Source organism: Chenopodium quinoa, unplaced genomic scaffold (genome assembly GCF_001683475.1).
Source record: "Chenopodium quinoa cultivar QQ74 unplaced genomic scaffold, ASM168347v1, whole genome shotgun sequence".
Lineage (NCBI taxonomy): Eukaryota > Viridiplantae > Streptophyta > Magnoliopsida > Caryophyllales > Amaranthaceae > Chenopodium > Chenopodium quinoa.
In genome coordinates, this window is record NW_018743955.1 from 807,179 (window position 1) to 879,267 (window position 72,089).

General features: G+C 37.1%; 2 protein-coding genes across 2 annotated transcripts; one reads left to right on the plus strand and one right to left on the minus strand.

Moving 5' to 3' along the window:
- Window positions 1–15,733: 15,733 nt before the first annotated feature.
- Window positions 15,734–18,335, plus strand: LOC110689144 (ethylene-responsive transcription factor RAP2-3-like). Its single transcript, XM_021865872.1, has 2 exons — window positions 15,734–16,055; window positions 17,556–18,335. Exons 1-2 carry the CDS (start codon window positions 15,893–15,895, stop codon window positions 18,215–18,217), a joined length of 825 nt encoding a protein of 274 aa, XP_021721564.1. The 5' UTR covers window positions 15,734–15,892; the 3' UTR covers window positions 18,218–18,335.
- Window positions 18,336–22,043: 3,708 nt separating this feature from the next.
- LOC110689146 (preprotein translocase subunit SCY2, chloroplastic-like) lies at window positions 22,044–49,883 on the minus strand. Its single transcript, XM_021865873.1, has 15 exons — window positions 49,720–49,883; window positions 49,502–49,592; window positions 36,119–36,628; window positions 35,509–35,597; window positions 29,006–29,085; window positions 28,807–28,896; window positions 27,098–27,189; window positions 25,946–26,029; window positions 25,604–25,745; window positions 25,048–25,164; window positions 24,504–24,633; window positions 23,892–24,015; window positions 23,695–23,801; window positions 22,768–22,883; window positions 22,044–22,653 (listed from the first exon to the last, which is right to left on the minus strand). Exons 2-14 carry the CDS (start codon window positions 49,581–49,583, stop codon window positions 22,794–22,796), a joined length of 1,737 nt encoding a protein of 578 aa, XP_021721565.1. The 5' UTR covers window positions 49,584–49,592; window positions 49,720–49,883; the 3' UTR covers window positions 22,044–22,653; window positions 22,768–22,793.
- Between the last annotated feature and the right edge of the window lie 22,206 nt (window positions 49,884–72,089).

Consider the following 72,089-nt stretch of genomic DNA (forward strand, 5'->3'; position numbering starts at 1 on the left):
GTCATCAATGTATGCCTCTACATTCCTCCTAATTTGATTAATAAAGACAGTATTAATCATCCGTTGAAACGTAGCCGACGCATTTTTCAAACCAAATGGCATCACCGTGTAACAGAATAGCCCCTGATCAGTGACGAAGGCCGTCTTTTCTTGATCTTTCTTCCACAGGGGTATCTGATGGAAGCCGGAATAGGCATCCATAAAGCTCATCAAGGCATGCCCGGCTGTTGAATCGACCAGACTGTCGATCTTAGGAAGCGGATAACTATCCTTGGGACATGCCTTGTTGAGATCTGTGTAATCAACACACATCCGCCAGGTACCATTCGGCTTCTTTACAAGCACAACATTCGCCACCCAGTCGGGGAAATTACATGGCCGAATGAACCCAGCATCCAACAGCTTTTTTACTTCGGCAGCTGCCGCCTGACTTCTTTCCTCGCCGTGATTTCTTTTCTTTTGCCGGATGGGCTTCTTTTTAGGGTCCACGGCGAGTTTGTGGACAGCGAGATCTGGGCTGACGCCTGACATCTCCTCCACTTCAAAGGCAAAGATGTCTTTGAATTCTTTCAACAGAAGGTGAAAGTCTGCACCTAACTTAGCAAAGGCAACCGTCCCAACCTTCACGGTACGCTCCGGACGGCTATCGTCCAGAGGTATGTCAATATGTTCACCAGCCGATTAGGGACGGAGCTCATCTGACCGTTCACCGGTTAGTGATTGCTATTTTTTCTCCTTCTTCACCTCCACCAGCATAGGTGCCTTTCTTTTCTTTCCGGCTGCTGGTAAGGCAGGCGCTGGATCAGCATCCTTGACATTGTCAAGGTCTATTGGTTCCTCGCCGCCTGGGGTTACAGTGTCTCTGACGGCTGAGAGATAGCACTCTCGAGCCGTCTTCTGATCCCCATTCAGGGAACCAACAGTGCCATCATCCCTCTCATACTTGATGAGCATGAGAGATGGGATGATTACTGCCTTGGCTACGTTGAGGGTTGGCCTTCCAAGGATAATGTTGTAGGCGGTCAACTCCTCAACGACCAAGAATATGACGACAATATGTCGTCCTTGGCCCTTCTCTCCCAGCCGGATGGGTAAGTCAATTCTTCTGGCTGGGTAGACCATCTCACCCCCAAAACCAACCAAGGGGTGGGTGACCGGATGCATGCTGCTGACATTGTATTTCAGCTTTTGCAAGCACCGGAGGCTGATGATGTATGATGAGCTGCCGGTGTCAATAAGGATTCTTCCAACCAGTTGGTTGGCAACCTTACATTCAATGACGACCGGGTCATCATGCGGACGGCGGACGCTGCCCCTGTCCTTCTCAGTGATCAAGACGTCTAGGAAGGAGGTGCTTGCAGACGCCTTCTCATCATCATCCTTGTCCATCTTTCGAAGATGGCTCTTGGTGCCCTGGATGGTAGGGCCACCACAGGAGAACCCGCCTGCTATTGTGTAGACCGGCTCCTTGTCGGTATTCGAGCTACTAGCAGGCTGGGGGGTAGTCTTAGAGGACTGACCCTTATTCTTCTTCTTTGTCCCGGCTGGGGACTTAGAAATATAGGACTTCAGCATTCCTTTGTCAGTCAGACGGTCTAATGCCCTTTGAAGGCTGAAACAGTCGTTGGTGTCATGGCCAACCTTCTCATGGTATTGGCAAAATTTATTTTTGTTCCTTAATTGAATGAAACTTTTCATTGGATTCGGCTTCTCTAGGGACAGCCGGTCCTTAATTTCCATGAGGATGGAATTGCAGTCCTTGTTAAACTCGTACTTGGGGACGTACGGTTTAAACTCTTTCTTCTTCTTCTGGGATGGCTGGTCAGAATCACTAACCGCCCAGATTTCTTTCCTCTTTTTTCTCTCTTCTTTCTTTTTAGCCGGCTGAGCAGGCCGGTTGTCTTTCTGATTGTCGGACTTCTTAGAGTCCGACTGGCTGCCAGGCGAGCAGAGGTCGGTAGCTTGAATGTAGCTCTCCGCCTCCCTCAGGGCCGCCGGTAAGGTGAAAGCCCCTTTTCTGACTAGGTCGAACTTAAAGGTCGACCTGTCTCTCAGACCTTTGAAAAAGTCTGTAAAACCTACCTCATCAGACAGTCCCTGAATCTGAATTCTGATCACATTGAACCGCCTGACATATGAGCGCAGCCCTTCTCTCTCTCCCTGCTTAACAGTGCTCAAATCAAGGCTTGTTTTCTTAGCAGGGATGTTCATTGAGAAGTTGGAAGCAAACAGGAAGGCGAGCTTCCTGAAGCTATCGATGGACCCGGCTGGCAGATTACCAAACCATTGTTGGGAAATGCCCTTCAATGTAGCCGGGAAGCACCGACACCAAGTTGCATCATCCAACCCCTGCAGATACATGAGGTTGGTGTAAGCCATGAGGTGGTCTTCCGGATTGGTGATACCATCATAGGTACCAACCAATACATTCTTAACCTTGGCCGGCTGGGCCGCCTCGGTTATCTCCCGGGTAAACGCAGAAGGCTGTTCACCCAGGCGCAGCAGACGAAGCTGCCAGTCCAATGGCTGGACATTATGCCGCCTTACCTCCAAAGAGAGTCGGCTGCATGAAGTGAGGAGGATACTGGCCGTAAACCTGAGTAGGCACATACGGTACATCTCCAATCATGTGGGGGCTAGAATGAACGGTATTACCGCCTGTCTGGCTCTCGTGCAAGGAGGGTGCACTCCCTGCATAAATGTTGTTGAAGCTATCTGGAAAGTTCGACGTTGAAGCCGACTCAGACAGTGTAGACACCTAAAAATGTCTCCCCAAAACCAAACCCGATGATAAATAACCTTTCACCGCCACTGTTGTTCGGGTTTAGTATTTAATCCCGAGAGTGCTTAAAAAATCGTATTTTAACAAATTCATACTTTTGAAAGGTCCATGGATTAGTCTTGATGTTTGGTAAAAGCATAGTTTTTATTTTAACCCAAACTTATTAATTAATTTTTAGCCCAAACCTTTTTTTATTTTATTGTTTTATTATATATTTTTGGCCCAAACATTTTATTTATTTTTATTTTATTATTTTCTTATTTTAGCCCGAATAATAAAAGTCAGAAAAAAGCCCGAAATTATCAACCGGCACTTAAAAACCCGAAAGAAATTTGGGTTAAAAATGAATTTAGACGGAAAAATGGACTGGAAGTGACCGTGTCACGGTACAGTCTGACCGTGTCACGGGAACCCTTCCCGTCTGACGGTGGGACTTCCCGTGAAACGGGAGATCTGCCGTGACACGGGACGTTCCGTGTCCTTTCCGCGTTAACCCTTAACGCGTTTTTCATTCCGTTTTCTGAAAATTTGCCGCGTCACTCCAAAAATGTATCGTGTCACGGGAAAGTGTACCGTCTGACGGTACAGTCTGACCGTGTCACGGGATACTTTTTTAGGGTTTTTATTATTTTAGGGTTCCGTGTGCTCCCTCAACACATTTTCCCTATAAATACCCCCTCATTTCTGATGTACGGGGCACCGAGTAATTCTCTTATTTTATTCTCTCTCTTCTATGCTTTAGCCTAAACACTAGCCTACCCTTTTCACTTTAAAATTCCTTCTTCAATCACTCAAAGGAGTCCATATTTTACTCGAGCTTCTGTCCTTAAGCCAAGGCGTGAAAGGTAGAACTGTTTGAGGGTTTGGCCCCAAAATCAATTTTATTTCATTTAATTTAATTTAGTTATTGTTTTATTATTCCCTTGAAGTTACTAACTCGTTTATTATTTTGTAGTTGTAAGCAAACAAATTCAAAGTAAGGATCATGCTCTTTTATTATTATTATTATTTTTCTAACAATTTTATGTTGTTGGAATTGTGATTAAATTGGTTTTAATATTAATGTTATTCTTTTTTTATTGATCACTATATTTCATGTTTAAAGGGAATATGTAATTGAAAATCACGACTAATAAGATAATTTGGACAACCGGTTTAGGATCCCTTTTAATCTTATTATTAATTGAAGTGATCACAATATTTTGGAATTATGTGTGCATTAATTTTAAACCAATTTAGTTAAATAATAGTTTGGAGCGAATTGAATTATTGTTTGTATGCCTTTGAGATTGCAGGAATGTTTTTTCACTATAAGAATCGAGTAGAGGCCAATACGGGCGAATGTGACTCCATGACTCACTTCGTACCATCATCCCCGATCCTCCTTTCGTGGTTCCGAACCATATGGAGTTAGTAATCTCATGGATTATGAATGGGGTGTAACCTTCACGGGTCAATCGTTGTTGCCTTCGTTGTCCCTTATTCGTGGTTGCCTTTTTATGATCCGTGAACGGTTTACAAGTTCCTTAAAAACTTGTTGGCGGCTCCCTACTTTATTTGTCCCTAATCGTAATGTCAATTCTCACTTCCTATGAGTGCCAAGCATATTCACACATGCTTTTTACGTAGGCGCACTTCAAACGACGCCTACATACAACGATTGGTTTCTCTTCCGGTTGATGATCTCCCGGGCATCAAGAGTTGATTTTTTGCTTCCCACCAGCTGTTGAGTCCGGCGGGTGTTGTTGTTGTTCCTCTTAGGAAGGAGAATTTTTGACCAATCAATGGTCCCGGCTGCCTTCTCTTTTGGATGAGGAGTGGGCTGCCGGTCTCTGACTGACTTCCCCTTCTCTGAGGAGCCTTCTTCGTCGACTGACCTTTACTTGGGCCAGCCCGGCTTTTGGTGATCAGCTCTTTAATTTCACCCTTGAAATTTGTCATGAATCTCATGAGTTCGTCTCGGGTAACAGGGGCTGATCCAGCGGCCGTTTGGGTTTCCCCTTCCGGCTGCCCAGAGGGTCGGCTTGGACCCGCCTGGGAGGCACCCCGCTCCAGAGTGTCTCTGGGCCGGATGCGCTTGATTCTGAGTGAGCCGTCTTCGGCTGTAAAGGTTTCGACCTGAGGATCTTCATCCTCATGGTCTGTAAGACTTCTGGATCTTCGCCCAGACGGTTAGGGGGTGGCACAGACTCTTGAACCATCTTTGAGATACTCTCCCCACAGACGGCGCCAAATGTTTTGGATGTTTTTGTCCCTTGGGAGAGTTACGTCATGAAGTCTGATCCGGCTGAGCTGTACCTGCAAAATAACGGAGACTCCGGGTGGTTGGAGCTCCGCCTCCGACGGTCAAGTTAGTAACTTGAAACGGAATAAAGAGAACGGAAATTTAGGTGGGTATCTGCTCGGATTCCAAGCTCAGGTCTTTCTCTGATGTGAGAGAATAAATGTGTAATAAATGATTGAATGTGTCCCCAAAATGGGGGAATATCTCCCTATTTATAGGGTCATTGGAGAATGTGCCCCTATCTAGGTCATTTGACCTAGATTTTAGTGGGTTGCGCCGTTTTACGGCGCTCCTAGGGATTTAGGCCCTTGAAGGCCGCCATTTCAGAGGCATATCTGAGTGCGCCAAGTGTCAAGAGGATGTTGGGCCACATGGGCCATCCTGACCTCAACACGTGGCATCCTCTCATTGGTCCACGTGTCTAGGGTATAAATACCCTGAACAATATCGACTAAGGTGTATGATATGGCATATGAAATGTAAGACTTTGATCTATATAAGGTAGAATATCATGTAAATGAGATGTGTTCATATACATTATTGGAGTACTTAATGCGATTGATTTGTGTGTGGAAAATACCATATATGATTTGAGTAGATCATTTCATTGAACTAGGTGGATTAAATATGTTAATATGTATTGCTGGCTATATCAAATTTGCTCAAACCAGTGTGCAAATGAATCGACAAGATACTACTCCATTAGGGGTAGAATGTATTAATATAGCTATTGGGAAGAGAGAATGATGATTAAAAATTGGAATCATGCATGAAGAAATTAAATTAGTAGAATGTTATTTAAAAAATTATTTGAAAAAAGAAAAGTGTAATGAATATAGACACATTTATTAGTGGGACCATGTATTAATCTCTATCTAGTAGCAATTAATGGTGGACAACCTTATAAAAAAAAAGGAGGATTCGGTCCATAAACAAGGCCCAAAGAGGTCCAAAAAACCAATTAAAGATACCTAGAAATTAGTAGGAATAACTATTCTAGTTTAAGGAGTGGTGTCATCTCTCCTCTTTTTTCAATGTGAGACACTCACAAGTGGAACTAAAATATTCACCAAATAATGATAGAATTTTTTTTAAAAAATAATGTAGTAAGAAAAATTTAGACATCAAGTCATGTGTACATTGGTTTATAAGAATAGTACTATTATTTATATGGATAACCCCGTTTATAGAGGTAACCTTATTTTGTTTATACGTACTAGTAACACGCAACTCATCATAAAAGTAACATAAATTGATTTTAAAAAATAAAGTAATCTCATTTAATTTGTTCATCTGAGTAACCCCTTTTTTTTTAAGAAAAAAATAATTCTTAAAAGAATAATTCCATTTGTTTATATGTGTAACCTCATGTTTCCGTTAGATTGAGTCTCGTCTATACAGTCAATACAGATAACCTCATTTGTTTTATGTTAATTATTTGTATGAAAAGTCACCACGCCATGTATATTGCAAATGAGGAAAAAAAAAACTTCAACTTTTAATTAAACATTGAGAAGAATAACTAGGACGACATATGGGAGTTTATGAAAACTATTATAACGTTAAATTTGAAAATAACCAATGCCATGCTAAAAAAAAAAAAAGAAAAAAAAACAATGCCAATAGGCTTTTCTTTTGTACGAAGTAAAGAAAATTAAGATTAAAAAAATGAGGATATGTACATATGTTCATTCATTTTCATATAAAAGTTTATTTCCGTATGGAGTTGCTGAAGAGAGGTGATCGATTTACCAATTAAAAATTATGAACAATGGATTTCACACCTACAATTGTATAACATCAAGTTCTTTTTCTAAAATATTTAATCAACTAGATTGCGTCCATACGATGCACGGTTTGTTTGTAGTTTTTCAAATAAAAATTTTACTAATATATATTTATCAAATAAACTTTGTGATTTGATATTCGCTTGACTTGAATTTTTTATTATAATTTAAAATGAATTATTAACTTTGTTTCTCATATTCAAATAAAATTTGTGATATAAAAGGATAATATTTTATTTTACAAAGTATTATATGTGGCTGGTCACACTGTGTGGTCGGGATTACTTGGTCAGATGTTACTTAGTTGGTCAAGGGTTACTCCATTGATCAGGGGTTAGTCAATCGGACGGTTAGGGGTTACTCAGACGCTTAGGGGTTGCTGGGTGTGTCTCAATCGGCCACACGATATGGCCAGCCACAAAAAAAAAAAAAAAAAAAAAAAAAAAAAAAAAAAAAAAAAACTGATTTTATTTTTATAATTAATATAAATTTTTTTATCTAAAATAAATTGTAATTCTTTTTCGGGAAATTCATTCTCAATGGTACTCTCCAGTTTTTATAAAATTCTCACTGGTGAACAAAGTTTTATAAAATTATCTTTGGTACTCACAAATTACCACTACTAATTCAATGGTGACATTAATAATATAAATAAGCAATTATAAGCTAGTCCTAATTAAGATCAACTCCAATGGTTGTAATTAGGGACTTGCTTGCAATATTAAATCATCCCTAGCTACTAGCTTAACTATTGGAGCTAGAAAATGCAATTAGTTTTGTTAAGCAAATTAGCTTTGTTAAGCTAATTTGCTTGGAAAAAAACTTGCTTAAATAAAACAAATTAGAATAAATAAAATGAAATTTATCAACATAAATTAAGGAGGTCTGATCCATTTAAATAGTAAGCTATTAGCTAGCCATTGGAGCTAATATGACAATTAGCTTAAAAGCTTATGTGGCATAGCAAGCTAATTTGACAATTAGCTTACCATTGGAGTTGCTCTAATATAACCCTATTCATTAAATAAAAAATTAAAAAATAAAAACCAGCCACCCCAACCCATTGTTGGTCCCCACCCCACCCCGGCCAGCGGCAGCCGACAATCCTCTCCATCCCTTCCCCTATTGCCGACGACCCTCTCCCTAAAGGATTTATGTCTTCGTCAAGGGCAATTACAAGATATATCAAGGATCACGTACTAGTATAAAGATAATTAGTTCATTCTTTTGGGTCGTCATTGTCTGTTTCTAGATATGATAAATGATATTTGGGCTAGTCAAATAGTCCAAAATCCCAATAGAATGGATCATATGAGGTCACACACAAGGGTATTGTATTGAACAAGTATGAAGCCCATTAATGGGCCTCATGAGGTAGTGAAAAGCCATGTAAGGAGTAGGGCTAGTGTAATTATATATCCCTAGACTCTAGTGTATGTAGCTCTACCTACACTCCCTCTAAAACGATGTGTTTAGCCTCCTTATTAACCCGGTATCTAAACCCATCAAAATTACACGCTTCATAAAACCATCGAGAATGAGATTTCTAGCAAGTAATGATCTAACTAATGAACACTCCCCAAACTACCTCCATGGTTCTGCATTCCAAAACCTCCAACACTAAAGTCGTCGTCGGTGACGATGGCGGAGATGAATAATCGATTAATTGTTTATGTAACTTAGAAGTGTGTGATTTGTTCTTCTACTAGTAATTTCCATGGAAATTCAATCAACAAAAATTTCATTGATTGAATTTCCCATCAATTTTTGTCCCTCTTAAATTTTTTAGTCTCTAATTCTACTTTGTCTTTCTAATTGACAGTTATCATAAGCATAGCTGCTTTCTTTTTCTTTCCCTAATCAAAAAAATTTTTTAAAGTAGTTTTATTTTTATTTTAACTTTATTAATGTTCATTTTCATATTGATAAATGTTCATTTCCATATTGATACAAGATCACTTTATTTTATATATATTTATTGCGATATTGATACATACATGGTTTATGTTCGTTTTCGTATTAATAAATGTTCATTTTTTATTTTGATAAGTTTATTATTTCAATTTTGATAGACATTCATTCACGTTTTGTAAATAATGTGTATTGATTGTTACAAATACGTACTCTTTTTTATGTATAGTATGGAGTAGTAGGTAATTAAGTATATGTAGTACTTACTACTTAGCCTGCCTGTATCATTTGTATGTCACACCTAAGATAAAAGTATATTTTATGCAAGCAGTAAGATACTAAAAAATTTGAGTAGAGCTTTATATGTTTAACCACATATATTTTTTAATGCTCATTAATTTTATGCCATGTTCATTATCATTCCAATATAAGTTCATTTATATGTGAGTAGATGCTCATTATATAATATGTTGATCACGTCAGTTTGTATACTCTTTTAGGTTCATTTTTATGTATATATTGTTTTTTTTTAATAGTTTTTCATGTGTTATTTTTCCTATCATATATATATAGCGTCTAATGTTCATATTTATTATATTTAAACTACTTATAAATAAATTTGATGTTCTTATCAAAGCCTTTTGCTTATTCTCATGTAGATACATAGCCAGGATATTAATAGATGTAGATTTCGATTTTTTAGTAGATGTTTATACATATAGTATTGCAATTGTTCAATCCCATAATTTAAATGCACGGTCAAGATGTTTGTTAATTTTTGTTTTAATTTCAGGATATTTTAATAAATGTTCATTCTTGTATTGAAATATGCTCATCTAGAAATGGATGCATGTTCATTGTCATATTTATACATGTACATCAAGTTATGGATATATTGACAATATAGTGAAATCAATAGCTACAGGAGAACAAACTCATATTGCACAACCTATAGTGTTTACTTGATGAACTACAATACATTCTTTTTGTTGAATGTTCATTTTCATTTTGATAAATGTTCATTTATATATTAGTATATGATCATTATTCGCATATTAATAGACGATCATTAGATTTCTGATAAATGTCCACACTTTTTCCATCTTCGATCTTTATATATTTTCTACATATTTAATAAGGAATTTCAAAAACAATTTGATTTTCTATAGCTTTTCATGAAAATGATAAAAAAAATGTTCATTTATATATTATTTGATGTTCATTTTCATATGTATAAATATTATATACTTTATATACTCCACAAATTTTTAATATATGTTTATTTTTCACATAAGCCTCAATAATTATCCTCAAACTCCTTTAATAATACAAAAAAGATAACTTTTATAAATTTTTAATCATCTATGAAAATAATTAAATGTTCTATCAAACCATAATTAAATGTTCAATTACAAAATATTATATGTTCATTTATGTTTGTCTTTCATTTATGAACAAATTCATTATACAGTACGGTACGGTGTTTTTGGTATCTTTTCTTCAGCTTTAGTCTTCATAATTTTCTCTCTCTTTCTTAATACTCTACAATCCTCTAAGCTTCATTCTTCATCTTTTTCTTCTCCCTCTCTATTACTTTCATATTTGGCATCAACTACAAAGTAAATTAAAAATTGGAACAATAAGTAATCCACAAATTTAGTTGCGTCGTCATCGCCTCCACCACAACAGTAAACTAGCATATATAATTCCAGATCTTCATCCCACAAAAAAAATCAGGAAATATTGGATCAAATTATTTTTATAATTTTTCTGTTAGTTTCTTGATATGGCTTTCCTGTTTGATTAAGCTCGTTATTTGCTTGTTGAACTAATTGATCGTAAGTTACGGCAATCAATTTTTGATCAAATCAATACACAATAATCTCTGCAATTCATAAATATATCTAAAGCATGCAAATGTAGCAATGCTACCGAAAGTTATTTTGTGATCGACGGAGAAGTAGAAATGGCAGAGAGATCAACAAAGATGTAAGATGGAGATCAAGTTAGATTGTCCTGTAGTTTGAAGGTGAAAGAAATTAAAAACAATAGTGATGCGGCGTCGTTTGCAAGGGGGTGCAGGGATTTCATCCTAGACTAGAGTCTAGGTAAAAATTTGTAGGGCTAGTGTAGTTAGAATTGGGTTAGGAGTTTGGGCTAGGGTTGACAGTTAAGTCACAATTAACCCATATAGTGAATTGTGAAGCAAGCATCCAAAAATCCCTAACCTTATTCTCTCTCACTCACATGCCTCTCTCTCCCCTCCTCCATGTCCGTACTGTACGGATGGCTGGCCAAGGTGGTGCTCATGGTGGTGTGGTGGTTCTTGGCTTGTTCGTTCCTCTCCTCTCCTTAGAAGGTTGATTGAAAGTTTTCGATCACAACTAACTAGAATTAGTGGATGTTCAATTTGTGCCCGTGGACCAAATAGAGGAATCACGTTTGGGGTTCTAAATCTCCTTATTTTTCTTGCTCGATCACTCATGGAACACACTTCAAAGGTATAATTATGCGTTCTTTATGTTATATGCTTGTACATGTTGTTTAGATGCTTATGAATATGTTTCATGAAAACTCTACACTCTTTCCCTTCCCCTAGTGCCGGCTTTCTCCTTCCTCGTCGATTCCCTCATATTTCCTACCTAATTTCATCTCTTTCCCCGATTCCCTCTCCTTCCATTCCCAATATTACCGCCGTGAACCGAACTCCACCAATTCCCTCTCCTTTCTAGATTTTTGCGATTCCCTCTCCTTCCCCTAATTCCCATCCCAGCCGCACTAAACTGAACTCCGCTGCCGCTCATGGTAATGCCAAGATTAGTTTAATTTCTCCTTATTCTTCTCCTGGGTATTTGGATAATAAAATTAGGGGGATAGATTATTCAAATATAATGCTCTGGGTTCCATCCGCATCAATCAAGGTTTCTTAAGGTTTTATGGGTGGTGAGGTCATTGTCAGTGCCTGACAGGATAAAGTTGTATCACCTAATCAAAAGAATTACCTAAGTCCTCTAACAATAGCAGATAGGGAAGTAGGGTCGAATCCACATGGCAACAAGTCTTTCTATTCCTAATTAATTATTATAATATAAACCTAGTAAGTAACCAAATTGTTGTTAAGGGAATTAAACTAAGGAGAAAAGTTAAACTAAAGCAAATTAAGTTAGGGAGAAATCAATATATAAGTCAAAGCCTTTTTTAGGGTATAGGTTCACTAATAAATAATATTCCAGGGCGAGGGCCTACCCGGTCCGACGAGCTCTTCGGGCAACCAAGGATCTTCGATTGGGCCATATAGTTGGCCCAATCTGGATTCCCTCTTTGGGGCCTTGAATACTTGGTCTATTGCCTCGAATTGTTCTTCGTCGAGCTCTTAACGCATATTAGTAATAAAATTGGCTCCAAAGAGCCAAAAATACTCCTAAATATGACCAAGGGACGGGGGTCGGTAAAGCACTATATAAATGGACATAGCAGCCCCGGGTTGTGGGTAGGTAAGGGTTGGGCTGGTTGGGGGAGGGCCGGGGGAAGAAGTGGGTGGGTTTTTTTTTTATTTTTAAAAAGGGGTATTTTAGACATTTCTTTTTTACCTCCGTTTAAATTATTATCCATGGTTAATGTTAGTTAAAATACTTAACTAATGTTACCACTGAATTAGTTTTACAAATTATGATTGCCGAAGATAATTTGATATTTTAGTATTTACCGTTGAGAAAAAAAGAAAACTGGAGAGTACCATTGAGAATTTCCCAAAATATTAAGATAATTTATCTTATATATATAAAAAAAAAATCTACAACCGAAACAAGCAAAAAAAAATAGAACAATAAGAACTACTCTAAATAAATATATTTTTTTTCCTTTGCTTTAAATAAATAAGAAAAGAAAGATAACTGTTAAAAAAATTAAAAACAACAAGTAGAGTCATTGTAAATTAGTGATATTTTACCCTTTAAATTTATAAATCAATTCAACTAAAGTTTATTGTTCCAAAGAGAAAATGACCACTAAAAAACTTTTTTTATATATTAAGATCAGAAAATTTTCTAATTCCCTTGAATCTTCATTCGTTAAGCTATAAAATAGATTGTTTGTTTTCAACTAAAAACGGATTCCAACTCAATTTAAAATTTGTCAACAAACTACAAAAATAGAGATAATCTATATAAACGTATCTCGTCTATTATATTTGAATAACGTAAATAGATTATTTTTTTTATTGGGGACGTAAATAAATGTTTAAATATATACAAAACCTATAAACAAATACAAGCTTAGCGTAATTTATAAAAATATTCTCATTTGAATATCTGAGCGTTGCTTTGGCAAAGAATAGAGATTTTTTTTTTTTTATTTTAGACAATTATCATTTCAAATGAGAATATTTATTATTTTTATTTTAGACAATTATTATTTCAAATAGTTGACACGTTAAATTTTTATTTTTTTTTACTAGTTACGGTAACTTTGATCATAGATTTTTAATAAGGTGAAATAAATTTAATTACTTCATCTGCTACATATTAGTTGCAAGTTTGGAATATTTATGTATCACAAATAATACCCCAAAGTCACAAATAATATGTAACAGGGGGGGAGGAATGATATATGTTGTTGAATAGGTATTAATGAAAAATTTTGTAATATATATCAACCTTGTAAATTTAACTTCAAATTAATTGGTTGTCTTCACCTTTTGGGGTTTGGTTGGCTAATTTTATTTTTCGTTACTCTTCGTCTAGTTTGGAAAACAAGGTTATGGCTTTATTTGCTATTCTTTGGGCTATTTGACTTTCTAGGAACCAGCTGACGAGGTTTAGGCAAGCAGTCTGGTCGCTTGGTACAATTGAGAGTCTGGCTAAGGACTGGTATTATCAGTGTGTTCAGCTCTGGAGCTGAAGAACTCTTCAATTTGTTCTTGTTCGGCTGCTGGTCCGGGTTTGTCGGCTGTCCCGTGGCTTTGCTTGTAGGGGTTACCTAATATATTTCCCACATTGTGGTTGATTGTGGATAGGGCTTGGGATAATTCTACATATAGAGCAGGGGCAGGCTGGGTTATCCGTGACCTTTGCTCGTCGAAGGTCCTAAGTGGTGGGAGGTTGGCTTTTATGGCGAGTTCTGCTTTACATTTTGAGTTACAGGCTTGTTTCTGGGGGGTTCAGTTTGCAGTGCGAAAGGGTTTCTTGAAGATCCGGATTCATACGGATTGTGCTGCTGTCCTTTCTTTTCTCTCGTCTCGAGGGTCTTTAGACATTTCGATTTGGTAGCTCATTCTAGACTTGCGAAACGTCGTTCGTTCCCTGTAGGCGTGTCTGTTGAAGCATAAAAGTTTTGATGATGAGGAACTTAAACTAAAGAAAACTTGACTAATAAAGGTTTTCAAGTGTTTGATTAGTTTAGGTGAAGTTTGATCATGGTGATGAAAGAAGTAGCTGAAACTAAGAAGACACGAAGAAGTCTTTATCAAAGAAGTTAAACAAATTAGAAGAAGAGTTCTCTAACAAGAACTGAGTTCCCTAACAGGAACGTTCCCTAACAGGAACTTGAAGACAACAAGCTGAGGTTCTTTGGAGGAACTCAACCAGCTTGGAGCCCAAGTAATTTGCCTGAACAAAAGCGCGGCGCAGCTATTAATTTGTTTAAGATTTTATCTTTCTAGATTATTGTTAATATGTTAAGTAGGTTATTGCACGGAGTTTATTAGAAGTGTGACAAGTTAAGCTTGGTAAATAAATAAAACGGAAAATAATAAAAGATAGATTTTAGAAAAAGATTTTCTAAACGATTTATTTTCTTTAAATCAGTTTGTTAAAAAGATAATTCTTTTTAACAAAATATCTTTTTATCTTTATTTTCCAGAAAAGATTTTATTCATGTGATTTACATAAAACCGTGTTTAAAGATAAGTTAATTTAACTTATTTATCTTTTAGAAAACCTACTTTCTGTACGAGTGTGACTTGTATAAATAGTAGAGAGCAAAATGGTTTTAGGTTTTTGTGAGTTTATGCGTGAAAAAATCAATGTGCGTAATTGAGTAAGTTTACCAAGCTTCTAACTTGTCATATTAGTTTCGGATTTCGTGCATTGCTTGCCTGACATACTAGGTGTCGAATTCTTGTGTTGGGTTGGGTTATTTGGGTGTGTTTATTGTTTTTATCGTACACATTTTTGTAAGCTTCTTGGTGAGGCTGAGTGTTTGTACTTTGGTAGTACGAGTAGTACTTTGGTGGTACGAGTGAATCTAGGTGTAGTGCTTAGATTGGGTAGGAAAGGGTCCTATCAAGTAGCAAGTCCAGTGAGAAACTTGTGAAATAAAGGTTTGTGTCTAATAGGTTGTAACTTGGTGTTTGCCCTATTATAGTGGAGTTTGTGTGTTTAAAATCCCTCAGGCAGGGTCGAGGTTTTACTTCCAGTTGGGCCCTGGAAGATTTCCTTGTAAAATCTGTGTGTGCTTTTAAGTTCCTATATGCATTCTTTTATAATCCGCAAAAAGTAGTCATTAGGAACTCGATACAATTCACCTACCCTCTTGTATTAATCGTCTCAACTAACAGTATCAGATTCGGAAAGTTTCTCGGGATTGGGTTTCACCAACTCACTGGTTGGCTGGGTGTGCTCGTCGTAGGCAATTGTTGTAATTTCAATATAATCTTTCTTTCATAGATCTATTGTCAAAAAAAATAAATAAATAAAAATTAAAAAAACTTCAAATTAAGTCATTGACATGTGTAAAAAGTTTTACCGTATCAATGATTTTGGACGGATAGAGTATTATAGACAAGGATATCTTTCTTGTTGACGACTTGACGTTAAAAAACGCAGCCAAGTTGAGCAATAATACAACTTGGACAGTACTCGTGTGACTTGCACATCCTTTTACCCAATAAATCAGTTCCATACTAATTTAAATATTTCCTCATTTGTTTTATTTACTCTTATTATTAATTATTGCCTTCTCTAGGCTCTAGTAGTCACTTCTTTATCTTCGGTTATCAGCAGTCTCTGTTTTCTCTATAAATAAACAAACCTCTGCACCTTTTATCCCCCTCTTTCTCTTCATATCTACTTCAGCAAACCCAACCTTAAAAAAAAGTAGTTGAATGTTGAAGATTAGGTGTTGAACATAATGTGTGGTGGCGCTATTATCTCCGACCTTATCGCCGCCAAGCGCGGCCGTAATCTTACCACTCACGATCTCTGGTCCGAGCTCGATGCCGACCTTCTTACCTCTTTTCCTCCTAAATCCAACTCATCGTGCTCTTCTCAACCAGCTCTTACCCCTCAACAAGGTAAGGCTTTTTTTTTTTTTTTTTTTTTCTTTTTCATCGAGTTTATATTGTTTTTTAGTTTAACTTATGTTTTGTAAACATAAAATTAAAATATCTATAAACAAAAGTAGGAAAGAAATTAGAGGATTATAATGAGCTATAGTAGTTAATAAAGATAGTTTGTATTGCACCCAAAAAATAAATAAATAAATAAATAATAATAAATAGTTTGTGAGTTTCATTAAAAAATTACTCCGTATGTGTTAATGGATGTTATTTTATGTCTTATGTTATACGGATTTAATAATCTATCCTATTTCTATTTCGTTTGTATTGGTAGTTAGATTAATTTTGTGTTAAAAAATTCAAACATTGTTATTGTTGTATAAAGCATTATACAGCTTAAGTGTAATGTTATTAGCTTCATATAATCATTTTTTTTTCACTAATCCAGGTCAGGAAGATCTGTGAGAGGTTTTAGCCGGTAGGGACCTCCTTAAAAAAAAAAAAAAAAAAAAAAAAAAAAAAAAAAAAAAAAACTATATTTGTAAAATGCTATCACGTATAAATTTGAGAATTTTATGAAAAAATCACATAATTGGATTGATTAATGATTCCGTATAATTTTTAGAATTTGTAAGAAAAGTACACCTAGATTGGTGTTATTAATGTTACTTATTTTTAGTATTTAATTTTTTAGCTCGTATATGTAGTACTTCATATATTTTTCTATTTAAATACCCTTAAAATAATTCGTTCTAGGTGCAAATTACACAAGAATTAAGTTAAATAAACATTTTTTATGTGTAATTTTTTTTTTTGGCGAAAAAAATATACTCGTGTTGCTCTAAAAGAATGTTCCATTTAGTCAAATTTTAGTTCCAAAATGTCTATCCTATTTTTGCATAAAATAGCCTCCTATTTGCAATGATATTTGTGTAAATTACCTTTCTCCTGTAAAAAAAAATTTTCCACATAATTATACTACTTTTTCTCTCTACTTTTTTACAAACCTAATATAAATTTATTTTTTCAATATATTTTTATTAGCTTTTCCTACATTTATACTTCTAAATTAAATTTCTTAATACCCGTAAAAACTCCCCAAAAAATCGTTTTAGGGATGGAGGGATTATATTATTTCAACATTATGTCGACACAACTTTGGACAACCGAGATAAATTGAATAATAATTGATAAACAGTAAATGCCATTGAGTTGATAAGATAAATAAAATACATTATCATTATTTGTTCTTTGTTTTTTTTTTACAACAAACAAAAAGAGAGCACCTTAATATGTTTGATTCTTGTTCATGCATTGATGCATGAACTTCAATTCGTGTCAGAAGATAGCAGAATTAAGGAATCAACAAAATATTTGATCAACTAATACTCCGGATTACTTATATAAATAAATGAAGTCATATTATAGAAATGGACGAATTTAATTTATTAATAAGAATCTAATATGATATAAGATGTTGTCATGTTCGTAATAATTTTGTCTTGAATTCGTTAGGTTCGCCGTATGCCGATGGGGTGAACGCTCATCAAGAGGATGTCAACCGAGAGGAGCGAGTTGCAAACCCGAGTCAAATTCGGCGAACTCGGAAGAATGTATACCGAGGTATAAGGCGGCGTCCGTGGGGAAAATGGGCGGCCGAGATCCGAGACCCACGGAAAGGCGTTCGGGTCTGGCTCGGCACCTTCAACTCCCCTGAAGATGCTGCCCGTGCCTATGATGTCGCGGCGAAGAAGATTCGCGGCGACAAGGCCAAGCTCAACTTCCCAGACACCCCACCACCACCACCGTCTCCATCGCTGACGGCACCGTTGGAGATCTTCCTACCTGCTGCAAAGAGGCAGTGCAGGTCGGATTTCACCGAGTCGTCAACCCTTAGCATTGAGTCGGCTCAGCTGAGTAGCGAGTCGACCCAGATGCCAGTGATGAGTATGGGATTCTACGGAGATGGGGTGGACCATCTTACTTCAGAAGAGGGTTTTGTGAATAGGGTGAATCATAATGAGCTGAGTCAGCAAATATTAGACCTTGAATCTTTACTTGGTTTGGACCACGGGGCTGAACTCGCTGAGTCGGACTCAACGAGTTTGCCCTGGGTCATGGACGAGTTTCCTATGATAAATGGTTATGATCAATTTAACTATAAGTTTGTTTTTTAATTTAGATGCTACTTTACTTTTATTAATGTGACGTATAGACGGGTTAATGTAATGTTTAAGACCTTTTACTTTGATACTTTCTACATGGTACATAAAGTTAGTACAGTATCTTGTGATAGTTGCTACTTTACCCAAATTAAACTACTTATAATACTCTTTTGTTCAAAATTAATTATTACGTTAGTAATCAAAATTATACTAATAACGGCATCATATATTCTGGACCATTCACGGGAGTGTATAAAATATGAACTCTGAATTGAAGGTTAGCGTTAGTGCTAAATAAAAATAGTGAAATCTGCATGTTTCAGTAATTCTGTTTGGAGTAATTGGATGCATGTGTAAAGATATGTACTCCGTATTACGGTGTTGCTTAAAAAAAAATAGGGTGCAGTTATCAAATTGTGTTTGATTTTGTTTTGAGTTAATTGAAGCAAGCGGCTTTTGTCAGTTCGTACACCTGTCCTCACACTAATGATGGTTGGCTGGCTAACATAGTTCACAAGTCTTATCTTTATTTTATTTTTTTTAAAAAAAAAAAAAAAAAAAACTTTGAAAATTTTTGAGCTTATCATGCTTTTAATTTTACAAAATAAAAACTAAAAATACTCCGTAAAATGCGAAATATTATTTTGTCAACTAAAATTTGAGTTATTAACTTTTTTTTCATTGTTGTATTAGTTTTTGCATGTACAATGAATCCATCCTTTGATGACAGATGACTTGACTTTGTTTTCATAGCAATATCGAAGAGATTGGTTGGAGTCTATAGGCGGACAATCTCTTTATTATAAGTTTCTTTATTTTTGTTTTTTTTTTTTTTGGTTGGAATAATACAAGCCGTACATCCAGTGGCGGACCCAGGATTTTCCACCTAGGGGAACGGACTAAAGGTGGCGTACATTCTACGAATGGATTAACCTTTTAAACATATAAAAATTGTACGGACTATGCTTAATACTTATAAGTTTTACAACCCGGAAATCCAAATTTCTTAGTTATACAGTCCAAAAAGTGGAAAAAAAAAAAAGCATATTTACATTACAACTTCACCTTCAAATCTTCATTTTATTTTTTTGAAAGCGATATACAATCAAATTTATCAAATAATTCATAAATGTGATTTCTAATTCACGATAATCCTAACAAATAAACAATTTCTTATTCAAATTTGGTCAATAGCGGATCCTTAGGTTCAAAGTTTTTAAACCCGTGACAATTTAATTTATATTAAGATATATAATAATATCAAACACCTTTACCCGAAATCCCTACTATAACCAATAATTTGGGGTTGTAATGTATGCATTAATAAAAAAAAAAAAATTATGTAAATACTATGGTAATTTAGAAGTTAGAACATGATGCCATTAAAGTAGTACTATGTGTTACTTCTAATTGAATGTGTGAAGTAAAAAAAAATTACTATGGTAATTTAGAAGTTAGAATATGATGCCATTAAAGTAGTACTATGTGTTACTTCTCTACGTACTCCAGGATCCGCCGACCCATATCGATGTACAAAATTATTCTTTTTTTTTTTTTTATGAATTATTGTACAAAATTATAAAATAAAGGAAATTTTGTGTAGAACTACCCTAAAGATAGGGTCATTTGTGAACAACTATCCATTTTTTTTATTTGTTTAGAACTACCCACAAGTTTGAAAACGTTTGAGTAGCACTATCCATGAACATTTTCCGTCCAATTAAGACGTTATCGGAGCCCACTTTTTTCACTTTTGCCACCTAATTAACTCTCCGAGTTTGTTTAAAGGTTTTAATTCACCTTAATTAACCTAATTAGGATTTTAATTAGAATTCATTTTAGGGTTCGTGAGTTTTAAATTATTTGGGAATTTTGATTTCTAAGGTTTGGGGGTTTAATTGAATTGGGGTTTTGGCTTATTTTAGCATTAATTGGCCATTGTAATTGATAAAAGTGAAAAATTGGGCCAATATAACATTTTAATTAGACAGAAAACGTTAGTGGGTAGTGCTACCCAAACGTTTCCAAACTTGTGGGTAGTTCTAAACAAATAAAAAAAATGGATAGTTGTTCACAAATGACCCTATTTTTAGGGTAGTTTTCCACAAAATTTCCTAAAATAAAAAATAAAGTTAATATTTGTTCACTAAAGTCCCAACTTACAATGTTACAAGATTACAACTATTGAAAATGCTCTCGCTCCATAATTATTTCGATGCAGTGCGAAATCAACATCACTACGATCATAACGTACAAGAAATAAACATTAGTTAAGATCACGAAATAATATATACGTGATAGTACTTAATTGACAATTGACATACAACTGAATTTACACAATTTGCGCAATTGCTCAATTTTATATTAATAGAACTTCCTTTAATCAGGTTGTTATAAAGGGGACAAAATTGGTGACCCAACATATAAAAAAAATAAGGAAAATAAAAATCATGTATATAAGTATATTAGCTTATGGAAAGATGCATGAACCAAATGATTGAAATTTTTGTAGTGGAGCTTTCAACATCAGCTTTCAACATCAGCAACTAGTCCATATATTACGATAATTCGTCATGTATTAGTAGTATAGTACTCAATCATTCATATTATTGATTATTTTGTTAAAAAAAAAAAAATTATTGATTATTTTTCTTCACATCTTTTATTCTGTAATTGAAAGAGATCAAATTTTTGGGCAAATAATCGTTGATTGTTAGATTCTTAATAAGCATATGTCAATAAACAAAAAATAATTAAAGATGTTAACGTTTTCAATCCTATTGTTGTAGTTGGTGAAAGATCTAATACATTGTAGTCATGCTGTTTTGATTACATTTGAAAAATTAACAACGGAATTCAATGTCTGTTTTTAATGTAGTAATTCATCTGTTTTTAAATATTAGTTATACTTATGTTTACACTTAGTTTAATACTTGGTAATACATTGTGGCCTTTGTGGGTAATAGATGGAAACTACTCCCTCCGTCCCAAAAAGAACGACCTATTTGGCCAAAACTTTGTCCCAAAAAGAATGACCCATTTGCATTAAAACACCTACCAATTTGCTACAATATTTGTGCAAAATTAGCTTCCCCATAAAAAAATTTAATTTTTCATGTTATTTTATTACTTTCTCTCTCTATTTTTTTACAAACCCCATGTAAATTTATCTTTCCAATATGCTTTTACTTCTTTTTACTTAAGTTCCTTAATACCCACGTAATCAACTCAAATGGGTCGTTTTTTTTGGGACGAAGGGAGTAATAAATTACTGCACAAATGGAGTTAAAAAGAGATATTTGATGTTTGTGGGAGAGTCCGATAGTGCAACAATAAAGAATTAATTCACATGGTATTAATAAAAGAGCTAAACAATATTTTTTTCAGAAAAAAAAAAAAAAAAAAAAAAAAAAAAAAAAAAAAAAAAAAGCTAAACAACAATAAATTAGTGTAGATGTGTTTGTGAAAAAGATGTAAATTGTAAATACTACAGCGAAATTAGCACAGTATATTTGAGCATGGATATTTAGAAAGAAAAACAATCGGAAATGTGGAAATTTTATGAAAAAAAGGGCTTTTTAAAGTTGTGGTTAACTTACTCTTTTTTTTTCCTAAAGAGAAAATGGTGCAATATTTGTAAAACTTCCTAAAAAGACAAGTGGTGCAATAATAAAATAACGGAGGAAGTAAAAGATATGAAATATTTTTTTGGACAAATTGTAAATTGTAAGTATTCAATTATGGACAAACTGTCCATCGATTAATAAAGGCACTATTCTTTTTCCCTCTTATAAAAACTACCCACATAAAGATAAATAAAATAAAATAAATATAAATATAACAAATAGATCAATAAATAAAAGGTCTACCATTTAATCAGAGGATACAGCAATGGGTATGAAGTTGGATAAAGGGATAAAAATACCAACTATTACATACTAACTTCATACAAATGTCGGTGCTACCAAGTTTCTAGTTTAGGTTTTCAACTATGTAAATAACAGAAGCTATTACGACTCTACAATGAAACTCTAATGTAGCGGAGATTTACAAGCTGACAAAAACGGGTATTGCATATGAGGATGGCATGTACAATTCAGTTTACATGCTGGATGCTTGAGGCATTAGTATGGCTGAATCACTTGTACCAAAATTTCGTAGTTGAATGGAACAGAAGAATCAACACCTTGCCTCCGCAAACCACTACAGAAAATTCAACTACATGGAGCAACCTGGAATAACAAGCCGGCTTAATAAAAGACGAACTTGAATTCCCTTTTCAATCTCAATGTAGCTTCTAATTTGTTTAAACTTCAGCTTCGCAGTGGTTACTCGTCTTCTGGCTTTAGTCTTAGGTGAGCTCACAATTTTGGTCCATTTGAGGTGAATCCAGATGGATTGATTTATCCTAATTAGCAGCTATGCTAGTTGATGTTTATGCTGTAACACTATTACACAAAAAAGAGCAGAAGCCACATGCTAATGAAGGGTATGGATATAAAAAAAAATATATATATATATATATATATAAAAAAAAATAAAAATAAAAATCAAGTGGATACCTGAAATATGTATAGTATACACATGATCACAAGCCATACCGCCTTAGAACTTTACTCAAAGTTGGCATCACATTGTAGGCCTGGTAGGACCTTCTCAGATCAATAATAGAACCCACCTACATCACAATAGTAGCTACATATTAAAACTTGTGGAAATATCCAAAAATGTACTGATGCATGAAAAATTGCAAACTATGAACACTACTCCCTCCCTTCCCTTTTGTTCTTTACGTTTCCATTAAAGGTGTTCCTTTTTATTCTTTACATTTAGTATATTTCCTTTTATAGTTGTAAATTTTAGACAAAATTACCCTTGCTTTACAATTTAAATACTCAAATATCCTTACTTTGTCATGTGCATTTGTACTTTTAATTTTATTTTAATGGTTTTCTAATACTCATTATTATTTTCTCTCTCCTCTCTCTTCTTTTTCCTTCTTACTTTCTTCACCCCACATGTACAATATTCTTTTCTAAAGTAAAATTGTACTTTCAATCATTGAATTATTCCAATATTCCTCTACTTTTACGCAATTTCTTAATAACCGCGCATAATTCCAAACGTTAAAAACAAAAGAAAACGGAAGGAAGTACTAATTAATACAGGAATATGAAACTTTCCAAACAAAATGGCTACAAAGGAGAAGATGTACTAGAGAGAGAGAGAGATTTCAAATGCTATATTTCTTGGAAAATGATAGCCTTCATCTTCCTGTACCAGATTAATAAATTTTCACATTTTAGTCCTATAAAACAATATAGGCCAATTGTGTGATTTTCTTCTGCATGATTTACAGGTGTTAAACAAGCAACACAGACATCGTGATGCTGTTTAGGAGTCTTAGGAGAGTAATGCATTTGTACATCCTAATCTCATAACAAGCACATCCATCTGAAGTAAAAGGAAATGATATGTATCAAACTTACAATGATAAGAACTGATGTGAATCCAATAGCATAACTCTCATTGATGCGTCTCAAATGATGATCAAGGATACTCGAGCCAGTGGCTAAGATACTCAACAACATGCCTCCTATAAAATTCAAAATAAGAGATAATGGGGTTTAAAGAGATAATACATGCGAAAAGAGAAGATTACTAAACAAGAACACTAATAACTTACCCCAAAAACGTGTTGATGCTTGAATCTTAGTCAAATATTCAATAGTTGCCTTCCCTGGTTTTATGTTTGGAATTCTAGCACCAATCTTGTTCAAGTACTCAGCAATTTCCTTTGGCATGTTGGCCTGGAGGATTTTCAGTAAAAATGTTTACAGATGCTGCTAATTAAACATATGCACACTCTTTCTCACAGCCAGCAATTAGTAATATGTAGGAAATGACAAAATGCACAAGCAAGTTCTTCCATCATACATCGACCTTAACAATTCATTTTGGTTTATTTCTAATGGTTCTTTACACTTCCAATTTATTCTATTTTTGGCAAACCCCTTTCACTACATTACCCCCCTCTTACCCCAAGTATATTATCATATCATCTTTTCTTACACTCACCCACTTATTTTACATTCTATCTCACTTTAACCATCTTTTTCGTACACCTACCTATCCACTCAAATAAATTCTTAAAATTTGTGCAAATTATTAAATTTAGATCAAATGGAAACAGCCTAATGCAATAACAGGAACATGTTTGATAGATATTTTGGAACATGAGTAGCGAGAAAGCATAAAATCACAAGTCCAGAAATTAAAAATAAGTTGGTAAACTTACAATATCAAATATATTGAAAACGAAAACAAAGAACGCATAAATTGTGTAATAAACCCAGGGTGCTGCACCAATTGATGTTTCAGGGTTCAATATCTCTTTCACATGTTCCCAGAATCGTGAGCCGATCAGACTGCAAATAACACTTAATGTTAAAGAACTAATCTGAATGCAATAGATCTTACAAGAACTGATGAAAAAAAGGAGCCAGTAAGGCACTTATAGTTCTTATACATATACAATAAATATATGATGTGGTTAAAGACAATTAACCTAATGATACTAACTTTCCTTTCCCCTCTCCCTCTATTTATACCAGGGTTAAAGACAATTAACCTAATGATACTAAACTTCCCAAAGTGCCCCTCCTAAAACTAATCTATTACACATACTGTATTTGGATGAACATACGACTCACATTGATATGTGTGTATTTTTATTTTTCAACGAAAACTTAGGGAGTCCTTCTTTCAAGTCAGATACATACATACGTTAACAAACACATTACAATGAACTAGATATATAAAAACAGGGCAGAGATTATGACCTTGCAAGTATACTAGGAAATGCCAAGAGATATGATGTGGTGAGAACAGGCTGCATTCCAGATGGATTTATATTGAACGGAATGTATGGCTCCACCTCGGTAACAGGAGATGCATCTCTGTGCAAGAAATAAGATTAATTGTAAAGCTTCAAATAAAAACAGGCATATAATATAGACAGTTAGACACCATTCATTTATGCTTAACACTTTACCTATATTTGAACATTCCTTTACAGAGAAACTACTAACTTTATGTCAAATTACATCCTTATTTCGTCAAAATATGCTCAAATCCGTTTTTCCTAAAATGACTTTTACAGTGAATAAAAGTAATACAGCTAAGATAGTTTCGTAAAGGATATAATCTGAGGAGCAATATTAAGTCCACATATTTGCTTGAACTTTATTTTATCATGGGGGCAAATGCAGTTATTGCCTTCTACCTTTTCTTTTTCCCCCTTTTCACTTGGAAATAAGCTGATTGTATATGGTATTTGTCTTACAAACTATTGGAGAAACCACCAAATCAACTCCCTATAACAGAAACAGAAGTTACCTGGCTGTGGAAGCAAGCTTGAAACCATAGTACTGCAGCTTGACTTTCCTACAGCCTTGAGTCACAACAACTGCCCACATGGTCACAGCCGTAAATATACCTAGTAAAGCAAGTGCATAAGGCGACCAATTTAAAGCGCTTCCTGCAAAACAGCAAAGAAAAGAGCTTCAGTTTCACCACATACACTTCATATTATGCCTACATTGCCAAACTCGTCGCATTAATATAATTAGTTGATTTGGCAGCATAATCCTTCTTCATGAACAGTGTGAGTCAAGCAAATTATGTCAAGAGAGAGTAGACTTTTGCATCAGAATATAAATTTTCTATAATTTTTCATACCTGAAAACTGAGACAACATCTTGTATAGTGTACTGGTGTAGCTGGTCAATATTCCAACACAGATAACCAGAGAAGATCCTTGACCTGAATATAGTCATAAGTCAAAACTGAATAACTGTTTGGGTGAATCTTGAATCAACTCAATCACTAATTTCTTATCATAAAATTTCAATTAATGGGAACCAAATGGTCAAAGCATAACTAAATAGTAAACTTTTAGAGGACGTCTCTGACTGAGCATAATCCATAATGTGCCTTCTTATGAGCCCATTAAAATTCATTTGATCACCAAGCACTTTGGATCAGCCTCTCTTGGCAAGTCAAGCTTTGTAACATCTGTGACTTGGATTGAAGACTATAAATGGGCTTCATAACAATTTTCAATTGCTTTTAAGAGCGACACAGTTTTTCCAAGCTCTTAAAGTATGGGTTTACATGTTGGCCTTGTTGCGCCATTAATCATCTTAATTAGTTAAATTATGTGTACGGCCTGAATCCTAAAGCCTTGGATTTTTTTATTAGGCCAAGGGTTCAGTCGATAAATTAGGGGTTGTTTGGTTGACAAAAGAAAATGGGGGAAGTGAAAACTCATGGGATTTTGTAATTTGGGTAGTTGTTTGGTTGACACTAAAAATCAAAAATGGGGAAAATTAGAAATCATGGGAATTTCTACTTTCCATTGTCACAACCAAACAACTTAGAGAAATTCCTAGGAATTTCATTTGGGAAATAGTTTCCCATGAAATATAGCTTCCTATGGCAATTTATTTGCCTTATCAACCAAACAAGGCCTTAGTTTATTTTCTATAGCTTTTAGGATACCTAAGTCTTGTAAGTGCCAATGCTTTATTATTTAAGCCCCTTCTTAAATAACCACCAGAGTCCACCACAGATGAGCACAATTGCTGCAAAAAACTTTACACTCATTCTCAACTTTGATAAAGAATTCTAGAAGACAACTGCTAATCGATTGTAACTACAGCAACTACTCATTATTAACCTTGCTTTTCTTAAAGGTTAGGAAATGGAAATTAGGAATTCAAAGATGGTACACAAGAGACATACATCAAAGTTGTGCAAAAAAAATGCTAAATGAATAGGTCAAGATCAAATATATATTTTAAATTGAAGAATAATTGACTAAAAGCATACCAAAACCAGCTTCTGAAATCTTATCACATATCCATGTCATTGTCATAGCACCGCAGACCAGCAAGAGAGATGTTATCATCACATGCTTAACCCTGGAAAGATTATGAATAAGAATAAGCCATTTTAATGTGACACTCATTGTTATAGACCATAAACATATAAACCAAAACTCGTGTAATTCTCAGTTATGCCTCACCAACCAGCTTACGTACAAACTACAGCCTTAGAAGGGTTAAGGGGATCAAATAAAAACTAGCCTTTTTTTAGACTAAACTAAAATGCAAAAGGGCAATGATACCCAAAAAAGAATAAATTTTCCTGTGCAAATGAAGTTTAATTCTCAACGGTGACCCCCAACTTTTGCTACGCACCAATGGTGACCTTTTTTTTTTATATTATACAAAATGACCTTAGTTAAAAATTTCATCTCACTCATGACCTTATTTCACTAAATATTAACTATGGTTAGATTTCTAATTTAAAAAATAAAAAAGTAACCCCAAACACCAAAAAACCAGCCACCATCTCCCTTCCAGCGACACTACCCCAGGTTCCATCGATCGCCGCCGACACTACCTAGATTCCCCCGACCGCCAGTGACACTGCGCCAACTCCACCTTGACCACCACCAAGCCAGATTCCCAAATCCCCGCCCACAACCCTCCCTCTCGTCTTTCTCACCGTCACCACCACTAGGTCGCCGAACTCAAAACCCCGACTACCCCCAGACCGCCGAACCCAAACACGAATCGGATTTTGTAGATTGAACTAGGAGCGACCGCTTCGATGGAATGAGCGCCCGCTCTGAAGGGTCTGATTCATTGGCTGAATTGGAGCGTTACGCGTGGCTTCTTGTGGTTGCTTTGCTGTGGACTGAGTACGATGGTGCTGTTGTGGTCGAATTGGAAGTGTTGGTGGTTAAATCGTCGGCTGACGGTGGTTGTGTCGTGGGAAGCGGCTGCTGGTTGGTTGCGAGCTGCTGTGCGAGGGAGTTGTTGGGCTGCGGTTGTGCGGTGATAGGTTAAAGGTGGAGGTAGGGAGGTGGCTGGAATTGCTTGCATTAGGAAGCAGGGGAAGGTAGGTGGTGGTTGTTGGGAAGTGATGTTGATTGTAGTGGTGAATTGTTGTTGTTTTGTTGCTGTTATTGTTGTTGATGAATTAGGAAAGCAAGGGATTGCGAGTGATTTGCGTGGTTGGTTTGGGCGGTGGTTGCAACACTAAGGTAAGGTGGAGATGGTGGCTCCAGTGAGGATGGAGGTAGTGCTAAGACTGCTAACTGCATCTGGTGGGGATGAGGGTGCAGGTGGCGGTGGCTGGGTTGGTGGTTTTTATTTTTTAGGTTATTTTGTAAAGCTAACCATAGTTAGTTTTTTTTTTTTTTTTTAAATCAATAACACTCATTAATGTCAATTGTGACATAAATTTCTTAATTAGGGTCATTTTGTATAATAAAAAAAAAAAGGTCACCATTGGTGCGTAGTAGAAGTTGGGGGTAACCGTTGAAAATTTCCATTTTTTTCAACAAATTATTAGAAAAAGGGACATTCAAGTACTAGCGCAATACAATATTCAATTTTAACATACAAGGTACCATTGTGTATAATCTTACGACTTTTATTATTCAAATAAGTTTAACACTTCAATAAATGCTAATGACCAATATCTAGAAACGAAATTTAAATGGAAGTGTAAGGATCAATATTGAGTACCTATGACTGGCAGCATAGATGGAATACTGAAGTGAATGACAGGCAACTATCACAGCTTCCAATATGGCAAAGCCAAGAGAGGTCCACCATCTGTGATTTAATTAGGATAATCACAAAAGCTTTAGCAGTTAATTATCACTATATCATAACAATAAAATATCAACCAAAGTCATATTAAAAACTAACTGTGCACACACACATATAACCCTTGATCTTCTCATGGCCATCTAAGCCTTCTTTGCGCAGCTTAACCAAGGCAGGAACAACATAACAAAGTATCTGCATAGAGTACACAAGCCTCACATGATTATGAATATGAAACAAAAATAGACGGAAAACTAACAGGATTAAGAATTGCAGCCACAGAAGAAAAAAAAAATTGGAGAGCAAGAGCTAATGAACCACTCGATCATTCCTATTGAAGCAAAAATAACGAGTCAAGGAAGTAGACCATCAGGTCAAAATACACATCATTACAAGCATGTATAAGAATGAAAGAATATACAAAAAGGTCCAGGACAGATGATCAAAAGTTAATCAGGACTGAAACAAAAACATAAGTGGAAGAGGTTCACATTTACATCATAAACAACTGCTCCACCAATAGAATATCCAACAACTCAAAAAGTGTTTAGCTACTAAAAAGAAAAATATCAGTTGGTGAAACTTGTCAAACACAAATGTAGCAGCCCTCTAACCAATCATGAGCAAGTAAAGCACCCATAGAGTAGTAATTTAAATAAGTTACCTCTACTTAGCTCCTTTTCATCTTTATACATTTCACGGCTAATTTATCATAATTAGTACTTCCTCCATTCTTTAATATTGCAACATAAGGAAAAAAGAAACAAAGAGAAGCAGATTTACAAACTTGTCCACGTGGTTGCAAGTACTAACTAAAAGCAACAAGTATTAATAAGTAATGGTATTATTGTGTATTAGCAATGTGAAAAGGGATGTTTGATTTCCTAAAATGGATATGTTTCAAATATTTATGGAACATTAGAAGAGGTAAAACTTGCAATGTTTAAGGAACATATAAAATAGGTTTTGTGCATTATTAGCTTATTTTCAATAATATAATATGTAATGTTTATTTGATTATTTTTTGGCTAGATTGATTTACTCCCTCCATTACAAAATAAATGCCCCATTGAGATGGGCACATAGTTCAAGGCAAATTGTTTAAATTAATTAAAAAAATATGTAAGTGGATATATTTATTAATTAAACATTCTGATAAAGTTAAAGTGAGAGAGAGAGAAATAATAAAATATGTAGGTGAGGGACCGTTAGGGAATAGATAGATAATACATAATGGTGAAAGAGTTCTTATGGGAACTGGTCAACTGGCACATTTCTTAACTTTGATTTTATCATTTTATTTAATTTTGTTAATTCGTTAATTTTTCATCGCCAACACCACTTACCATCAGCAACTACAATAACTTCTTACCTCCAACCACACCAAAGCAGCCCCTATTCAGATCTTGCCACCACCTACAATCAAAAAAATGACAGCAACACCTTATTCTGCACTACAATAGCAACGTCAACAATGCAAAGGCAGCAGCATCATCCCATCATCATCACGTTATCTCAGCACTGAAACACAAGGTCGTTTTAGCTCCGAGTTATATCTCCTTTTCCAGAGACTTCACGCCGTGTGGGGAATTCAAGTGCCCCACCAGGGGAGAGATGGGGTGATTCACCCTGCTTAGGGTAGGGTTTGGGAAAAAAAACCCAACCATGATTAATTTGGGTGTTATGAGTTCAAATTTGGGGTTTAATTAGGCTAATCGATTGATTAATGGCATAAGTACTATTTGCTTGTATTTTTGTTGATCTCTTGAGTGCTTGTTATATTAAATTATTAATTACCTAGTCATATTAGATAAGAGACCAAGGTTGACTTCATTTATTGACTTGCTTGATTTCTCATGAGTAGGAGTTAAGTGTGCATTTATGGATTGACATTGAGCCAATTACTTCTTTCTATATTTGAGGGCATGATAGTGTCCTAATTATGTGAATCAAGTAGTTATGTTTCTACGGCTATTTTAAAGCCAATCATCTCAATTAGTTGCTTATCCACCTTTACCCTTTATTCTACTCCTTCATGGGCCAATTTATGAATTGGCTATGCTTAGCCCTTTTCTTTAATCCTGTGACTCTACCTAGTCTTTGTCACATTTGTTAGCTTAGTTTACTCGATTCCATTCACTTTCTAACTGGTAAAATGACCGCTCCAACTTCTCTAATCTCTTTAAGGTGATACGAGTAGCTACGAACTAACACCGAGAATAAACATATCATTTAGCAATGTCCTGATGACCAAGAATATATTATATACTCTATGTGTGTTTCCTCTCCCTGATTGATTTAGTTTTGTCCCTGAAAATCCCCAATTGCAGTTGACTCTTTCTCCTAAATTAACCTCCACTTTATTTTCCTAATTCGTCTTCCTCTCTCTGATTGTTTTAGTTATGTCCATAGAAACAAAACTCGGTCGTTCCATTATGGAACGAGCGTTTTGTAACGGGTTTTAGAGAGACAGAACCGAAAAACCCCATTTAATAACGACGAGTCAAAAATCGCACCCAACGCGGTGCATCTCCCATCCCATAATGGTGGAACGGCGTTTTGGAACCATTATAGGCATTTAACGGCCATTAAATTTCAAAAATTCATACTATTCTTTTTATGCTTTTGTGATTTCATGGCTTCAAGCTTTTGGAGTTTCATAAATGGCGGAGAAGGAGGTTGAGGATCCGTGACGAGGTTTTCTTGGTCTCTACTTAGTAGAGTCCACTTGGTCTCTACCCACCAAACTTTTTTGGCGGTATTCGACCAACTTTTTTGGCGGTATTCGTTTGGTATTGTTTTTAAAGTCGTACCACCAACAACCAAGACAAGCCTACTTGGTATTCTTCTTTGATACCAATGAACAACTGATAGGTATTTCTTTTGATACCAACGAACCTTTATATAATACTATATATATTAATATTGATTAATGTCCACTTATTTCTCGATTAATGACTTTTAACGGTACTAATTATCACAACTCTACTACTTATATATCGAAATAAACTATTTTAACAGTTTGACAGCCCACCATGCTTCGCAATAACAATCTTTAACTAGAAAGTTTTAATCAATACCTGAACTTAGTCGACAATGGAACCTTCGGCATTCTGAGCTTCCGGCTTTACTAAGGTAGCTAACCCCAACACTAGCTTCCTTAGATCGAGCCCAGCACAGATCTATTTCGTTTCCTACCTTAGACCGTAATCTCTAATCAAACAATTCATACTGTGTTTATGATGGAACTTCTTAAGCAGAAAGATAACCCATTTGATATATAAGGTTTAAGGGGATAATGTTCCCTTCTTGAATGGAACTTTTATTTAACTTGAAAAGATTACAATACTCATATACTACAACAAAAAAACTGAAAGCTTAAATAAACATAAGCTGAACTAGTGTTTTCTCTACTTTAAGAGAGATGGAGAACCAATATGTCTCTTAAGGTGAGTATTTTCTCTAAAGGACTCTCTAATGCTTTAGCTAACCCTTCCAACTCTGCCTTCACTTGTTACTCTACCATTCTTTATTCTCATTAATGAAACGGAAAAAGCAATGGAGCGGGTTTCACCCTCAAGTTGGGCCTTAATGCAAGGCTTGATCATTTCAGCAAAACAACGATCACGAGATGGTTTAATTAACGGTTACCATCGAGCAGTCCAAGTTTGAAGTAACAATCATGTTATTTCAACTCAACCCTGATATACATAATACAATACTTAAATGAATAAGATATAATGATTTCAGAGCATGGTACGAGTAGTAGTAACAAGATCCAGTCGATTCTTTGATGTTTGAGACCTATGGGGAGAACGAGTAGAGTTTCCTAAAAACTCTAAAGATGCATCATCATGCATCAATGCAAATACTCTTAATCTGGATGCTTAAAGCTTAAGATTATGGAATGGTACATGCCTTTTATGAATTCCCTCCTGCTTATGACTCATTCTTTCCAAAGCTTACAAAGTTCCAGCAGTACGTATCCAATAAGGTTTGAGAGTATTGTGATGACAAAAAAGAAGATTTTACAGTGTGCGAATATTGAAGTTCTAGGAGGAAAAATCAGTCCACCACATTATTTGATAATGTTTGGGAAAATGGGATTTAGTTGTCAAGATCCCAAACCAGAAGACTGTTAAAAATCCTACTGAAGCAAGAGCGTCGAGATTTATCTACACATCACAATATCTCAATGATTTTATAAAGATAACCAAAAATCCTCCTGTTATATTTCATGTTGGTAATACAACAATTGTGGCACCAAACGAGATGAAATAATATTTAGTATATAGCATAAACAATACTGAGTCAATCTACAAATATTTAGAAGATGTTGAAAGTGCTGTCATTTTAAGGCCATGAGTATGTGTTAAAGTGTTCATGACATGGAATGAATCATACGCAGCCAAATGTGTTATAGACCTTGGCATAGAAGAAGAGAATCCTATGTATGTTCATTATGAAGACAGCAAAGATAGTGAAGGTGGCCTACAAGAGATGATGATGGACGAGATAATGGATTCCTGACCCCACGAAAATATACATGCAAGCTACTATAGCCACGTTTTTATCTTTTGTAAATATCTTTGTAAAAAGCGGTGGTTGTTATGAACTTGCTGAGTCACGAGTCTTTGTCGAAAATAAAGATCCTTTGCTATATAAAGGATGGTAGAGCAAAAGTGAAGGCAAAGTTGGAAGAGTTAGCTAGAGAGTTCCTCCGAAAGCACTAGAGAGTACTCTAGAGAAAATTACTCACCTTAAGAGACAGATTGGTTCTCCATCTCTCTAAAGTAGAGTATTCAGCTTATGTTTGTTTAAGCTATTAGTTTGTTTGTTGTAGTATATGAGTGTTGTAATATTTTCAAGTTAAATAAAAGTTTCGTTCAAGAAGGGAATGTTATTCCCTTAAACCTTATATATCAAATGGGTTATCATTCTGTTTAAGAAGTTCCAGCATAAACATAGTAAGAATTGTTTGATTAGACAGTCTCAGGTAAGAAACGAAATAGATATGTGATGTGCTTGATCTAAGGAAGACAAGGTTGGGGTTAGCTACCTTGTAAAGCCGGAAGCTTAAAACGTCGGAGGTTCCATTGTCGACTAAGTTTAGGTATTGGTCAAAACTCTCTAGTTACAAAATTATTATTGCGAAGCATGGTGGGCTGTTATACTGTTGAAATAATTTATTTCGGTATATAAGTAGTAGAGTTGTGATAACTAGTACCGTTAAAAGTCATTAATCGAGAAACAAGTGGACATTAATCGATACTATATATATAGTATTATAAAAAGGTTCGTTGGTATCAAAGAAGAGTACCAACTAGGCTTGTCTTGGTTGTTAGTGGTACACCAACGACATTAAAAACAATACCTAACGAAAACTGCCAAAAAGGTTGGTCAAATACCGCCAAAAAAGGTTGGTGGATAGAGACCAAGTGGACTCTACTAAGTAGAGACCAAAAAAACCTCACTTAGACACCGACATTTTGGGAAAGATTGTGTATTTGCAAGAAAAGTGTCTAAATGTCACATCAAATGTCTGAGAATTGGAGTGACATCTAACCATAGGCACTTACAGCGAAATGTAGAATTGGAGTGACATCTGACAAGAAGTATGACTAATTCCAAAGTTTTAAATGGCTTATTGACTAAGAAAAATGTCAATATTGATTCTCCTCTTCTTCTTCTTCGCCTAGAACGCCTTAATCCCATTAGTGGGGTCGGCTACATTAACCAACATGAGGACTTCCTAGGAGGTCACCCATCCTAATACTACTCTCAATCATTGTGGCTCATGCCAAGAGATGTGACAAAGTTTTACACTGGCTCTGCCTACCAAAACCCTCCTCCTTTATCCAGGCTTGGGACTGCAACGGAAAATCCACTGGCGGAGTTCAAGCAACAAAAAAAATGAAGCTAAAAAGGGCCTTTGACTAGAGCTTTAATCCATTGTTTATATAACCACCAATCTGATGATAAATTTCATAAGTGGAACATTTCTAGAATCAAAAATACGTTCACAAAAAGCATATGATGTTCTAATCTTGTAGTACACCATGCATGTCTCACCTAATATATAGGCAAACTCATCATGTATATGGAGGTGGTAGAATTTCTATTTCTATATCATTAGAATGTCCCAAACTGCGAGGATCAAGATTAGAAAATATTAATAGTTTTTCTCTTTTTTTGATAAATCTATTAAAAAAAGATTGGATTTGTCTTAACAATGTATGTTAGTAAATAAGGATCGGCATTTAGCAAGGTATGTAATGCATCATCATACATCAATATGCTTTAACAGGTACTAGTTTTGATCAAGTGACAGATTTCAGCATATTCTTTAATGCTAAAACAAAAATTGGAACTTAGAATTTTTGTTTGCATTGTCTACTTATCACCTTATCTACACCAACTAGAAGATGGAAGTTCCCTATTTTAATCAACTTCAACAATCCTAGTATTTTACTGTCATTGTGAACTTTCATCATATATCACTAATATCAGTAATATTACCATGTAAGCATATTAAAACATTAAGCAGCAGAAAACTGGTAAGAAGAACTGCAAACCAGGGAAAAAGCATGTGTTCATGCATAGTTCAGGATAACCAACCTGCATAAGAATAGATGCTGCTATCTGCGGGCTAATTCCCAACTGGAAAAGAGACATCTTAAGTTCTGGACCATAATCACCAAGGTCATCTGGAAGAAAACACAGTTAGTCACCACAAATTCTTTTATGATCTGATTTTGCAAGCCTGGAGAAATTATAATTCATTCATCAACAGCAAAACTATAGTCATTTGCCAGCAATACTTCTCAAAAGCAAAGCCAGGAGTAATTTAGGAGAAACAAAAACCAAATTTTATCTCAACATCAGCAGTGCTGACTGCTGAGTACGGAGTCCACATCAGAACTTTCATATTCTATCAATTAAGAGACAGCATAGAATTTCTTACTAAAGATCTCAATTGCTACTTCATAACTACAATGTAAACAATGTATTCACTGTGTTTTGCAATGAAGACTCTTAGAGTCATAGGCATTCTTAGTTTCGAAAAAGAACAAATTACAGTTACAAAAACAGAGTTAAAACATTAGAGATTGTTACTAAAATGGCAGTTAAGACCTTTTATCAGATACTTCGAGAACTTATTCAGTGAAAGCCATAGCATATCAGAATTTACAGAATATACAAAGAAAGTGTTAACCAATTCACATACCAGCAGCTCCAGAAACAAAGCTCAGGTAGGCTTGAGGTATCAGTCGTCTATCAAAACCAGGCACAGGGATAAAATATCCAACACGGCTAATAACTAGCAAAGCAGCAGTAACAAACAACCTACGCCGAATCTCACTCTTGAAAAACGATTCAGCTGCTTCATTGATGACTGATCCAAACCTTAAAAAGTTCAGAAACCTATTCTTAAATGTTTTCTTTTCGGGAGGTAAACCCTCCCCATCATTATCGATATAATTCAATGGAGTTGAAAATTCTGCATCGTCTAACTCTGACAATGGTACTTCTTGTGAAAAAGGATGTGTAGACATAGCCTCTACATACTGTAACCTTCGAGAAGATCGCAACAAGTTTCTATTCAGCTTAGAGATACAAGGAACACTCAAAGAGATAGCATGTCTTCGAACATGTCTTTGAACTCGTAGTAAGCAAACATGATTAGTAGTATGGGAGGTAATTCGCCGTAATTTAAGACTAGGAACAGCGTATACACCTGTACAATGGAGATAGAATTGAGATCAGTTGCATACTACATCTTTATCTTTATCATATAAATAATAATTGAAAAAAAACTAAGGGTTTTTGTGTCCAAATTATGGATTAACAATAATGCCTTTCTTCCCTATATTAGATAACCAAGTTAGTTAATAGTTAAGAGGAATAAAAACTTTATTGACTCCATTTCTCTATTGCATAAATGATAATACACGGAGATTTACATGCAGACATGCTATAATCTACTTCCTCAGTTGCAACACAACACACACTTCATCACGGTATTTAAGAAAAGTGGACCTCACATGACATAATACACTTAAAATGAGGTTCAAAAGGAAATTAGGAGTACAATCAAGTGGACCATGAGCTTTCAATAAAGGTAATAGTACAATTTCTATCATAAAACCTTCATTTTATAGTGTGTTGCAACTATTATGACATTTCCATTTTAGAGAAGTGTTGCAACTATAAAGAACGGAGGAAGTATACTTTAATACTCTCTCCGCCCACAATTATCTGCAACATTTGCCATAAATGAGTGCTCTCTATTATGTGCAACAATTTTTTATCTTTCCTCTTTCGGTAAATTTTAAAGTGTAAAAAAATCATCTTACCAAACTTAAACAAATGGGACCACTTTCTCTCTCCTATTTCCCACTCACTTTAACCCACTAACAAACTTAAACATATGGGACCACTTTCTCTCTCCTATTTCCCTTCTTTTTACAACATAATTAAACCCACCCAAACTTAATTAAACTACACTAAAAGTTTTGCCTAGGAGTCCGCAAAAAGGACGTTTGGTGCAGATAATCGTGAGCGGAGGGAGTATGAATCCAAAACCCTTCAGATTGTATATATTGATTACTAATATTAATATGATTAAAAAAAATAAAAAAATAAAAAAAAATTATCATTGCAATACACAAATTGGGCATTTGACATATTCCCATATCATGTGCTTGTATTTTACACATATTCCACACAATTATATCTTTTGGAACAATATTGCAAATATTATATTGCCTTATGTTAATTAAAAGTACAAAGAATATTATAATGGAAATTAAAAATCCAACCTTTGCACTATCTTCTCTAAAAAATTCAACCTTCATTTAATCCCACAAAAATCCAACCTTCATTTAATCCCACAAAAATCCAACCTTTATACCCCACTCTCACCAACAAATCCATGTTGATGACTGGTTTTTGTAAATTATATGCCACGTGTCAGTATTAATAGGTCAATTATTTTTTAAATTATTAAAAACAAAAAAAAAAATTAAAAAAAAAAATTCAGAATACCCAACCCCGTGAAACCTTCCCCTCTCCACCGGAAAACCCACACCACCCCTCCCGCCGGCCAGCCGCCCCTGCACTGCAGCAACACACACTAAGCTCCTTGCTCGCCCAAACAATCGCACGCACAACCCACAACACCAAACAACCGGAAGATTTCCCTAAAAATTGTTGAATTGTAAACAATTCCCTATTTGCGTTGGTTTAAAAACTTATTCCCACAATATTATCCACATAAGTTTGGTAGATTTTGATTTTTTTTTTCAAAGAACCGCTAACGGTGATAGCGGTTCTATACTTATAAAACCGCTATAAAACCGCTATTATCGTTAGCGGTTCTTGTATTAGGTTCTTGTATAAGAAAGCTTCACAAGTTTTACTTAATATAAGAACCGCTAACGACGTTAGCGGTTTTATAACAAGTATAGAATCGCTATCACTGTTAGCGGTTCTTTGTAAAAAAAAAAAAAAACAAAAATCTTCTTCCAAACCTACGTGGACAATATTGTGGGAATAAGTTTTTAAACCGGCGCAAATAGAGAATTAATTTACAATTCAACAATTTTTATGGAAATCGTTCCCAAACAACCACCATCACCACTAGCCTAAACTGTGGGAGCACCCATCTCCACCTCATCACCAATTCACCACCCGCAATCACCAAACAACCACCATCACCACCAACCTAAACTCCGAATTACGCTTCAATTAGAATATAGGGATGGTGAGTCCACGAGGGTGGTGATTCAAGGAGGAGGGGGAAGGGAAAGGGCTGACGGGACGGGAGGAGAGGTGGCTGAACGGCGGGAGGATTAGAGTGGGTCGGGGCTAGGGGTGTGATTTTCGGTGAATGGACGGTGAATTGGTGGTGAATCGAACAAGGTTGGAATGGGGGTGGATTCGTGTTGCGTGGACTGTCGGAGGTGTGTGCTGGTCGCGGCAGAGCTGGCAGAGGAGAATGGTTGCGGTTGCTGCCGGTATGTCAGTGTGTGTAAGCTGGTCTCAGTGGAGCTGGCATAGGAGAATTTTTGCGGTTGCTGCCGGTATGTCAGTGTGTAAGCTGGTTGTTGTTGATGAGTTTTGGAGGCATGGAGGCGAGCGGGGGCTCGAGGTGCTGATGCGGCTGTGATGGAAGTAGGTGACAGATTGATGACAGTGGCAGCAATTGGCTGTTGTTGTGGTAGGTTGTTGTGTGGTGGCGGAATTGGTGGCGAGGCTAGCTGCTGTATTTTTCCGTTTTTGAGGAGCGAGGAGAGAGAAAGAGGAGGAGTGAGAAGGAAAATTGAGAGAATTGAAAAAAAAAAAAAAAAAACTTTTTAACCTGTTTAACAGGTTAAAGGTCAAATAGATCTGTTGGTGAAGGTGGGGTATAAAGGTTGGATTTTTGTAGGATCAAATGAAGGTTGGATTTTTAGAGAAGAAAGTGCAAAAGTTGGATTTTTATTTCCATTTTTCCTATTAAAATTATCTATTTTACAAAATTCTATAACATTATTTTGAATTAGATAATCTAGAATACTCAAAATCAATCATAAGAATCATAAGATTGTCATTCATTTTTTTTTTTTATACATTAGTGTCTATTATATAAGCCAAATCTTAAAGTGTTTTTTATTCACCAACAATGCCTAAAACGTCCTTACTTTGTTGTACTCACATACTTTTTAATATTTTAACATTTCAAAGTTAGGAAAAAACGATTTGTCATACATGTTTTTTCGAATGTGAAACACGTATCATGTATTCACATACATCTAGAACTAGTATTCTTACAGCAAGCAAGCAAATAAATATAAAACATACAAAAATAATAAAAAATAAAATAAAATAAACTTCAATAAGCTATTTATTCATCTTCTAACACTTGATTGCAAGGCATGCTTCTATATATATATATATCATGCTACAAATCTTATGCAATTTGATTCCATAATCATGCACTATCAAATTCCTGCAAATTTTATAGTTCGCCAATCAGCCTCATTGATTACCTTCATGGATTGTCTTTCAATTACAAAGGTATGTTTTTATTAAGTATTGGAAGCATGTCTTGAAACAACACTATAGTACGTATCGAACCATTATACGGGATTAATGGGCATAGTGTTGTGACAAAGCTACATTATAAAACTGAGTAACACTCACAATAGCGGCATATAAGTAGAGATGGCCATAGGATTTAGTGAGCGTGTGAGCAGTCGGCTATTTGCATGGGAAAGAATAAGCCAACACACTTTACTTAAGATTTTCCTTCATTCAATATAGAGAAGTTAGGATATTTTCATAACTAGTGGGCCAGGGAAATTCATCTAATACCTCCATTACATATTATTTGCAGCTTTGGAAGGCCACATGGAATCCTACGCAAAATTTATTTGCGAGTGTAAAATGGAGATAGAAAAATATGGATGCATGTGAAGAGAAGAAAGATACAGAGAAACGACAACCTAAAAAGGAAAGAAAACATTTGTTTCAAATAATATGTAGCTGCTAGAGATTGGATCAGAAAACAGAGTAAAAGTGCAAAAACAGAGAAAATGGTATAGCTAGCCAAGGATAGATTGTATTGCAATAATACAACTCCTTTCATTCGAGAGGAAAGGATGCTCTCCAAGGAATAATTCCTTCAACTGATTTCTGGATACATTCCCCCTACACAATCCTTCCTTAAATACCAAAAATAACTCAAAATGCAGAAATAACAAACTCAACACATAAAACAAGGACTAACAAACTATTCTCCAAAATACCCCAAATACCCCTCTCTATAACTAACTGTCCAGCTCACTGTCCAGCTTCTCTTTCTTTATCTGCTGTCTTTTTGGGCCTCCTCCGAGCATATGTGAAATGCACCACTGGTTTGGGCTGATCTCTTGCAATACCTCCCACCCAAAAAAGCACCTTGTCCTCAAGGTGGAAATGAGGAAAACGAGCTGCAATCTCATCATGGTCTTCCCAGGTAGCTTCAAAGTCCTGTAAACCTTTCCACCTAATCAGAACTTCAGTAGAGGACTGAGAGTTCCTCACCCCAAGCACAGATTCAGGCTCTACTTCCAATACTAAGTCTGCAGAAAGCTGGTCAGGGAAAGGGGAGGGCACCTGTCCTGGTCCCATGGCTTTCTTCAGCTGAGAAATGTGAAAAATAGGATGGATTTTGGCAGAAGCAGGGAGCTGCAACCTATAAGCCACCCTTCCCACACGCTCTAACACCTGATATGGCCCATAAAAACGTGGAGACAGCTTGTCAGAGTGCCTTCTGACCACAGAGTGTTGTCTGTAAGGCTGTAATTTCAAGTAAACCAAATCCCCTACTTCAAAGTTCCCCTCCCTTCGAGTCTTGTCTTCATATTGCTTCATATACACCTGAGCTTGCACCAAGTAATACTTCAAATCATCCAAAATCGCATCCCTTTCTTGAAGCTGATCCTCCAAAGAAGAAATGGCTGTAGCCCCGGAAGAAAATCTGACCAAGTGGGGAGGGTCTCTACCATAGAGAGCCTTGAAAGGAGTGCAATGAGTTGCGGTGTGAAAAGCCGTGTTATACCAATATTCTGCCCAATGTAACCACTTTGCCCAGCTAGAAGGCTTCCCATTCACAAAACAACGCAAATACGACTCAACCCCCTTATGACCACCTCAGTTTGCCCGTCAGTTTGCGGGTGGTAAGCCGTACTTCGATGAAGATTAGTACCCTGCAACCTGAACAGTTCCTTCCAAAAAATGCTAAGGAAGATTTTGTCCCGATCCGACACGATAGAGGAAGGCATCCCATGCAACTTTACCACCTCCTTGACAAAAACATGGGCAACTACCTGGCAGTGTATGGGTGTTTGAGAGGGATAAAATGTCCATACTTAGTTAACCGGTCAACAACCACCAAAATGGAGTCCCAACCCAAAGACTTAGGTAGACCTTCCACGAAATCCATGGACACATCCTCCCACACTTGTTCGGGAATAGGAAGGGGTTGAAGTAACCCAAGAGGAGATAAGGTGGACACCTTATTTTGTTGGCAAATGTGACAGCTCTGAACGTATTTAGCAACATCCTTACGCATGCCTGCCCAATACCATTCACTAGCAAGCCGTTGATATGTTTTGAACTCCCCCGCATGGCCCCCAACTAGAGAGTCATGGTATTCCTTGAGTAATCTGGTAGTAAGCTCACTATTCTTGGGAACAACCACTCTTTGCTTATACCTTAACACGCCACTTTCAAGAGTGAAACCCTTAGGGACCGGATCACCAGCTTGTATGTGAGAAATCAGCTGCTGAATAGTGTTGTCTTTCTTAATGAATGAGTGAATATGCTGCCATTGTACTCCACACGAGGTTACCAGAGAAGCACACTCGACATGAACACTATGCTGCCTGGAAAGTGCGTCTGCCACCTTGTTTGTGGGACCCGGCTTGTAATGAATGTCAAAAGAATATCCCAAGAGCTTGCTTACCCATTTCTGATAAGCTTGTCCCACCTCTTTTTGCTCCTAACAAATATTTGAGGCTACGTTGATCAGTTCGTACCACAAATTGCCTTCCTAACAAGTAATGACGCCACTTCCCAATAGTGAAGACAATAGCCATGAGCTCCTTTTCATAAGCAATGGGATGGTTGCCCTGTAAAAGAACTGCCCCCAAACCATGGCCTGAAGCATCAGTTTCGACAATAAAGGGCAAGGTGAAGTTAGGAGCAGCAAGAATAGGGGCCTTTACCATAGCCGCTTTGAGTGCCTCAAACGCATAGGTGGCTGCCTCAGACCACCCAAAACAATCCTTACGCAGCTGGTCTGTTAGAGGTTGGGCAATAAGAGCGTACCCTTGGATGAACCTCCTATAGTATCCTGTAAGGCCGAGGAACCCTCTCAATTCCTTGATGGTAGTGGGTACAGGCCACTCCACCATTGCTTGTACCTTCGTAGCATCAACTCCTACGCCCTCTGCTGAAATCACATGCCCCAAGTAGGCTACTCGAGTTTTCCACACCTCACACTTCTTAAAGTTTGCATATAATTGATGAGCAGCCTAAGTACTCAAGACTTGTCTAAGATGATCTCGGTGAGACTCCTCACACGGGCTATACACCAAAATATCGTCGAAGAAAACCAATACAGACTTGCGTAAGAAAGGCCGGAACACCTCATTCATTAAGGATTGGAAGGTGGCAGGGGCATTTGTGAGGCCGAAAGGCATTACCAAGAACTCGTAATGCCCTTCGTGAGTACGAAAGGCCGTCTTATGTATGTCCTCTTCCCGGACCCTAATCTGATGATACCCAGATTTTAAATCCAGTTTTGTGAAAATGGTTGACCCACACAATTCATCCAACAATTCATCAATCATGGGAATGGGAAATTTATCAGGCACTGTATCTTTATTCAAAGCCCTGTAATCTACGCAAAAACGCCAACTACCATTTTTTTTCTTAACCAACAACACGGGACTGGAGTATGCACTAGTAGAGGACTGTATGATGCCTGCTTTCAGCATGTCTGTCACCAATTTCTCAATCTCGTCTTTCTGAGATTGTGGGTAACGATAAGGGCGGACACTAATGGGGTTAGCACCGTGCTTCAGAGTGATTGAGTGTTCGATCTGTCTCCTTGGTGGTAAACCGTTGGGCATATGAAATACTTGCTGAAATTCATCGATTAATGGCTGGTAAACTGCAGGTACAGACGGTGGTTCCTCCACCCCACCTTCCATGTGGTTGAACTCAATTAAGAACCCCTGACCTTCCTTTTACAAGGACTTGAGCATGGCTTTCAGAGAAATACGAGTCCCGCCAAGGTGAGGATCGCCTTTAAGTGTAACCGCATTCCCTCCCACCTGGAACTTAAGTGTTTGATTCTTCCAGTTAGTCATGGTTGTACCTAATTTCTCCACCGAACACCTAGAATCAAATCCGAATTTCCTACGGGTAAGACCAAGAAATCCTCCATGATCGTAATTCCTTGAAACTCCAGCACGACCCCCTTGCACACACCATTCCCCTGTACGGTCTCCCCTGTCCCCAAGGGTACCCCAAAGCTCGTCGCCTCACTCACTGGAAGCTGGAGGTGTTTAACGGTGGTGGAGGAGACAAAATTGTGTGTCGCGCCCGGATCTACCATCACCACCACCTCCGAATCTGAAATCGTGCCCACCATCCTCATAGTTTTAGGACTGGTGAGTCCCATAACAGAGCACATAGCCACGGTTGGGGTGGTTGGAGTGGTTGGGGTGGTTACAGGTTCGGGTTCGGCTGGGATAGGGTCAGGGTCTTGGGTCTCAATTGCCGACAACTCACCGGACTCATCCCATTCCTCCTCCTCGTCGTCCACCGTGAGCAGGACGCTCAATTCGCGGCGGCAACAACGGTGGTTGAGGTTCCATTTCTCATCGCATCTAAAACACAAGCCCTGCTCCCTCTTTTGTTGAAGTTCCCTCTCCGACAACCTCCTTATTTCTCCGGTGCTTCTATGGGTAGTGGTGGTGGTGTTTTTGTGGTTCGGGTTTGTGTTTAGGTTAGGGATAGTTTGGGTGGGATTCGTGGTGTTGGTTCGAAGAGAAGGGTAGGGAGTGCGCCACGTGGGTAAATTAGCTGTGGGCTTGGGTCGTGGGCTGAGGCGCAATTTTTCTTCGACCCGCATTGCTAACTCCATAGCCCGATCCAGCATAATCGGATCCAGCAATCGGACCTCGACCCGGATTTGTTCACTCAACCCATTTATAAATTGCCCCTTAGCAATTTCTTCTGGAACCCCGTCAATCGGAGCCAACAGCACAATAAACCGCCGCCGGTAATCAGCCACCGAGCTCGTTTGTGCGTGAGCAAGCCACTGCTCATGGAGTGAACCCGTAGCGGTGGTTCTGAAACGGCGGAGCAACAACTGCTTCAAAGCGTCCCAGGTAAGCAACGGGTGGCGACGATGCTCCCATTGATACCAGAGCAACGCGTCTCCGTTAAGCGCCACCACAGCCGCCTCGAGCTTATCCTCTTCCGTCAGACGATAGAAGTGGAAGAAACGCTCAGCGCGCAGGATCCAACCATCAGGGTTGGTTCCATCAAACAGTGGTAAATCCAACTTCCTTAACTTCCAGTTGGATTGACCTCCATGGATTACCCCTTCTCCATACTCCAAGTGAGGTTGCGCAGCAAACGGATTGTCCCAATGAGGCTAGGTCCAGTCGCCATTGATGATCGGACCTCCAATCGAAGCATCTCTTGTCCAGCTTGCAACTAAGCAGAGAAGTCAGTTTTGAAAGCCGCCAGAGGAAATCTCCTGGGCCACTCGAGATGGAACCCCGGCGATCTCCTGTTCCAGCAGGTCCAACCTCTGAGCGTGAGTCAGGCGGGCCATCGTCTTCTCCGGCAAGGACGCGGTGGCTCTGATACCAATTTGCTAGAGATTGGATCAGAAAACAGAGTAAAAGTGCAAAAACAGAGAAAATGGTATAGCTAGCCAAGGATAGATTGTATTGCAATTAGAGTAAATACAATACAACTCCTTTCATTCGAGAGGAAAGGATGCTCTCCAAGGGATAATTCCTTCAACTAATTTCTGGATACATTCCCCCTACACAATCCTTCCTTAAATACCAAAAATAACTCAAAATGCAGAAATAACAAACTCAACACATAAAACAAGGACTAACAAACTATTCTCCAAATACCCCAAATACCCCTCTCTATAACTAACTGTCCAGCTCACTGTCCAGCTTCTCTTTCTTTATCTGCTGTCTTTTTGGGCCTCCTCCGAGCATATGTAAAATGCACCACTGGTTTGGGCTGATCTCTTGCAGTAGCATCCATTTTTGTCAAAAGTTGCAAATAATATGAAAGAGAGGGACTACTTCCTATCAAGGGGGTTATAACGTTTGAATATATTATGTACTACCTCCATTTTGCAATTGTAACAACGCAAAACAAAGAAAATTAAAAATGGGGATCGTAGAGGTGGGTACTTTTGTATTAAGGAGGAGAGAGAGATTGAGAGTAAGAGATTTATTCAACAAAATTGGGTCCACAAAGTGGAGTTAAGGATGATAAATAATGATTAAAAAGTTGTCATAAAAAAATAAAGTAAAAGTGAGTAGAACTAACGGATGAAAACGGAAAGTGAGTAAGACTTAGGAAAACGGAGGTACTACAAAATAAAAGCATAACAGAGAGTAAAAGAGAGTTAAGTCTCTCATTGCAATTCGATCATACGTTTGCATATCATTAGAGAAACTCAAATTGTGGTTCCACTTTCAACCAGCTAGAAGATTCACACATCAAAAGATAATTCAAGTTTTGTGCATCAGATTCAAGCTAATTATATACATGACATCCTTTATTAATATGATATTTCCCTGAATTGATTTCATTAAACCTAACATTAATCCCCTAAATTCTTTATATGCAAAAAAGAGTTTTTGAGCACTCCTAGCCAATCATACGGGTTTTTGCCTCTCAAGATTGCTTTTCTTTTATTAAGGCTTTCGTTCTAGTTACACAGTCTTCCATTAAGTTAGTAGGTCAATAGGTGAACATAGATAGGTTGCTTCGTAAGGAGTTAACCAAGCCATCGTAAGGAGTTAACCAAGCCAGTTCTTTTTCAAGCCTTAAAGCTTGTGAGATAAATAAAAAAGATCAAGAGCAGGAGGTATATAGTCGCTTATTAGAAGCTTAAGGAAAGAGCAAATCAAATGAATGGGAAAGGTAAGATAACGGAAAAGATCTTCTGGACCAAGCTAGCAAACTAGATTTTCTCTCTTGAATGGAAGAACATCAAGAGGTAGGGCTAACAGTGATTTCCGTACCGATATGACTTCTGATCGATAGGCAGCTAGGAGTTAGAAGTTCTAGTTGCTGAAGTGGGTCTTTAATGGGGATTTTGCGTGAAACTCTCTATCATACCACGGTTCGCATATCGATTCGAGAATGATTATCATATATGATTTAATTAGAATTTGTGTTTTATCATGATTTCTATATGCCATTCAACCAATGACTTTCTCAATAATTACTCGTAATGGGAATAGAATATGGACATTTAAATTTAAAAAATAAAAAATACTTCCTTTGTCCTTTTTTTTTTACACATTTTTTTTAACAAGTTTGTCAACGCACAAGATTATGCTTAATATCTCTAACTATCAACAAGTGAAAAATTTTTGCTATTAAAAAATATACATTGAGACAATTTAAACAAGATCCCACATGACTGTTTTTTATCATAACTATAAAACAAACTAAAGTTTGTGAATAGTGTTAAAAGTCAAAATATGTCAACTAAAAAAGAATGGAGGAAGCATTACTTAAGTCATTTACCCCTGTGTATCAATCCAAAAGCAAATGATACATTGAAAAAAAAAACAAAAAAAGAAGATTTTCTAATACTTCTAAATAGTTCATTTCTTTGGCAATACCTTAAGCATTAAGTGAGAAAAGTTTGGAGAAAGTTTAAGCATTAAACGAGACTTTAGTCTGAAATAAATTAAAACAACACTAATTCATTTCCTTTCGGCATTTGGTATCATATTTTTCTAGGTAACTCCACGAGTAAACAAAAGTAAATACTCTATTACTTTTACCTTTTGGCAAATTTTTGAAAGAACAAAAAAGGCAAAGCAGATTGCATACCTCTTTCAAAACGGTAATATTATAATACTTCTGCTTTTCTTTTTGGGTGTTTCAAAATTACATGTGTACTTTCCCTTTTTAGTAAGTGAATTTTTACCAAATATCCCTAAATTATCCCTAAATAGTTGTGATGTGGCATTCCTTTAATTATTTTTCTGTTTTGCAATTAATGGTTGCTTAGAAACCATAATTTTTCTCACTCATATTTGAACACAATTCACCCTTTCGAACATTCTGAATCCATGTGTAGCACTATAATTGAATATGATTAGTCCTTTTATTTGTCATAAACACATGTGATTGGTCCTTTTTCTTTTCAAAGAATTGATGACATGTGCTTCATTTAATATCATTCTATCTTTGTTTTATTCAAAGACATTAATAAATGTCTTGTAATTCCCATTGTACTTTTTTATCATGGGTTTTAAGGTTACTCCAAGTTCCTTAATTCCCGTGTAAATTTAGAAATAGGAATATAATTAAGGGACGGAGGGAGTAATATATATTTGAATATACTTCACAACTTTGAATGCGAGATTCAATTAGCTCATAATTTTAAGTTAATAGAAATTCAAAAAGGTAAAAAAAATAAAATAAATAAATAAACAATCATAATACTAATAATAATTATATTAAATTTAAAAGCAAAAATAAAAATAAAAATAGCTCTATTTATCAAATAGAGACATGATTGATACAATAACATCATTGTGACACTTTATGTTTCACGGTAACCTTGATTCTTTGTTGTAAAACTAGGACTAAGTCTCCTCAGTTTTACCAAGTTTTACCACAATTTCAGTTCAAGTTGATGGTCCATGGCAGCGAATAATAATTTTAAGGGTAGCAGTGCACGTTGCTTAATTACCATATTCTACACTCAGAAGTTAGAACCACTAGCTTGTCTACATGTTATACGATAGGCTCTTTCCAAACAGTTCACTAAATGTTTCAACTGACACAAAACCATGCATTTAAGTTTAAGTTGATGGTTCATGGCAGGATTGGCAGCGAATAATAATTTTAAGGGGAGCAGGGCACATTGCTTACTTACCATATTCTACACTCAGCTTGTCTACATGTTATACGATAGGCTCTTTCCAAACAGTTCACTAAATGTTTCAACTGACACAAAACCATGCATTTCAGTTCAAGTTGATGGCTCATGGCAGCGAATAATAATTTTAAAGGTAGCAGAGCACATTGCTTACTTACCTTATTCTACGCTCAGAAGTCAGAACCACTAGCTTGTCTACATGTTATACAATAGGCTCTTTCCAAACAGTTCACTAAATGTCACAATTGACACAAAACCATGAAGTCTTTGCAAGAAAGTCATAGAGCTATCCTATGAACAATCATGAACACCAGCAAATACATAAACAGCTCAATTGTGGGCGGTTGGGCGCACATATCATGTTTAATCAACTCATAATGTTGCTAATATCTGTTAACCCATCTGATTCCTTTTTAAGTAGCAAATTAGTAGTAATATATTACTTTCTTTTTTCCATATAGAAAAGAATAATTCAAGAGGATGTGATTCACAGAAAATGTGGATTTCATAGGTCTTCGAATAAATTTTATGTTACAGAACATGGAAGAACTTCAAGGAGAATAATCAGCAAATTCCTCTGAAATCGGTTTTTCTACTAAACAAATCAACATTCTATAGTGTCATCATTTAAACTTCCTCCATATCAATATAATCACACCATTCTAAAATGGCAAATAATTTAAGAAAGAGAAAAGAGACGACACGAAATTGAGGAACAATACAGTCTTTGTCATGATAAACCTACTAAATAATGAAATGATGCAACATTTTTGACAAAGGAATGCGGCGCAATTATATTGAAACGAAGTAAGTATTTAATCAACTAGCAATCTCAGCATTTCAATATTTCAATACAAAATCAAAAATTAAAGTAATGAAGTATTCTATATAACAAATAAATAATACCGTTGGTAGCGTCAGGCACGTCCCTGAGGCAGGGCAGGAGGGGCGGCAGCCCTGGGCCCAGGGAAAAGAGCTCTGATTTCATAGTTGAATCCTAAAATTAAAGTGTTGTACAATACATTAGCAACCAAATTTGATTCATAATTTTAGGGATATGTAGTTCAATTATCTCATAATTTTAGGGATATTTTATATGATGATAACAAATACAAACAACTTACCTCAGAATTGAAGCTGCTTCAATGGGGGATACAAGTACTAGATTCAACGGAGAACGTCAACAGCGCTCCAATGGAGAACGTTGAATGCGCTTCAATGGATATCTGAGACTCTGAGAGAGAGCAATTCAATGGGTTGGACGCCTTGAACCCCTATGACCCGCGGACCCGCCACAGCCATTAAAGGGTTAATTCCTAATGCCTACAACGACTAGTGATAGACCACTACCAGCTATGGGCTCGTTGGGCCCATACCAGGGGCAAAAATGTAATTTTACGTATTATTTATCAATGTTGTAAAAATGTAGTCTATCTCCTCTCAATAACAGTATAAAAATTAAGAATAACAGTATACAAACTAAGAATAACAGTATACAAACCAATAATAACAGTATAAAAATTAATAATAACTGAGCACCGACAAACAAGTACCGTCGTGAATTTCGGCCGAATTCAACGATTTCCAGCATAGAACTTACCAATTTTAATGACTATAACCATAAGCTTGTGTCTCTCGTTTTTGGGTTATGTTATTTTGGGTGGTTTTCGATGATTTTTAACGGAGGTAGTTGCGTGTTTTTGGATTTCGACTAAGGTAGTAGCTGGTGGGGTGAGTTTCTTGCTGTAGGAGGTGAAGGTGTGGTGGGCGGAGGTTTGGCCGACATTGGGAGCTATCCATGGAGGTGGGGAAAGGGTTTAAGGGAAGAAGAAGAAGATGAAGAAAAAAGGGGAAAAAAAAGGGAAAAGAAAAAAAGTAAAAAATTATATTGTGGTATTGGGTAGTATTACCCATACCTGGTAGTGGGTAATACTTACTCTGCCTACAACCCCCTCTAGGCAATGCTGCCTACTCCCCCCCCCCCCCCCATAATTACTAAAATAGCCCTAACCTCACCCCACTAACCTCACTAGTTAGAACTTACAGTTAATTCCCCAATTCTCTTCAACACCATATTCTCTCTCTTCAAATACTCAAAATCGCTACAATTCAGGAAAAAAATCTTCAAAATTACTTCAAAATTGCTACAAATTGCATCGAAACATCTAAAAATGTCTGACATTTGAGATGAAGTTCGTCAATCACAACTAAATTCCGAAAAAGAGGAGTAAGAATTTGTTCATTTAAGTAGAATTTTGAATGTAAACCCTAGATTTTATATTTTTTTGCGTTATGATTTCTAAAACAAAATCTACTATAGTTACACTTATTTTTGTGCAGAATAGACTAAAATTTACTATATTTGGTGGTATCTTTAACTTGTAGAAATGAAACAGAGAAGAACACTTCGAAGGTTCCGTCAGAGAAGATGGTTGCTGAACAAATGTTCATTTTCGGTAAATGTTCATTTTCAATTTAATAGATGTTCATTATGATATTAGTATATGATCATTTACATTCTTACCTTACATCTACTAGCTAGGGTTCATTCTTGAGAGAAGATTACCCTAATTTTGTTTATGATATTTACATATTAATGAATGTTTACTGATATTTAAACATATGTTAATTTGAATGTAAATACGTACATGTTCATTCTCATATTGAAGATATCCACATAGACTATAATTATACATGTTTAACTTCATATTAAATTATATGCTCATGAGCGTCATTTAATTTGAATATTATATGACATACATTTTCACTCTAATATTGATAAATGCTTATTTGAATTTGATACATAGATGTTCATTTGGATATATGTATATTTTATTCACACATATATAAATGTATATATGTTCATTCACATGTCAAAAAATGTTCAAAAATAAATTACATACTGTTCATTCATCATAAACCTTTGATGATTCTATTTTAAAATATGATTCTATTTTAAAAAATGTTCAAAAATAAATCACACATTGGTCACTTGCATTATTTGTGATTATTTTGTTCATTTATATAAAACATAATGTACATTTTTTGTTTTGCCAATTGAACATTCATTAAATTTGTAATATCAATATAATGTTTATGCATATATATTGATATACAAACACAATATATATTGTAGTGATGTTCTATATAGAGTGAAACACACGTTGCAATAATTTAGAGATGAATACTCTAAGCCTATATTTATACGGGGGATAATGCCATCAATTATATTGAAAGATAAAAATGAACAACATAGTAATTGGTGGGAATCATATATTGATAAATACATGTTGAACCACAAGTAAGTTAATTTGACATATAGCACAATGTTCATTTTCATAACAATGAATACACACATTGACATTGTAATTTGTTTGAATTACATATAAACCAAATCAAGAAGCCGAGAATACAATACATTGCTCAATTGATGCTATTTGGATTAAACAGAAGCTAGAAGCAATAGAAATGGAGCAAGAAGATTTATGGAAGCTTAGATTACTAAAAATATTATTCTTTCGGATATTTGATCATTTATGGATTTCTATGAAATATAATGGCTACCCAACTATTGTAGTTGGGTGATCATTTATGGATTTCTAAATGATCAAGCACATTAATATTCATATTTAATTTTTAATTCATTAATGCTTGTTATATATATATATATATATATATATATATATATATATATATATATATGTATGTATGTATGTATGTATGTATGTATATATTTATATATATATATTACTAGAATGAAAATGTCCATTATCAAGAAATCATATGTTCATTATCATAATAAAATATGTTCAATTACATAACAGTCATAACGAAATTCAATAAAATATTCATATCCAAAGTGGCAAATGTTCAGTGTCAAAACAAAATATGTTCAGTTACATATCACTTATCAGGAAAAAAAAAAGGCTCGAACAAATATATATTGTTTCAATCCAAATTCTTACTTATTATTATTTGCCAACCTATTCGCTACATTAGTGTCAAAAAAAGCTAACAATCTATCATACTTAGAAGAAATATGTTGACTAGCTACCACATTGAATACTTTGAACATCTCTTGGAACACTTGGAGGGAGTTGAAAATTTCTTGGAACACTTGGGCGAAATTGAACCTTTTTTCTTGGCACACTTAAAGAAACTTGGACATTACTTGGAGCACTTGAAGGAACTTAGCCTTTTCTTGGAGCACACACTTGGATACAATACTAAATTCTTTCTTAAAAGCATATTCATTGTACCTTTCATAAGCTTCTTGTTCAAAATTAAAATCTTTAAAAAGTAACTTTGATTTAGTTGCTTCTTCATACAGAATTTCATCACTAGCACCCACTGCATAAGTTTTTAAAAATGAACATAATCGATAACAGACATGTACAAATACAAAACAATACATATATAAATGATCATTTAGCATTATCAATTTGATCAAAATAATAAAATAAAATAAATAAAGCGTAAATATTTAAAATATAATTAAACAACTATAACAGAACAATAGTTTGAATCATAATGATCATTTAAATTAGAATAATGGAATTGATCAAAATTTTAAAACTACTAAAAAAACATAAAAACATATATAAAAAATATAATCAATCACTGAAAACATCTACTTAATCACAATCAGCAATCATTAAACTAAAAACAGCAAACAAACTTGAATTATAAATCATACTCATCGAAATAAGAGACAAAATTAATTAAAATAAAACTTCATTCACTTGAATTATAACAACAAACCAAATTGAACTAAAACAAAGGCTAAATTGATTAAAAAAAAACTTGAAAAATCGAATAAAATCAGCAAATAATTTAAAACAAAATAGCTAACAAAATTGAATCAAACAATCAACCAACAAGCATTAATCGAAATTAGGGACATAATTGATCAAAATTGAACAACTCCAATCAAAGACAAAATAACTTCACAATCGCGATCAAATTCGGCAATCGAAGAATGCAACACTTCATTATCACAATCACCAGCTCCAATCAATGGTTCATCCATGAATAAGAGGAAAAAAACGTGATTGAAAGAGAAATAATATTGAAGAAGAGAGAGAAAATGCAAAAAAAAAAGAATCATATATATAAATGACTTGAGAGATAAGAAAAGAAAATAATAAGAAAAAGGAAACCAAAAAAAGAACATGAAAATCAGAAACAGAGTAAAACGATGTAGTATAATTGGGGGAGTAGGCAGCATTGGCTAGAGGGGGTTGTAGGTAAAAAAAATTTCATTTAAGGGTTAGATCCATCTAATAAAAAATGGGTCGAGTCTTTATATGATCGTCCAATTATGAGGGAGGACAGACCTTTTAAGGATTTAGAGTAAACCTGTTTTAAAAAGTACGGAGTATTAATTTATCTTTACACTTCCATTTCCCAAATATTATCTTCACACACTGTAGACACCCATTTGTCTCTCCCCAAAACCAAACCCAGTGATGAGTACCTTTCATGTCGAATCATAATCGAATGAAACGAAAGTGTGGAAAGGTCTAGTGTTGCGGAAAGTTTTATTTCTTTTCTTTTCTTTTCTCTTCTCTCTGTTTTTGAAAACTTTATTTTAAGAAAACAGCTAATCCAGTTTGGTTGGTCCATGATATGGGTCCAATAGTGGTGTAGTTGGATGGGGCTTGCAAAGACCTTTCCAACGATATATTATAAGCCCAATTCCGATGAATATTGAGGGAGTTATGACCAATTTACTAAACTGGGCCCGGTTTGAGTTTTAAGTACGGCCCAATGATCTAGGGGAGGGCCTAATATGATTTATCATTCCTAATGTAATTAGGAATGGTTTTGGTCTTCTTGAAAATTCTAGAAGGTCTTATCATTCTTAATTCAATTAGGATTCTTCAGAGTTTTAATCAAGATCAAATAGCATTTTCGACTGAAATTATATTATTATATCTTCCAGTACAGTAAAATTATCAGATTTTTGAAAACGCGTTAAAATCCGGTTTGGCGTCCAACCCCAGGCCTTGGCGCCTGGAACCAGGATTGGCGCTAGACGCCAGCCATTGGCGCCTGGCGCTAGCCACTGGTCCTGGCGCCAATGAGCCAGGGCTGGCGCCAAGTTAGTTTTGTGATCTTCAGACTCTGTTTTGATAAATTATCTTTTTTGGATGATTTTCTCTATAAATATCGTATCAAAAACTCCGTTTTGATTCACGGATTGTCAATATTCATTCACCATTCATTCATCTACATCTATCATTCACCAATTCTCTTTATTCTTAAGTTTTCACCAACTATGACTTACCAATAATCAACTCTCTTCATTCACAAAATTATTCATCAATTACTATTCATTAATTCTCTTCTCTCCATTCATCAATTCAATTCATTCATCTCTTTCATCAATAATTCTTAACACATTCATTCTTTCTTTTCTAAACTTTGCTTTTTAATACAAAATTCCGCATTCGCAAGATCTTGATACACCTAGCCATATTCGAAGTTACCTTTGCCCTAGACGTGAAAGGTTTTAATTTCTGAGGGTTTGGTCCCAAATCTCTATTTCAATCATTTAATTTAATTGTTTTGATTATTATTTTCCTTGAAGTTACTAACGTGTGTATTTTGTAATTAGAAAGAGGTACGAGGCATCCAAGTAAGTATTTAATTGGTTTAATTGATTTCATGATGTAGATATCATGCTTAGGTTGTTATTTATGATTCCTAGTATCATGTCTAGAGTATCTTTAATATCAAATATGATTAAAAGTATGATGCTTCCTATGTTCTTTCTAATGTTTATGATTATTTATGATTATGGTTTATTGATTATTTATTTATGTTGCTTGATATGCATATTATTTTATATTGTTATTGCTTGATCACCTTTTATTGCATGTTTAAAGGGAATTGGTATTTGCAACCACGCTTAATAAGATAATTAATAATCTTGTTAGGTTAATTGTGATTATAATTCAAGTGATCGCCAATAATAGTTTATTTGTGCATTAAATTCAACCAACATAGATTAAACAGGTTAAGGGTTAATCTATTGATTGTATGTTAGTCAGAAAGCGCACATGAATACGAGCAGAATAAAGTAGAAGCCTATTATTAGGGCAGGTTCAATCTCTTTTAGGTTGGATTTGTACCATCATCCCCGAACCCTTATTTGGTTCATGACCTTATGGAGTTGACGATCTCTTGGATCGTTAAGGGGTGTAACCTTCACCTCGTGAACGGTTTACAAGTTCCTTAAAAAACTTGTTGGCGACTCTTTTGCTCTATCTTCTTCCCTTTTGGACGCCACCGTACTTTAGTGTATGATCACAGTGGGGTTCAAGCTAGTGGGATTTTTAAGGCTTGAAATTATTCCCTACAGTTTTTGGCGACTCCACTGGGGAGGATTTCTATTTTAATTCCTGAATTTGTTTCGGCAGTGATTTAGAATGAGTGGATGAGACTCGAAAAGTTCTAAGTATTTCATGTGCGTAATTTTGATTAACATTATTGTCATATGCATAAAAAGGTTCTCATTGAAAAGACCATCCGTAATGAGTCAAAAAACATAGGATTTTACACGTAGGAAATTTGAGAAACGTCTTTCACAACTAGGACTGAAATAACACCGCGCGAAACTAGATGATTTTATTGAGCACAGAAAGCTGCTGAGGCATGTGGGAAGTAGCGTCAGGGGCCAGAGCTTGGCGCCACACTTTTTGCCGTAGCGCCAGACGCCAGTATTGGCGCCAGGCGCTACAGTTAAAAGTTGGCGCCAGTCTCTGTTTGCTGGCGCCAATTTTCCCCAATACCGAGCCAGAAATATGCGTTCTAATTTCGACCGGTTTTTCGTATTGTTTGCTCGATCCTACTTCCTGATTGAATTTTTTCTCATTTTTCTGAAACCCATATGTGTTCTACATATGGACATAACCCTCTGGGAATTTATGCTCTATCTACCCGATTGAACGCTCCTGGCAACAAAGGGTACATCTGAGAGGTTGAATTCACCAAACCATGGAAGCGAGTTTTTTCTAAAAACTCGCGGTGTTCTATCCACACGCGTTGCATCTGAAAAATTAACCATGGACCCTGTTTGACTAAACCATATCCCGAACTTTAGAGAACTAGATCCATGGTTAGGTTGCGAACTCATTGCATCATATTGTGCTTACTTGCCTAATTGTGCATTATTTTTTGTGCATATATATTCTATGCTCCTCCTAACCGTTTGTTGATTTGTGTTGAGATTATAATTAATGACTTAAAGAACTTTGCCTAATTAATTAATTAATTAATTCGAGTCAATAAAGCCTTTTCTTCTTTTAATCGGAATTGACCTAGTACGACTTTAGGCATACCCAAGTTGACTAATAATACCGAAAACAGTCCCAGACTGAGGCTCCAATATTGGTGCCAAAATCTGGGCTGTAGCGCCACTGTATGGTGTGTAGCGCCAGACATTTACTAAAAATTCTGGCGCCAACCACCATATTGTGACGCCAGTCCTGTCGCTTGGCCGACAGTTCGATTTATTTGTCGAGTCATCACCTAATGCCTAATTAATCAGTTTCCTGTTTAATTCGGTTAATTTTGCTGGCAATAATGCTTAATTGAATCAGTATTCGAGTTTAGGCACTAAGTCCCATGGTCTTCCACAAGAGTCCAAGCATGTCACTTACACTCAACACACACACTAATACACATGTCTTGACCATGATTAAGGGAGTCTTGGTGCGCGCGTTATTTTTCGTCATTTTTTTTAGGGGGGTAAGTCGGATATTAATCGTCCAATAAATAATAGTACTTAAGTTCCCTAAACACATGTACATTATTGCTCCCTAAAAATATGCATACTTTTTTTTAAAAAAAGAAGCCATAAAGTCAAACTGATTCGAGTTAAGTAATTAAAACGCAAACTGGCTTAATTTACAGCGCGTGGTCAAGAAAGGAAGGACGATTAATCAAAGATAACCTCTTCGTACAAGTCCAACTTTTTGACAAACCTATAGCTCGCAAGAGGAAAGCAAGAGTTATAATGGCAACTCAGGAAGAAGTTAATGATCTCAAGAACCAACTGACTACTGTAACTGAGACACTAAAGCTTCTCGCACTTAAGATCGAGGATCCCGCGAAGCAACAACAAATGGACCTCATGCAAGAAAGCCTAAGCAAGGTGTCCAGCGACTAAAAATTTCAAGAACTCACATCCCAAGGGGTCTCGGTGGATAAAGATCTTCTTCCGCAGAAGTTCAGTGCCAACGACATCCCAAAGTTTAGGGCAATCGACAACCCCTACTTCCATCTAAGGGAATTTGAAACAATAATGAGTATCAAGGGTATCGATAAGAAAATTTTCCCTTCTTTGTTTTTGCTATCTCTCGGGACCGTTTTCCAACAATGGTTCTTTTCTCTTGAAAAAGAAAAGACCTCTACCTGAGAATCCATAGCAAACGCTTTCGTCGATAGGTACAAGTGCAATGTTCAAGTCAAAACTGACCATAGAGAACTTGAAATTCTCAAGCAGAAGGAGAATGAAGGCTTCACATCTTTCTTTAACAAGTGGAGAGAAACCTCAGCTAAAATGATTGAGGTACCAAGTGAAAAAGAGTCTGTGAGATTGTTCATTAAAAATCTCCAAGAAAAATATTCAAAACATCTTAAATATCAAAATAACCTTCATACCTTTAAGGCTGTTTATGATATTGGGATTAATATTGAAGATGACTTAGCTAAATCTAAAGCTGCCAACAATAACTCCAACAGTGGCTGGAAAGGAAAGAAGAACGACAATCCTTCTTCTTCCAAAACCGCCCACTCAAATAATGTTAGCACCTTTAATCTGGGAGAAGTCCTCGCCATGAACAACCAAGGACAAAAGAAAATGTTTAGGAGAAATTTCACTCCTATTGGCATGAGTTATGACACCGCGTTTGATCGGCTAAACGCAAAAGGTCTTATAACTCCCATTGGACCATTTGGAGATCCACCAGTCGAGAAGAGGTCGCCTAATTGGAACCCCAATGCACATTGCAAATATCATCAAGGTAGGGGCCATTCCATTGAAAGCTGTTGGAAGCTTAAGGAAGCTATACAAGACCTGATTGACAGTAATAAGCTGCCGTTGCCTCCTGCCAGTAAGAAACCAAGTATTGACAATGCACCTCTAGCTCACACATTGGCTATCTTCGATGAAGAAGGCGAAGTTGACCCCTCATCTCTCATTAAGCCTGTCAAAGTAACCAATGTCGAAGAAGAAGAAGAAGAGACCTTTTTCGATGTCGAAGATAATCTTCCAGAATCAGCAAATGAGGTAGAAATACGAATACTCACACTATATCTGAGGGAGACATCACAACTGTTACATGAAACTCTCAAAATTCTGAATGAACTTGCAAGGAATATGATCAAGAACCTAAGAGAGAATTCACACCAGTAAAAACGACTTATGAGGCAAAACACTTTCCCTTACAAGTCATCGAAAGACCCAAGAAGAGCAATAAAGTTTACACTCCAATTGGGATCCCGTATGCACAAATGTTTAAAATACTCTCCGAGAGTGGCAAGGTCAAACCTCTCGAACCGAGACCATTTGAATCATTAAAAAGAACAGATAGATATTACTGTCAATACCATCAGTCAGGAGGACACACCATAGAAAACTGCTTCAAATTCAAGGATTTGGTGCAGAAAATGATTGATAGAAAAGAATTAGTCCAAGTTCAACAAGAAGAGGATATAAATGTTAATGGAGTATGGGACAGTGATGAAGAAGATGTCTATCTAAAAGACATATTAGAACCTTCACCTTCCATATCATACACCACGGACGACATTTGGGCTGAAGAAGATTCATCAATAGACGTCCTCACAAGATCCGGGAGAATATAACCTCCTGTTTCAACACAACCCATGCCTACCGTACAACAAGTTCCCATACCTATCATCGAAGACAATGACATCGTTAAACAATTCAAGAAGACAAAAGTGGAGATGAATGTATGGAAACTTCTGGCAACATCTCGAGAACATTGGTTGGCTGTGATGAATGCCTTGGATAAAATCGGGATAGATTCTGACACCACTCCTGAGGGACTAGCTAACTTCCTCACGAGTGATCTCCCTAGTCCAATTAATCTAATCACCTTCTCTGATAAAGATTTACCCCCGGAAGGTGACAAGCACTACAAAGCGTTAAACCTCACAGTAGTCTGCAAAAGAATGAATGTTCCCATGACTCTTGTAGATAATGGATCGGCTATTAACGTCTGTCCACTTAGGACTGCAAGGATGCTCGGCATAAAGGATGAGGATTTAACTCCGTCCACACAAGGAATAAGAGCTTACGATAATACTCGACGTCAAGCTCTTGGCAAAATAACCCTAAATGTGACGGCAGGAGCAATAAAACATGCTACTACTTTTCAAGTGGTAGACATCAAAGCCTCATTTAATCTGTTGTTAGGACGCCCTTGGCTCCATGACCTAAAGGCCGTCCCTTCATCTCTCCACCAATAAGTGAAAGCTATAGTTGGAGGAATCCCCATCACTATTGATGCTTCGCCAATGAGGATCAAGTCAATAGAGAATCCAATCATCAACGTGGAGCACGACGAAGATGATGAAGACCTACGGGGCTTTAACGAAGAAGTCTCCTAGGATGAAAGGACATCTCTTTGCCACGACCCCCATTCCAACATGATTATCAACACTATGCTAAAGAAACAAGGACACTTCCCTGGGATGACCTTAGGAAAGAAGAAGGGGATAGAAAAATCGATAGAGTCACCTGGCCTCCCTAAACTAGATACTTTCGGACTTGGTTTCGAACCGACTCGGAAAGATCTCAAGCGAGCCCAGGACAAATTGAAAGCACGTAGGGACGCTCGCATTCAAAAGAAAGCAATTCCAATGGATGAGTACCCTCTTACGCTTAATGGTCAGTTTATAAAAGAAGGAGAGGACTATCTATGCCATGAATTTCCCGAACCATTTGTTGTAAATGGCATACGACAACCAGAATTCGAGATTTTCTTGGATTGCTATTTCACTGACGAAATCCCAACTCCCGTCCATAAGGAGAAAGCACCTCCATGCTTTGACTTTAACGTCATGGGATTACTGTTTGGGCGAGAAAAGAATGAGCTAGTTTATGAGGAAGACAACTCCTCACTCATTCAAACGGTCCTACAAAGCGAAAACTTCGACCCCTCAAAGCTAATTACTGCAGCTGAAGGATTATTGCAAGGGTGGCGCAAGACTATCAAGGTGACTACTCCGAGTGGAAGGAAGATATCAATCACGACAGGACAAGGGCCGATGTTTGAAGAATCGTCAGAGTCAGGGTCAAAGTCTGAGTCAGAGCCTTTCCCTTTAGAATCTTCTAAGTCTTTAGCTATAACGCCTTCCCTTCCTTTTTCTTCTCCTAGGATAGTTAGTGATCCAGTCCCTGATGACATATCACTCTTTGATGTAATGATCTCAGAGTATAATAATATCGCTCATTCTCCTTACTTCTTGTGTTCTTCCCTAACCCAAGATGACGAACATTGCTTAGCTAACGATGAAAAAGATGAAGAATTTATTAAAGCAATGGAAACACTTGAAAAGAAAACACCAGTAATTGAAGAGACTGAAACAATTGACATCTCAAATGATTCAACTCATAAAAGAGAAGTTAAAATCGGACTAACATTGAATAAACAAGAAAGAACTGATTTAATTAACTTGCTTAAAGAATTTATCGATGTATTTGCTTGGTCATATGAAGATATGCCAGGCATTAACAGAGAAATAGCTCAACACACTATACCATTAATTCCAGGAATGAAACCTGTAAAACAAAAGTTACGTCGAATGAAACCCGACGTAGCACTTAAGATAAAAGAAGAAGTTCAAAAACAAATAACTGCAGGTTTCATCAAGGTATCCAAATACCCCAAATGGATCGCCAACGTCGTCCCAGTTCCTAAGAAAGACGGAAGGGTAAGGATGTGTGTCGACTATCGAGATCTAAATAAGGCAAGTCCAAAGGACGACTTCCCTTTGCCACACATCGATATTCTGGTAGACAACACAGCAAATCACGCGCTTCTCTCATTCATGGACGGATATGCAGGGTACAATCAGATTCTCATGGCGGAAGAAGACATGGAGAAGACAACTTTTATCACACCATGGGGCACTTACTGTTACACGGTAATGCCATTTGGGTTGAAAAACGCAGGTGCTACTTACCAACGTGCAGCAACTGTCTTGCTCCATGACATGATACACAAAGAAGTCGAAGTATATGTAGACGACATGATTGTGAAATCAAAGGACCGTCCAGGCCATCAAGTAGCCTTAAGGAAATTTTTCGAAAGACTAAGAAAATACAATATGAGGTTAAATCCATCAAAATGTGCTTTTGGAGTCACATCAGGCAAGCTCTTGGGATACGTCATAAGCTCTAGAGGAATAGAGATAGATCCAACCAAGATTAAAGCAATCATGTCAATGCCACCGCCCAAGACCGAGAAACAGATTCGAGGATTCATTGGCCGGTTGCAATACATAAGTAGGTTCATATCAAAACTAACAACGATATGCGAACCAATTTTCAAAAAGCTCAAGAAAAATGTACCAGTAATATGGGATGACGAGTGTCAAAAAGCCTTTGACCGGATCAAAGCCTATCTCGCAAATCCTCCCGTATTAGCGCCAGCACTTCCCGGAATACCTCTTAGGTTATATTTGACGGTTACCAAAGAGACAATGGGAGCCATGCTAGCACAAGAGGTAGAAAACAAAGAGAATGCAATCTATTACTTAAGTAAAAAGATGCTCGAATACGAAACACGCTATACACCACTCGAGAAATTGTGCCTCACTTTGGTGTGGGCCACGACTAAGTTAAGACATTACATGTTGGTGCATACCGTTTTCGTAGTATCTCGATTAGATCCACTCAAATACTTGTTCGAGAAATCAACGCTCAATGGGCGTATTTCAAGATGGATAGTCAACTTAGCCCAGTTCGATGTGCGGTTTATGCCACAAAAAGCTATTAAAGGATCCGTGGTGTCAGACTTTCTGGCAGATTTTCCAATAGAAGACTCGACACCAATACAGGACAATGAATTTCCAGATGAAGATTTGACGGTCACCGAAGATGATACTTGGACCTTGTATTTTGACGGAGCCTCAAACCAAAAGGGATGTGGTGTCGGAGTGCTACTAGTATCACCTAAAGAAGAACACGTCCCAATCTCAATAAAGCTTGATTTCGACGTTACCAACAATGCTGCAGAATATGAAGCATGTGTGGTAGGCCTTGAAACAGCCCTGACATTGGGAGTAAAAAAGTTAAGGATATTTGGAGATTCCTCTCTAATCATCAATCAAATATCTAAAAGGTGGAAAGTTAGGAGCGAAAGCCTAGCCCTTTACCAAACTTATTTGGAAACTCTTACCGATCAGTTAGAGAAGGTAGAATACACATACCTACCTAGAGAAGAAAATCAATTTGCTGATGCCCTGGCAAGATTAGCCTCAACGGTTAGGACTCCCACGGATATCGAGCAAATGCCTCTAACTATCGAAAAAAGGCACAAACCGACATATATACAGGCTATAGAAGACGACGACCCAGTCCAAGACGAAGATGAAGAACAAGAAGAAGAACCATGGTACACAGACATCCTCAACTATGTCACCAATGGAGAATACCCTCCTCATGCTGACAAAAGAGCTATGTGAGCCTTGAGACTTTTGACTTCTCAATATGTACTCATAGACAACGAGCTACATAAAAGGATACCTAAAGGTCGAGCCCTCCTATGTGTAGGGAAGGTGGATGCACAAAGAATAATGAGAATGGTCCCTAAGGAATCTGTGGAACTCATATAAATGGCAAAATGTTAGTCCAGAAAATAATGCAAGAAGGGTATTATTGGACTACCATGAATAGGGACTGCCATCAATATGTAAAAAGATGCCCTAAGTGTCAAATTTATGCCAATTTACAGCACGTTCCTCCATCTTTACTCTACACCTACACATCACCATGGCCATTCTCTACATGGGGAATTGACATAATTGGCAAGATCACTCCTCCAGGAACAGGAGGCCATGAATTTATTCTAGTAGCGATTGATTACTTTACGAAGTGGGTTGAAGAACAATCATATGCTAAACTCACCGCAAAACATGTAGTACTTTTTATCGAGAGAAATATCATTTGTCGATATGGAGTCTCACATGAAATGATAAGTGACAATGGAACTCACTTTCAAGCCGAATGTGAAGAATTGCTACATAAATATGGTATCCAGCATCATCATTTGTCCCCTTATAGACCTCAAGCAAACGGAGCAGTCGAGGCAGCTAATAAAAATTTAAAGACTATCATCGAGAAAATGACAGAAAATTATAAGGATTGGTCTGACAAGCTTCACTTTGCATTGTGGGGTTATCGCACGTCAATCCGTGCGTCAACAGGAAATACACCATTTTCTTTGGTATATGGAATGGATGCCGTACAACCTGTCGAACTAGAAATACCATCTCTACGTATTGCGCTAGAGAGTAAACTCGATGAAGTCGAATGGACTAGGGCACGATATAAAGAATTGATCCTACTCGATGAAAAATGACTAGAAGCCCTACATCACACTCAGTGCTATCAAACTTTTATGGCTAGACATTTTAATAAGAAGGTCAAGACCAGAAATATCAAAGTAGGAGATTTGGTATTAAAAGCGCTAAGAAAAAATGTCTTAGATCCAAGGGGAAAGTTTAGACCTAATTGGTCTGGCCCCTACATTGTCAAAACAATCCTGTCAATGAATTCTCAAACATGACCAATCTTGACCAACTTAAAAAATACTACTCATAATTACTTGAGTAGGACACTCAAGAGAGCTACGTTCGGCCTGATTCCTTAAGAAAGGATACGTAGGCAACCCATTACGGGTGCGGCCACTTTATTTTTCGACATCTCCGCGTTCCAGAATCAACAAAAAGTCAACAAAAGTCAGAAAAGCAACTGGCATAACAGAACAGAGCCTGGCGCCAGCAAAAAGCCATTAGCGCCAGACGACGGTATTGGCGCCTGGCGCCAGACCTCAATAGCTGGCGTCAATCTGCAATTACTGACGCCAATTCAGTAATAAAATTTGGGCGAATTTCGGTGTTTTTCGGAAAATTTTTCGACTTATGTACTCGAAAAGTTTCCGAAAATTAATTTTTTTTTCGGTTTTTCATTGCTTTAATAAAATAAATTTAAAGTAACAATTTAATTGAAAGCTGAAATTTCATTAATGAAATAAAATTGCATTGTTAATAGAATTTAAATAAGGCTGAAATTAATTAACTTTAAATTAAGAATCTAATAAATCTAAAGCTAAGCAATGGTCTAATCTTTCTTCTCCTTCTTTTCTCTTTTCCAATTCTTTTCTTCCTCCTCCTCTTCATCCATTACTTTAGCTAGTAGGCATCCTTTAGAGGACCTACATTCAATCTTAGAATAGATTATTTCTCCTTCAGCTAGCACCCCATGCTTCTTTTCCACCCAAGCCTTCTTGTCTATAATCTTCCTTTTCCCCTTGTCTTTAGTAGTAGTCTTCTTCTTAGGCATTATAGGTGTCTTGAACTCAATTCTTGCACCTAAGCGTTCCTTGGCCGGTGTCACCCTATCACCTAGACGATTCTTCACATCGGTTCTACCCTGATCAATTGAAGACTTCTTCAGCAACCACTTCTTTACATCATTAGGTAAAGAAGGGGGAACCTTTTGGGTAATCACTTCCCATAAAGGTCTAGCGCTCCAGTAAGTGTCAAATTTATCTACTTCTTGAGATATGGGATACTCATAGGGAGGACGAAGATCCCCGGAAGGAATATTTTGAAGCAAGCCATATTGTCTCTTTACTCAGCAGGGGTAATAATATGTCATGCGAGATAAGCTTGGAAGACGACAGAAAGGTTGCTTGTTAACACCAACCATCCTTTTTATTTTCCACCATGGGATGACCCACTTGATAGCAAAGTCACGTGATTCAAAGACTTTCTTCCACCCATGGCACCCAATTTTAGGGATGCGTTTCTTTCTTCTCACAAAGCAAGTGGGCGTATAACTTTCAATGTCGTCCGGAGGGCTAATTAATCCTAGCCTTTCCATTGGCCACATCTGAAAAAAAAAAAAATTAGGAATGCAAATAAATTAATATTACAATACAAAAATATATTTTTTGATTTCTGTAATTAAAAATATTATTTTTCTGCCTGTAATAAAATTGGAGAACCGCGAAGAGGTGCTTTTGGGTCCCTTTTCAACTCATCTAGACTAATCATAGTCTCTCCAACTATTAAAGGCATTGGATTTCTCCCTGATTCAATTTGTTCTAGCACAGTGGTTATAATTGATTGACCCTCATTAATTTTACCACTACTAAGACAATATTGATTAAGCATGCAGAATAAAAATGCCCTTCTTCTATATATGTGAAAAGATTCAGAAAGCGGTTTATCAAAATAATAGCGTGCGAATTCTTTTAAGTTCACCACGTTGCCATTCACTATCTTTGATAAATCCCTTTCCTTCAAGTTAAAGAAGCGCTCAAAATCCTTATAGTAATATGCATCTACTCTAGGGATTACTACCAAGTCTATTGCAGGGAAGCCTAAAATAGCACCAAATTCCTCCGGCAAAGGGCTAATTTCATCATACCCTATTCTAAAACAATGTGTCTCTATATTCCAATATTCTAAAGCGGTATGTATGAAGTCTATGTTTAGATCTACCCCTTTAATGCCATATATTCCCCCCAAGTGAAATAAATCCAATTCTTTTCTTTCTCTAGCGTTGATAGATCGACACCATTCATGAGAATATTGGGTGAAGGTTTTAGTGACTAAAGACATGATTATTATTTTTTCTAAAGAGAAGAATATTTTTTTCGCTGAATTATGTGAATAATCGGCTGAGCAGGGGGCTATTTATGCACAAATTGCGAGGAATTTCAACCTGACTGGAATACGTAGTCAGCGTCAATTGGCGTCACACACCCGAAATTGGCGTCACCCATCTGCTATTGGCGCCACACGCTAGAAATAGCGCCTGGCGCCACGCGTCGCAGGCTGGCGCCAGCTGGCGCCAAGTCAGCTGGACAGCCGCGCGTACTCAGTTTGCGTTCTGATTTTGATTTAGAGTCGGTTAATGACTTTATGGCCCCGTTTTAATATTTTTCTATCCTTTTCTTAATTTATTTACATTTCGCAATTATTTTTAATTTTTTTTATTATTATCCTTTTTTGGATTTTATATTAAAAAATCAGCCTTTCTCTCCGTTTTATTTTTCCTTTTTATTTTTCTTTTCGGGGGAGAGAGTCGGATAATACCCTCCTTCAATAATGAAAATGACGGAATTTTTGCGCAAAATTGTTATCACATCTGCACACACTAACATACATTAACATAATAATAGATAATACAGAACAAAGTGTCTAAATAACAAGTCAAAGGCAAAGTTCTATAAAAAGTCAAAATAAAATACATATACAGAAATAAACTACGGCGCCGGAGGACATAGGCCCATCATGCCATAAAACTGCGCCGTCCGAGGAGTCACCTCTCCACCAGCTCCGGCCTCAGCACCAGCTCCAGTCTCCGTAGGAGGAGGGAAACTCAAAACAGGACCGCTCCAGCCAAGGTCAACCTGAGGCTGAGACCGCGGAGGCTGCTGCGATGACGAGCCAACCTCGTACATCCCACCACCTCTAAAAGCCGAGGTAGCCTCTCCTAACGGTGCAGCAGGAGCATCCTCAGAAGAAGACCCTGAGCCCTCAGCAACATCGGCTCGAGCAGCCTTGGAACGACCACCTCTACCTCCTGACGAAGTGCGACGACGTCTCGAGCTAGACCTCGCTGGCTCTCTCCGCCCCTCAGGCCTCGTACGGGTGTGAGAAGCAATCGGCTGACCCTGCAAAAAGAATTAAATCAGAAATAAGGTGAAAACTGAAGCATAGTGCAGAAACAATAAGTAAAGAAAAGTTACCTCTCGGACAGCGCCGTCTCGACGACAGGTAGCCGCGTTCCTCATTCGGACGAGTTGGCTCCGGAAGGCATCAATGCATCGTGCCATAGCCGAAACCACCTCGCGTGAGAACTGTCAAGGAAAGTTAAGTCAGTAAAAATGCACGATAACTGAATACAAGATTCTGAATTAGAGCTAGACTTACTCTGGTCTGGTGACAAGGAATCGACCGCTCCACGAAGCGCTCGCCCTCAGGAGCCGGAGAAATCATCTCCTCGATCGGCCCGTACATCCCCTGGTAGTGGATGGACATACGGGGTGGCACAAACTCAGTGAGACCATCCTGATGAAACAGAAAGAAATCAGTAAGGTATTATTTGGGGGCTACTCAGCGAAAAAAAAAAGTTAAGAATCTTACCCTCACATCCTCGGCCGGCACGGGGGCTGGAGCTAACAAAGGAAGCAGCTCCTCATTATAACTCCGCCCAAGGATCACATGGGACCGCCAAAGAGAACCAGGCTCCTCAGCCATGCTCGACAACTCTCTCTCGTCAAACATGTGGCGTGGTGGAGGAGCAGGAACGACAAAGGCATCGGAAGAGTGCTGTCTAGCAACTCTCTCTCCTAAGTACGCAACCGCTCCGTAGGTCTCCAGAAAGTAACGACGCTCATCAGAGTACTGTGCAGCTAATCCAGGGACTGTCCAACCGCCCCATGGCCGGTATACTACCTCAGGTCCCTATAAAAATACCAATCGGGTAAGAACATGTCTAAAACGTCGCAAAAGAGCAAGATAAGCACCAAAAATCATACCGAGATGATCCGACTCCGGACACGTGTAGTAGACAGGTCCACATGGTGGCCGCCCCAAGAGGCGCTCACCGGATACCCCCTCGGCGATGGTCTCGTCTGCGCAATGGAAGGAAAGTATTCATAGAACCAGATCTACAAAAAATCTAAAGCATGAGTAAATGCTTACTAAACATATAGGGCTAAACTTTATAGGGAATAATGTTTACCTCTACGACTTTCCAGAAAGCAGAGAAAGCAACATTCGTCCTAAAAGACCGTTGGCGACACGAGTCCCTCAGTGCGCGAACGAAGTCAGTATAGGCCAAGCTGACCCAGTCATAAGTCCCGATCCGCCGGAGATCGCGAACAGCAGGGAGGTAGTAAAGCAACGCCCTACTATCCCTGTCAGGGGACAATGTCCCTGACAACAACATCAGCACAAAAATGCGCACCCGCTGCTCTTGGGTGGTCGCATCGTCATCAAGAGCCGCTGCCAGCGTCGAGCGGAAGATCCCTCTAGCACTGAATTGAGTCGTCTCGACCTCAGCTCGGGCCCGAACAACAATTGGCCCCAGCAGTTCCTCGACCTCTGGAGAAAATACGTCGATACCGCCGTCAAATGGCAGCGGCACAGAAGAGAACTCCAGTCCTGTGATGAGATTGAAGTCTGTAGGAGTGACCATCATCTCACCCCATGGAAAATGAAAGGTGTTGGTGGTGTCCCAAAAGAACTCCACCAGAGCGCGTACTATGTGGTGACCCCCGCTGGAGGCAACCATAGCCTCGGAGGTCTCAAACAGGGCAACCAATCCGCAAGACTCCCATAGGTGTCTCGTCTCTCGATCTCTGGCGATATGCATCCTATACAAATCGCCTAGGCCATCGCAGCCAGAGCCGTGATGTTGTGTCCTCCCAGGCTCGGTTCCCCGTCTCACCCTCTCAGAAATGTGGTGGACAGGGGCAAAGAACAAGGTCTACTCATCCCATTCTGGGAACTGACCAAGCGAAGTGGACGGTGTGGTGTCGTCCTCCACGGGCTCGTGCTCCCGTCTAGTGTTTCGGGACCGTGAACCTGAGCCTCGTTGTCTAGCCATGCTACATTGTGCAGAATCATCATAAATCAAGGTTCTATAGTATCTAAAGGTTTGCCTTGCCGCATGATACTATGTTCGCAAAAACAGAGTACGTAGTACTAAAACAGAGCACAAATTCAAATTGAGCATGACAACATTTTTTCAAGAAATAAAACAATTTCTTGCAACACCATGGTGATTATTGTGACAAATTGAACAAGAATTGCTAGCAAAAATATCAAGAACGAGCAACATTGTTTTTCACGACCTTAGGAGGTCCAACAATGGCGGATTGCTCATTTCTTCGCCAAATTGAGTCAAACAAGTCTCAAATTACTCCCAAGGCAATATAAAAACATAAACAAGAAATTTCATGGCATAAAACTTGATAAACAAAGCAAATTGAGAGTACAAGTTTCGAATTTTCATGAAATTCGTGAATGAACATACCAATAATTCATAAAAACCGGTGTGAGTTGGAAGGAAACTTACATAGATCGGGAATATGGATGAAAAGAGCTTGGATTTGCAACAAATTTGAGCAAATTCGGTTGAGAAACGAATGAGCAACGATCAATTGAAGGTTTGGCTTCTTTCGAGCAGCGTTCGCAACAAACCAGAGCACGAAATGAACTGAAAACGGGAATTTAAAGTGATTCACGTGCTGGCGCTAGTCCCTAGGCATTGGCGTCACATTCTGTGCTTGGCGCCAGACGCCAATTTCAGGGCATGGCGCTAATGTCATAAGTCTGGCGCTGATTGATTTTCAGCGACGCCAAAGCGGCCAACCACCTTTTGGGGTTGTGCTAGCCTTCTGCAATATATTTTGGGTTCCTTGGTACGCCAGTTAGACCCTCTAAGCAATTTGACATGGTTAGGTAATCGGCTTGATTACATGAAGTGATCGACCTAATGAAAAGATCGTCTCACTAAGCTTAAAGCGCCTAAGCATTGACTCATTAGCAAAAAGCACCGACATACAGGTTCATTAGCAAAAGGCACCGACATATAGGTTCAAGAGCAAATAGCACCGACGTACAGGCATAGCAAAAGGCAAGTTCAGGCGAACTTTTATAGATCGACGGGCGTGGATCTTTGGTATTTTCCTTTGGGAAATTATCGCATCAAATGAGGATGACTTCAAGAGAAGATGTCTTCGACATCATTCCCTAGCTTGCGGAAAGTTGTCACAAACAACTGAAGGTAATTTTGGGCGAAATTGTCTTCGATCATAGTTCCTGAGGCATGGAAGATGATCATAATGCGGATGAGAATTATTTCAAGAGAAATAATTTTCGATGATATTCCCTTGGACGTGGAATATTATCATTGCGGAGAAGGTAGTTTCAGGCGAAGCAATCTTCTAATTTGGGAACAGTTACGAGGCGTAGCAGTTTTCAAGCGGGATGGCATTCTCTAGCTTGCAGGAGGTCATCAAAGTAAATCGGTTACTTTCAGAGACGTGTGCTCGACGGTGCAAGATACGCGTTTCTTAACTCTTTTATCTGTTTAACTAATGCTAGTTTTGCAGGTATCGGCGTTATAAGATTGATTTAGGATCGCAGAACGTTCTGAATCATTCTCCGTCCCTATCGATACTTTGACTTTCGTTTTCGAAACTTGCATTTCTCCAAACTCAGTCAAAGTGGGGGCTTCTGTAGACACCCATTTGTGTCTCCCCAAAACCAAACCCAGTGATGAGTACCTTTCACGTCGAATCATAATCGAATGAAACGAAAGTGTGGAAAGGTCTAGTGTTGCGGAAAGTTTTATTTCTTTTCTTTTCTTTTCTCTTCTCTCTGTTTTTGAAACTTTATTTTAAGAAAACAGCTAATCCAGTTTGGTTGGTCCATGATATGGGTCCAATAGTGGTGTAGTTGGATGGGGCTTGCAAAGACCTTTCCAACGATATATTATAAGCCCAATTCCGATGAATATTGAGGGAGTTATGGCCAATTTACTAAACTGGGCCCGGTTTGAGTTTTAAGTACGGCCCAATGATCTAGGGGAGGGCCTAATATGATTTATCATTCCTAATGTAATTAGGAATGGTTTTGGTCTTCTAGAACATTCTAGAAGGTCTTATCATTCTTAATTCAATTAGGATTCTTCAGAGTTTTAATCAAGATCAAATAGCATTTTCGACTGAAATTATATTATTATATCTTCCAGTACGGTAAAATTATCAGATTTTTGAAAACGCGTTAAAATCCGGTTTGGCGTCCAACCCCAGGCCTTGGCGCCTGGAACCAGGATTGGCGCTAGACGCCAGCCATTGGCGCCTGGCGCTAGCCACTGGTCCTGGCGCCAATGAGCCAGGGCTGGCGCCAAGTTAGTTTTGTGATCTTCAGACTCTGTTTTGATAAATTATCTTTTTTGGATGATTTTCTCTATAAATATCGTATCAAAAACTCCGTTTTGATTCACGGATTGTCAATATTCATTCACCATTCATTCATCTACATCTATCATTCACCAATTCTCTTTATTCTTAAGTTTTCACCAACTATGACTTACCAATAATCAACTCTCTTCATTCACAAAATTATTCATCAATTACTATTCATTAATTCTCTTCTCCATTCATCAATTCAATTCATTCATCTCTTTCATCAATAATTCTTAACA

Coding starts and splice junctions, on each gene's coding strand:
- LOC110689146 (XM_021865873.1), bottom strand. CDS start 49,583: ATGAAATCAGAGCTCTTTTCCCTGGGCCCAGGGCTGCCGCCCCTCCTG. Junction 29,086..35,508: donor CAGCATCTATTCTTATGCAG/GTTGGTTATCCT, acceptor TACTCTATGCAG/ATACTTTGTTATGTTGTTCC. Junction 28,897..29,005: donor GAGAAGATCAAGGGTTATAT/GTGTGTGTGCAC, acceptor ATTAAATCACAG/ATGGTGGACCTCTCTTGGCT.
- LOC110689144 (XM_021865872.1), top strand. CDS start 15,893: ATGTGTGGTGGCGCTATTATCTCCGACCTTATCGCCGCCAAGCGCGGC. Junction 16,056..17,555: donor AGCTCTTACCCCTCAACAAG/GTAAGGCTTTTT, acceptor TGAATTCGTTAG/GTTCGCCGTATGCCGATGGG.